We start from the raw sequence: 72089 nt of genomic DNA on the forward strand, positions 1-72089 counted from the left end.
CTCTCATTCTTATGGACCAATCACTCAGGCGTGTTTCACATTCATCTCTTTTTTGAATGGCAATTTTTATTGCCAATATCCTAGCCCAGCTCCACCCTTGTGAATGTGGTATGGCAAGGGATAGATAACTTGTCTCTTAGTTTATCGATTGTCTGACCATAAGGAACTACATTTCAACCCGATCAGAAACTTGTACATCATCAAAAGGTCCTGGGCTTTGAGCCATATGGAATAACAGAGTAGACAAGAGGAGAGTGCGACCTATATGTGGGAATAAGGGTGTACGTGAGTATCTGTGGCCAGACGCATGAACTGTGGCGGAGACGGTCAGCTGTCCACTAAAATCCATTTGACCCTTATTCTTGGATGCAGGGCTTGACTTTTCCCACTCTCTCTTGCAGTTAATTGTGGCCGTGTGAATGAGCACTAGTTAATAGAATGTGAGTGGAGCTATGCCCCCTCCTCTCTTTTAGTTCTTCCTGACTAAACCTCCCATTTGTGCTCCTTACTATTTCCCTCTTCTAGTTGGTTAGAACAATGACGTCCAGGGCAACTTTGGAAACCATGTGTTGAAGACGGCAGAGGTGCCATTGGTTTAGATCTACAAATAAATATGTGAAGGATAATCTCTGTTCTCCATTGACCTGGGATATTTCTGTAACATTGCCTAAGCAAGAAATAAGCTTCTCATGTGTTAGCATCATTATACTTTGTATCTTAAACTTCCATAATTTATACCATATACAATCACATGGATGGGATAATGTAGCAGTAATTTCAGGTAGTGACAATACTCAGACTCAAATGTGTGGCAGCAAATAGGCTACGTGGCTTAAGAATCATGATCACATCAGGGCTTGAGGATAAAGAGAAGCATCTACTCACAAGAAGAGGACTACCCAAGTGGTAAGAAACCAGACGAAAGAGTTAGGATTCAAGTCTGTTTTCCAATCATGGTAGAGGAATTGTGGGCAAAGACATTTTTATAAATTCAAAAATCAACACTGTTTACTTTGCTTTAAGAAACTTTTTCAAACTAACAGGAAATAGTATTATTTTCATTTCTCTACCAACAGAATATAGGGAAAAAAATACATGAACTCTTAGTCTGTCCTGGTTTTCATTTCAAGAAGAGTTACTAGTCATCTATACAACAATGTACCATTTTGGTGGACTCTATTCTGGGCTCGGTGAAGGAGCTAGGATGTGTGGATGCTCTGTCATTGCCCTTGAGAATCAGAGTACCCTGGAAGTAAGACAAGAGGAAACAGATCACATGATACTAGAGGTCATACTGTACAGCTGTATTAAACAGGAATTTGGGAAGAAATCTGGGAACCCTGAGCTCCCATATATTGGCAGTTTTGTCAAAACCTCGAGTTGAGTAGATCAAAACAATTTATCAAAGGTTTTTTTAAAAAAAATAATTATTACATGATTATCATTTCTTCGAGGTTTGTGTTTAGCTTTAAAAGAGAACACAAGAGCTATTATTTGTCAGGGGAAATGGGCAACATAAACTCCTACACCTTTTGCTCAAATGGTCCCAGTGAGATGAAGGCTTCATTTGCTGTCCTTTTGGGTTTTCTTTATAACCCCTGTGGGAACCATGGTCACTGCTGTGTGAGGTGGCCATTAGACATCCGGAAATAAAGTCTATCCTGGAGCAGACTTAGTTTGAGGGGAAACAGATGCACACTTTTCTGCTTTCTGTTGCTGGGACGACATTCTGCTAATGCTTCCTCGGGTAATATGAGGGAGAAGTAACCTGGCTCTTTCAAACTAGGATTTGGATGATTAAAATTTGTTGAGCTGATGAAAGATCATATACACACCTGCTCCTAACATTACACCAAACTGATCTATATCTTAATATGAAAAAATTAGTTTTTAAGACTACAGCACATCAAAAAAATAGGATCATATTCCTTCTAAGGTGTACAGACTAAGTTATTTTATTGGTGAATTAGGAAACACATATTTCTGTTTTGTCCCGTCTTTGAAGCTGTTATCCTTCAGCTTTCAAGGCCTATTTTTGCAGAGTCACAGCACTTTTTGAGCACACCCAAAAGACGTGTTTCATGAGATATGGACAATGGTGCAATACCAAGATGTCTCTGGCCTTCAGTTTTGAAATAGAGCTCTAGCTTAGAAATATTCGACAGGAACCAGCAATGTTGGAAAGCACTTCATTTTAAATTAGTGGCGCTTCTTCTTAAAGAACCACAAGAAGAAACTATTGAATATTACTGCACATTTTTTTCTGAACTTGTTAATTTATGCACCTGTATTTTTGTTTAGTTCAGGGTAAACATATACCATTTTCTACTTTCTTACTTAAAAGTAACTTATACACACATTTACATGTGTAAGCAAAGTCCATATACTTGTAATTTTTCATGGCTATGTAATAGTCTATTTTGTTAATACACTAACAAGTAAATTACTACTGACACATGAACATTACTGAGTTGTTCAACGTTTGGGCTATTTTCTTTTTGCTATTAGCTGTTGCTATGAATATATGAAATAAATTCTAAAAAAATTACAAATTGCTCTTTTATTTTTTTACTGGAGCGCATTCTTCAAAATGGAAATACTGAGCCAAAATGTATGGGCAAATCTGTGAATTTGGGGATACATTGCTCTACTGTTTTCGAGGAAATTTACAGTTACTAACAATGTACAAGTATTATTTTTTTGTTATGCCTTATCTATTTTCTATCAATATAATGGTTATATTGAGGGAACAAGACTCATAAGATACAATTAAAAATAACTTTGGTTAGGTCTCCTATGTCCTTTCAAATGTACTCTGTGGAAGTATTTCTTCTGTTGTTCCCCTGTCAAAACCTGGGTAGACCTCATCACTATTCTGGTCACTATTAGGTAATACAAATGGTTCTCCTGTTAGTAATTAAAATATCTACCAATGCAATCATCAAAATTTCCATTCTGATTTTAATTTGATGCTGTACTCCCTTCCCATCTGGAACCAGGAGGGGGTGGTCAACTTCTCCCCCAACCCCACGCAAAGCATTTAAAGCATTTGAAACAATGTCTGACACATGGTAAATGCTTAATAAATGTTGTGTTAACACATCACTATCCAAATGTTTGTGTTTAAAACAAATTCAAATGGTAAAATATTTATTGAATGCATAGTAGTACTATGGTGCTGTGGTAATAAAAAAGAAAACATTTCTAACCTTGTTTCTGCTAAGACCTTAAAATCTAAGGCACACAATGCCAAAGCCCACATTTATGCAGGCAACAAAATGAAACAAGTCAATTATTATAATCACAACCAGGTCACTGAAGAGAACAGACAGTTTAGGAAGGTTTATGAATTCAGAAAGTGCCTGGTGTTAGAGAAGAATCTTTTCGAAGAGAATGTGTCATAGAATTGTCAAAACTTTCTGGGTCTAAAAGTCAACAGAATCAGAGATTCTGAAAAGTGATGCTATGCTACTTTGGTTAAACGTGTCTAATATCCAAAAAATAATGACTTTTTACTTTGAGGAAATTTTTTTCAGGTAAATTGCATACATCGTAGCTGGCACTTAAGAGTTACACAATACTTAATTTGTATGTTGGTTCTATTATTAGCTGTTACCTACAAATGGCAAGAATTTTATAACATTCTGAATCTCCACCTGCTTTCCAGCTAATCCTCTAAGAGGGGAAAGAGGGTAAGTCAGAATTATTAGAGGGTGGGGCTTTTTTTTCAAATTACAGGTGCCCACAGTAAGTCGTTTGGTTGGGTATATAAACAAATGATGAAAATCAGTAGATTAGTTCCTTTTGTCATTGAGATCAAATTTTTTTAACCCTATTGTCTTCAAAACAACCCTACTTTTTCAATTTTATCTCAAGTAACATTTTAAAGCTACTGATGAGAAGTGAAAGGTTAAAAGGCAACTGATTTCTTTTTGTACATCTACTCAGTGAAAAAGCATATCATGACATTGTAATATTATTATATCATTATATTATCATTATATTTTAATATTCCAGTGACGAAGGAATACTGGCTCTTCTATTTCGCACGACAAAAATGAGATGGCCAAAAGAAACCTAGGAACATTTTTTAAAGGCTAAATGTTTCCACAGGACATTTAAAGTGGATTGGCTCTTGAACTCTATGCTGCCTTGCTGGTAGCAAGTAAGGAAGAATTTGTCAGAGGTGACTTTAAGGAGAGCTGACATTTATTGAACACTTCCTTGGTGATGGGCACCCTAAGTACCTCATTTCACATAAATCTCAAAACGTTTATGCAAGGCAGTTATTCTTATCCTCACATTACAGATAAGGAAACCAAAGTTACATGAATAAATAGCAAGGGTTCAGACTCCAGCTACAAAATTGATTCTCTTTCCAGACCATACCGGACTAAACCTTTATGCTATTACTACATTTAATGCCATTTTAAATATTAAGAAAATCTTCATGAAATAAGAAGCAAGTCTTGTGAAGCCTCACAGGAGTTACAAAAATGAATTGAAGTCCCTGCTTTCACCGAATTACAGTTAAGAAGGGATGGAATTCAGATCATAGTAGATGCTACAAAATCTGTACAAGCGCTGTGAGAGTTCAGAGGACATGTTTAAATTTAGAGGCTGCAATTGGTTTATCAGTTGCTAGTGCATATATTCTAGCTAAACAGAGTTGGAGGCATAAGCATATTAGAACTGGGTTAACACAATAACAGGCCTGTGCATCATATTGTGTAGAAATTTGTGTTCGTTTTTGCTTGGGTGATATTTGGCTCTTCGGAGTTTCTTTGTGAGAAATTTGCTACATTTGATAAGACAAATGCTTAGAAGAAACTGAAAGGCTCTTACTTGATTACTATATATTAATATTACTAAAATATCCCTTTCACCATGCCATTCCTTGGCTCCCCAAATTCGCCCTTCATAAAGTCGCTCATCTTTCTCCACTCACTTTCTCCCTAGTTTAGATCCTTTACTCCTATCTATACCAGCAAACACCTAGGCCTGAAGAATAAATTTTCTAATCATTTCCACCTCCCACTTCAGTCCCAAATTTTAAGAAATTCAGCATGAAACATTCATGGGGTTATGTTGGATTCTTTGTAACATTTTTTGTCATAATTTTATGCTGATTTAATTATAGAAATAAGAAGAGAGTTAAGGTCAATTTCTTCCTAAAAACATTAAATTTAAATGTGAAAAGTCCAAAGAGAGAAGTAATGAGAAATTGACTAGAAAAGTTCAAGGAAGTTAAAGCAATTCATACTTTAATTATTCTCTGAATTTTCTAGCTCTGGTGGAGATGACACAGTCATTCTAACCTCTTATTGTCTTTGACTTGTAAATTACTTTAGAGACAAGGTTGGTCTCATGCTCTCTCTTGGTTCAACGTTTTATTTTCATTGAAAAAAGTACATTTAAAGTTGCCTTGGTGCTTGGGTCATTCATTTGATTAAATTAACCCATTGACACTGTTAAAATTACTTTTAAAAAATATATAGCAATAGAAATGTTCTGTTCTTATTCCTTATTTTAAATAGTCAATTTAGTAGAAGAACACTCTGAACATACACGTAGGTTAAGATTTAGATTTTTTAATTTATTAAAAAATAAATTTAAGTTGTCAAGCCCAAATATGTACATAATATTATTTACTTAACTTTCTTACAAAAAGGGAAAGCCAGATGGGCTTTTGTTAATTTGGCAGTAGAATATCACAAGAAGGCACTTCGTTTTTACCTTGCTTTTTAAGTTTCACTATAAATGACTGACATCTGTATAGTAATAAAGCCTTAGTCTCTTATATCTAGAAGTTTCTTTTAGATTATTTAAACCAATTTCCAAAGCTTTATTAATAAGAGAAACTAGGACTGGATGGATTAAAGAATTTAATTGAGAATACAGAGTGACCTATTAAAATATTCACCTGCATGTCAAGTTTGCACATCTTCTTGTATTTATGGAGTTAAGTTTCTTTTGCAAGGAAAAGTCATCAATAGTTTTCTTTCTCAGGATACTCTAACCACTTCCATAAATAAGTCTCTAGTGGAACACGGTGAATGCATCAGTGAGTGCTGTGAAGGGTCCTGTCAGACCAACTATTTTAAATGGGCCATTTATCCATATGTAACGTTTCATTTTTTTTAAATAGGAAAAATTTTTGTATTGATTTATGCATTAAAGGATGAATGTGGGTGTCATTTTATATATCCATGTCTACATCTTTATCTAAGTATATACATATATGTATGTATGAAAGGCATTTCCAAGAGCAAGCTTTATCAATGTGACTAAAATACCATCATCATTAGTGTAATACCATATCTTGCCTCTTCAGCAATGGGGGAAATGATATGATTTTAGTGTTCCCCTAATTTACTCAATACAATAAAAATAGACTTAGAAGTTTAGAATGAGAAGAGAAGAGAACTTAGATTTCCTCTAGATATTACAAGCCTTTCATTTGACAACACAATCTTTAAAACACAATAGAATAGAATAAGTCAGTCTTAAAGAACTGCAGATGAAGCCCACTGAAGTTTTGGACCAGAACTGCAAATCAATTAATTATAAAAAATTATGCTGGGGCTGGCCTGGTGGCTCAGTAGTTAAGTGCACACGTTCCACTTTGGTGGCCCAGGGTTCACCAGTTCGGATCCTAGGTGCGGACATGGCACTGCTTGGCAAGCCATGCTGTGGCAGGTGTCCCACATATAAAGTAGAGGGAGATGGGCATGGATCTTAGCTCAGGGCCAGTCTTCCTCAGCAAAAAAGAGGAGGATTGGCAGCAGATGTTAGCTCAGGGCTGATCTTCCTCAAAACAAAAAAAAAAAAAAAAGGAAAAAAAAATTATGCTAACACACAAAAGCAAGAATGAAAGGAAATATTTGGTCTTCATTTTGAAATATTACTGAATAGAGACGTATTTCATCATTGAGTCATTGGACTCATGATGAAATTTTCATCCTGAAATTGTATAACTTGTGAAGGTATACAATTATTGGAGTGTCTAATTTACATGTTTATTTTTCACTTGACTGAAGTCCTGTGTCTTTATGTTCTTCCAAAAACTGGCTCGGTGAGCAGATTCTCATTGACTATTTCCTGTAAAAGGATTATAGAGAAAAAAATACAAAACATTAGTATGAGACAATTATATTTAAATACAACAGGAAATTAATGCATAAACTAAATTTCAAGATTCTACATTCTAACAGAGTTGTCCTTGAATATAATTGTTAAGAAATTAAAGGAATTTCCTTTTACATTAGCTCTGAGAGTTATGTGATAAGAAAGATACAGAATTTCTTAGAAATCTATTCCAAAAGCCTTAGATAAGGAACAAACATGATTGCTCTGCTCTTAGTTTCTACAGAGATGAGAAACTAACAGAGAACTTACGTAGGTGCAGATTATAGTGAGAAATGAGTTGAATTACATATGTGTACTTGAATTTAAGTCAAGCTCCCTAGATTGTAATTTCTTTTAGGGATAACTTTTTTTCTTGGACGTAAGCAAGGGGAAGTCTGTACAGAAACTCACTGCTAAAGTCCTCTCTGATTCTAGCATGTACAAGGGCGCTGGACTGGTCTCCCCCACCAATGCAACACCCCACCATTCTTGGTTGGAAGGTTGGATTTATGTTACTCTCAGAGAGTGTGTGAAAAGGATGGGGAGATCCTTTGCTCTTACGGAAGCAGAGAACTTTCCACAGTTTTCTTCTATTTGGAAATCACAGGAACTGTGCATCCCAGACATTCTCCCGTGAGAAATGGGCAGGCAGGGGTCATATGTGACTGATAGCATGGGCAGCTAAGACTCACTTATTTTCATTTTCTACCAAGCATTAACCATGTGCAAGTTGAAGGAGGTTAAAACAATTCATACTATATACTTTAACATTTCTACTTCTTGCTGAGATGGCGCGATCACTCTAATCTCTTATTATGCCTTTGACTTGTAAATTACTTTAGAGCAGTATTCTATAAAGATAGGATTAAAACACTTTTTGGTAACCTTATGTGTTTCCCAAAATTCCCTGTGAGATGAGGTCAGATTTTGTAACCCATTTTACTAGCTTAATGAGACTCATTTTAATAACTTTATTTGCATAAATATGGGGAAATGAAATAAACCTAAAATTTGGTTCATCTGACTTTCCACTGCCTTTACGTATACTTGAGATGTGAACAGAGAACTGAAGTCTTAATCTTGCTAATGTGGAAATGCACATGATTCCTTGGGTACACCATATTCCATCTTCTTCCATGCCTGTGCTCATGATGCCCTTCTGCCTGGAACTGATTTGCTCTGGGTAACATCGATATCCTTTAAGACTGACCTCTGGTTCTGTCTCCAGAAGCCTTTGCTACCTGCCCTAGTCTCTTTTAGATACTATTGCCTCTGCTACCTTAAAACTTGTTCATTGCAATGACCACATTCTATCTGTTTCCCCCACTAGACTCTCAGTATCTAAAGGGCAGAGACCTGCATTGGTATATCTAATGTGATTGTGGTGCCCAGCTCACAGTAGGCATTTAATAAATGTTTGTTGCACTTAAACTTACAAGGATATTTTAACACATTTTGGTGGATTAAATTGTCCTAAACTTTTGTGAGCTACTCTACAGAGAGGCTCAAGATGGTATGAAAAAAAAATGGCAGAGGAAATGCTACACACTAAATTTGTCACCAGAAAAAATTGGTAGTTAAAAGCATAGAGAAATTTAGGTAATAAAAAATTAGACTTTGAGTGGTAATTGCTCCATTTTAACAACTCCTCAAAGCAACGTTTTTGAAACAATTCAGAATATTGATTAAAAAATACTTTACAATATTTGTTCCAGCTCCAAGTCCTACAACAAGGTAACCTTAGTAAATGAAGTAAATCTGGTACACGACTCACAACTTTTGTTGTTTTAAGTATCTGCAGATTGGGTTTGATTAATCCTTTTAGCTGAGAATTATGAATAACGCCATTCACTCTACAGAGCACGAACTTCGTAGAACTAAGTAATTACGTAACAATCATCATTAAGCTTTAAGAACCCACGAGATACCATGATGAGGCAAATCCAGCAAAAGGTTATGTAGCTGGGGTGGATCTTTAAAACTCTCTATTTTCTATGACCTCAAAGTCTAGAAAACCTAGCAGGGCCTTTGAAGATGGGTGATCGGTCCAGGGTTAAAAACTGAATCAGGAAATTTACAGAACCTCAGTTCTGTTTTGATTTTGGATAATCATGGGAAAAGCTTCAGTCAGTTTGTAGCAGGCAAAGTCAGGTCCCTTAAAGCCTGAACACTAAAGCATCCACAGAGACTGGTTCTTGGGGCACATCTGCCAAGATAGATTTTACTTGGGTTTATGCTTCAGGCAAAGTTTAATAGAAACTATATGCTCAATTAGTGAGGTTACAGAAGAGGCCACATGAACAAAATGAATGAAACTGGCTAGGTCTTTAAACAGATAGTAGAGGCAGGGACCACCATTCAGCTTTGATGAATTGTTCTCATATTGTTAAGGAGGCTCCAGCATTGTTAGGGTTTCCAATTTTTTCTGTAAGGGAGTACTGATATTTGGATATTTTTTAATGTAGAAATCTCCCACTTTTTAAAGTTGGCAATAAACACTCTTTTTAAAAAACACGGCCTAGGTCAATACTGTTCTGTGAGAACAAAATACACCGGCAGTCTTCCACAGGTTGTGTATTTACTTAGCACCTGGGAGGGGAAATGAAAACAGGGACCAATTGACTGGCCGCATTGTGCAGAGGAGGTCATTTGGGAATGGAACCTACAATATAGATAATAGCTAACAGACATGAGCACTTACTATGGCCAAGAGTTGTTCTAGACACTTTACTTGTAGCTCATTTAATCCCCAGGGAACTCTATGAGGTTGACACTATCATTATGCCCATATTAAATTATCTCCACATTAACTATCGTTATCTCCATATGAGTGGCTCAAAGTTGCAAGAGTTGGATTACGGATTCAAATCCAGGTCTGGATTCAGATCTGGGGGTGTTAAACTATATCCACTTTGCAGTTTGGAAAATAAGAAGTGCACGAAAGAGCTTGTTTTTCACTTTTACTTATAGTATTTGTTTCACTTTTCTTTGTTGTTTTTTTTTTTAAGATACTTTACGCCTAAAGGAGCGTTTCATTATGCTGCAGACAAATGTTCATATAAAAAATCTTATAGAGGCAGCACTGATGAAATAGAATATAAATAATTGGGCCCCAATTGGGTGCCCCTCTCCGAACTCAGGAAGAAATAACTCAATAATTGATTTCCCTTCCAAAAAGGCAAAAGGCAATAAGAATATTAGCACCAACCTGGATGTCTATTTCTACAGAAGTTAAATTAGTGCTTGTGTCTTCTGACACTGGAGGTGGTGCATCAGCCGAAGGTACTTGTGATGCTGGAGGTGGTACATCAGCTGGAGGTCTCTACGAATAAAAACAGAAAAATATTAATGCCACAACTTTCTAAACCTAAGACATTATAAGGAAAAATGTCTCAGATTAAAAATATATTTTTTGAGCTAAAGTTTGTTTGCTTTTGGTTAAAATTCACTTTGTAGAGTTCTTTTTAGAGAAAAGTCACTATTTCATAGGTATTTGCAAACTTCGATTTAAACTTGTATTTCTAAATAGTATTTGTTATTTCCATAGATGAATTATTACCACAAACATTGGCTCTGCCATATTTCTCTGCTGTAATGAAAAGCTAAAATGGAAATTTTTATGAAAGAGGTATGATGTCTTAGTCATATTGACTATGACCCAATTCTTCTATTTCATATAGATTTTCTCTGAATTTTGCCAGCTAAGTATTTCATTGACTTTTTCAGATTTTAGATCATCAACCAGGAGAGAAAACAACTCAGTTTGCCATATATGCCCAAACACAAGAAGATGATTTTTCCCCAATGTTTATAGTGCAGATAAGAGGAGTCATCGGATGTTCACGTCCTTACAAAATCTCTCATATTAGAGCAGACACTCTCAATTACTTTACTTTTATTAAGAAAGTATTATTTTGAGAAGATACATTTACATAGAGTAATGATGATCAATCATTGGTTTGGATGATTATAGAAGTCACCTAATAGAAGTAGTTAAAAAAGAAAAGGGCAAAGGAACTTCATGTAGATTTATTATCAATCATGTTACAGCCCGTGACTGCAGTGTTGTTACCCTCTAAACAAGCCTTTTTAAAGGAATATGTATAGTGGTTATGGTATGGAGATCACAAAGAGAGATCAAGGATAGAAGATGACTGACAACTCACCTGTACCATCTTCTGTGACTAGGTACTTAACGACCTAGGATTACAGTTCCAATTACAGCATTAGAAATACACACATAAATGTTGTGTCTTAAAGGTCTTAAACAGAAGGTTATAGTAAAGGTTATGTGATTTGGAATGCTGTGGCATATGAACCTAAAATTAGCTTTAGTGAAGGAAAAAAAATCACTCCTGCTGGAAAATTCATGGGTGGAGTTTGAAAAATTTATTTCAGGAAATAGGAGAATGGAAAAAAACAAATGTTTTAAACATATGTAAATATATCATGTTATTTTAAATATTTTTCATATACAAATTAAATAAACTAAATACTATGATTAGAAATTTGACTATTTCATCTAAATCCATCAAAATATATTAAATCAAGTTAGACAAAAACTTTGGATGGGGGCTGGCCCCATGGCCAAATGGTTAAGTTCATGTGCTCTGCTTTGGTGGCCTGGGGTTCGCCAGTTCGGATCCTGGGCACGGACCTAAGCACACCTCATCAAGCCATGCTGTGGCAGCGTCCCACATAGCAGAAATAGAATGACCTACAACTAGGATATACACCTAGGTATGGGGCTTTGAGTGGGGGGGGAAGGAGGAAGATTGGCAACAAATGTTAGCTCAGGGCCAGCCTTCCTCACAAAAAATCAAGAAGCATACCTTTAAACAAACAAACAAGAAAAAACTTTGGAAGGTCTTTGACTGGAAAACGGGGATAGATTTATATTTGGGGTTGCTTTATAGGACAAATGCAAAAACAATTTCTACCAGAGTAACTCAGTGACTTCTATGTGTCCAGTTGAAAAGATGGAGTTTTAGGCAGTTTTGTTTCTCTTTAAGTTTAATTGAACGTAGAGGGATAAACCCTCCTCGAGCTGTTCACACCAGTACTTATAGCAAAATTCAAAAACTGAATCCTCACCTTTCTCAGCCTGCGACAAACATAAGCAAGAAGGAGGATAATTCCAATGATACCAGCCATCACCCCCAAAATAATGACTGTTATCACTATGGGAGAAAAAGAGAGCAGAAAATTACAAAAGTGTGAAATAAACTACCACATAGCATTTGAAAAATAAAAGGTAAAGTCAGCATAATACCAATTTGCCTTTTTGTAGAAAGCACGTTAATATGCTTTTATACATATTTTATCTTTTGAAAAATTAAGTTTTTCACAATAACCATGTGGGAAACTGGAAATTTGAGTGGTAAAGTTTTTTGTCCAAGGTCACACAACTAGTGACAGAACCAAGACCCAAAGGTTCCAACTCAAGTCCAGTGTTCTTTACAGGGCCTCATAGGTGACCTATGGATGAGAGCTAGGTGGACATTCTACCCCGAGATGACAAAACCCACAAACTCATAGTTTCAAAGACATGAGAGAAAATAATGTCTCGATGTATAAAAAGGTATTGGACAGATCATAGAATCAGAAGTCTGGAAGGAAACTGGTATGTATAAGCAGTTTACAAATGGGGAAAAGAAATCTAATGAGTTTAAGTTCCTTATCCTATGTGATAAGATAACAACTAGTTAGAAGCAGAATCGTAACTATAATCCATGTCACCTATATTCTAAGCTTCTGTTCCTTCCAGAATATCCTTACACATAATCTATAACATAATCACTAAAAATATTTTTCAAATCTTTTCCATGTTGAGAATGAAACAAATTTTTAAGTTAGAGGTATTCTCCTATGTTCATAGGATATTTGTAGTGCTTCCAAATGAAGTAAATAGAACTGAAGGCAAGACATATGGGGAAAAGGGCACATTCATTTGGCTAATTTATATTTAAAAGTCTTATTACTGATAAAAAAGTAAAAGTAGCTTTTCCTCCCACTGGTATTGCCCAGCCTTCCTGTCCACTTAGCTTTAATTTATAAGATTTAATTTATATTGATTCAGTTCTAGGATTCACTTTTCTTGTGTGAAGTATGGACACAGGCCAAGTGTGACAGGAGGCTTAGAAATACAGAAGAGTAAATGAGCACATAAACTAACTAAAGCCAGAGCTATAGCAGCATCTAAACAGGGAAGCGACAGTTAGAGAGGGTTTGGAGGATAGCCCCAAAGTGGTGGCGTTGGGCCAAAAGTGAATCAGGATTGAGACATGAATGGTCTATATTAATTCTTGAGATGGTGCTAGTTAATTACATGATTTTAAGCTCCTTGCTTTCTTTACAGTAGGGAAGAGAGAAGTTCAATTGTTTCATAAGCTTTTAAGAGAGTTTTCTCAAGTACTCATGGTTGGTTAGAAAGCTAAAAAACTTAATAGGAAAAATTATTAAGCAATGCATTGCTATTTCCAAAATGTTTAAGAAAATAAGAAATGTCTATTTTAATTTTAAAGAGAGCAAATTTTGTTTGCCTTTACCATTTTGTGTGACTAACGTTGATTACATTTACTTTTTTGTTTTTAAAATTGACTTCTTATTTTCTTAGGCATTTGGAACTAGCAATACATAATTTAAAATGGAATTATTGTCATTCCATGTCAAATAATAACATACCTGGTTGTGAGAAACCATGAGCAAGTTGTAGTCCTATTGTTAAAGAGACAAAATTTCAAAATAAAGTCAGAATACATAGCACATAGCATGGGTCTAAACAATATCATTCTGGAATTAGATTGGTTAGTGGATTACTTTTTCTTAACTAAGTGTGGAGAGTTCTTGTTCAACTTTCAACAGTTAGCTAGTAAAACTTAGGAGGTAATGTGCCAGTCTTCACATTAGGTATTCCAATATCTACTGTCAACTGCTCAATAAGTTTCCATGGGTCAGAAATTAGCAAATCTAAAAGGTAGGGTATGAGAAAGTACTGGAAGAACCACCTATTGACTTCCACAAGAAGTAGTGCATTTTTTAAAAGAATGTAAAAATGGTGAGCAGAAAACAAACATATTCAATCATCATCCCACGTGGACTTCAGTCCAACCCAAAAAAGAGGTCATGTTGCTATCAATTTTCCAGATTTATGCCACAGCCACCATCTGAATCCAAATCGTTATTGTGTCTAGTCTGAGCTTTTGTCAACAGTACCACTAGATTCCCTGTCTGCAGAAGTTTCTAGTATGGCTGCCTTAATGCCTCCCCAGAGTCAGCTTCTCCCTTATCAGTCCACATCTTAAATTTTATTTTCTGATGTTTTCAAATGCCATTTTACGTCATGAAGCCCTCTTACTACTATAGCTACACAATTCTCTTGAATTTAATTATTACAAATAACATATTACACTACATTGTATCACATAGTCAAGGGCTTGGTTATATTTGGTCATTCTTTACAGTTATGTATAAAGGTTAGTTAGGGCTTGTCTGCTCTTTTTCTGTGTCAGTTAATAGCTGTGGTTGGTGTATGAGCTCTGGAATAAAACAGATGCAGCATCATGAGTACACCTCTTAGTAGCTGTGTGGCCTTGGGTAAGTTACGTAATTGCTTTGGGCTTTCGCATTCCCTCAGGTGAATGAAGATTATAATACCTGTCTCTTTGGGCTTCTGTGAGGATAAAATCAGATAATGCGTGAAAATGCTTAGTACCATGCTCCACCATGCTAGCCATTATTTATAGGATTCACAGGAGGTAGCAGTGTGTGTGTCTGTAGTTGACCCTTAAATGCTTTCTGGAGTGGCATCATCATGTTGGCTGCACATTAAAATCACTTTGAAAATAGATTGTTTAATTGGACCCGGAAGCCTAATAATTAGTTCCAAGCACTCAGTCTAATTTTCCTCCCTTAGTTTCTGTTCTTAAAATCCATTGTTTTCCTTCATCTCAGTACATTTTCTCAATGTTTCTATTAGCTAAAGATCCTGTAGCCACTCTAAGTCTTCTTTGAGGCTTTATTTTAAATCCTGAGTATCCTGCCTAAACCCCACCTACGAAAGACTCTCTCCCTTTCTACTTTCAATGAACTCTTGTAAAGTCATCTTCTTCCCAGAAAAATAACCAGAGAGATAATGAATGCTCCCTGACCTCCCTTATCTCAGCGCCCAGCTTGGCTTATAGTTTATTAGGCTCTCATGAAGTGCCAGGCTCTGAGCTAAGCAATTTTACATATATCTTATTTAATCTTTAAAGAAACACTGTGAGATCAGTATTAGAGGCCCCATTTTAAAATTAAGGGAACAGAGGCCCTTTGGGGCACTCAGAGTTCAGTTCTCTCAAGGTCAGCAGCTGGGACAAAACCAAGCCCAGGACTGAGTCCAGCATGGTTTGACCACAAGCCCTCCTCACCACTGGACTATTGGATCCCTTTTATCTGGCCCACCATTTCATGGTCACACTGATTGTTTATGTGCCTTGCTAGATTGTTTTGATTTCTTTAACCCACAGCATTACTTCTGTGAGATATTCCAGAAGTGAGGATTCCTCTGGAGTAGGACATGTGTCTACTTAGCTTCCATTTCTCAGTCTTTGTCACAGTTTCCCCACAGTGACGGATGCCATTATATAGAGGTGCACCATAACAATGACACCAGAGCAACTATTTTAAAATATGAACAAACCTCCATCCTGTTCTCTAGCAAATGTCGGTGTAGCAGCAGAAGTGATAGTTGATAAGTCGCTTGTACCTGTACAAAAGAGAAGTTGAGAAAGAGATCAAGAATGAGGTGACCAAGTGGACCATAGAGCACATCACAAAAGACAAATTGATCCCTCGTCCCTCCCAGTGGCAGCTCCAGAATTTCTGCATGGCGGGGCATTACAGATGAAAAAGTGTGCCTTGATTTCCTCATTTGTAAAATGATAATACCTGCCTCAAAATGTGAGGACTAAATTAGTTTAATACGTATATATGTGTGTTTCAGTTAGTGTAGTACTTGGCACATAATGAGCAGTACATATGCTTGGCTATTGTTGTTATCATTCTTTTAAAGGGGGAGATTGAAGCTTCATTTGCATAGCATTTTTACCTAATTTTGGAAGACTGTCCATGTTAAAGAAAGGTGGACACTCGTGGTGATTATACAAAGACTAACGTTCTGACTGTGCCTCCCTGCCTCCATCCCCTAGTTACAATCCTACTTCCCAGGTAAAAATTAAAACAAACAAAGACACTATTAAATTCAGTTTTCTTCTAGCTTGATAGGGGGTGAGTCAGTTCTAAGGTTCCCATCCATACTTCTTTTCTCTCTATCAAAAGTAGAATTTCAGAGTTGTAATAGAATTGTAGGAAATGCTGGCTCCAGTCTATGATTCCTGGCTGAGGGTCCAGATAACCAAGTAATATAATGAATTCTGGGTCATGGTTATTCTTTAACACAAATATATATGCACACAAATATGAATATAGGACTTGTATTCTCACACATCTTTTAAAAATCTCATTAAATACTTATAAATTATTGTTATTATTACTATCATTATTTTTTCTGAGGAAGATTCGCACTGAGCTAATATCTGTCACCAATCTTCCTCCTTTTGCCTGAGGAAGATTAGCCCTGAGTTAATTCTGTTGCCAATATTCCTCTATTTACTATGTGGGTCTCTGCCACAATATGACTGCTGACAAATGGTGTAGGTCTGCAGCTGGGAACGGAACCCAAGCCATCAAAGCAGAGTGCACTGAACTTAACTACCAGGCCATGGGGCCAGCCTCTATAAACTAATTTTTATAATTAAGCAATTATATTTTTATTTTAAAATAAGTTTTATAAATTAAAAATTTATAAATTATTTTATAAAGTTTTATAAATTAAATAAGATTTTTAATTACAAAAGTAATCTAGATTCAATGAGTTACATTTTGGAAACATAAGAAAGCACAAAGAACAATACAAAAATTATTTATCATCAAATTACCCAGAGATAGACACTTTAAACATTTTGGTGCCATCTGAACTTTTAGCTATTGCTTCTAAATATGGAATCATTGTTTTTAAATATGCATAAAAATGTACATAGTGTTTAAACTATATATGGACATATACCCTATGTTTCATATGCTCTTCTATGACAAGATTTTTAATGGTTACATAGTATTCCATGTATGAATGTACTGTAGTTTATTTATCAGTCTCCAACTTGAAGCATTCCTATTATTTTTACTCTTAAGAGAGTTATACATCATTCTGGGATAAACAGCAGTGCACTAAACTCCATGGATGTAGCTCCACCCATTCCTTTGAGGCATTCTAGTGAAGGAAATGGTGCCCAAGAACGACGGAGTTGAGGTTTGAAGGGCACCTGCAGACATTCCCCAGAGACAGTGTCACTTTGGCTCCTAAGCTAAATGCTCAAGGTTTTCTGGAGAATCCACAAAGAACTGAAAATGTCTTTCACATTTTTGGTCAGTCTACTCAAGGACAGAGTACAAGATCTGCCTATTTCTACCAGCTGTCAGCTAATCAATTTTCCCCCAAATTGCACAGGTAAGAATCATTGTCCCCAAACTGTCTGCAATGTTTCCTGCTTTCTCATAAATCCTGCTTTCACCTTGTTCCTTGACTTGTGCTACAACCCAATTCATCACATGCATGTAAACAATTGTGACGCAAATTAAGCAAATAGCATGACAAATAACTAATATTTCTAAGTTATTCTTCAACATTCAGGTGTCACGGTTTAAAGATAACATAAGAACAAATGTTTTTATTTATTTTTTTTGTGATTTTAAAAGTTTTATATCAAAATGAGTTGGCCCCTACAAATCAGTTCACTTTTCTCTTAGAAATGCACTAGAGGAATATTTTGGTTCATATACCTGCTTGGACCCCCAACAAATTCTCTGACACTGGAAAAGCATATAAAGAGTCATGTTTGTAGAACAAATGTTTTAAATAATTACCTGATGATTGGGATTTTGAGATTCAGCAAGTATTAATATTAAAATTATGGAAAGAAATATTTTCATGAAGAATCAATTAAAGTATGTAAAAATTACAAAAAAGGGTAACTAATGAACAAAATGATTTCTGTCTCTTAGTTAACGTTACATCTCCTTTACACCTTTCGATTCAGCGTAATTCTTTCACACTTAGGGCACACATTTGTAATCCCTCATGAATATCAAATGGGATCTTCTGAAACATAAAACTTGTTTTCAGGGCTCCAAGGTCCCAGAGTTAGCTCACTTTGAATCTCCTCAGCACTAGAATAGTGCTTCGTACATGATAGGTATTCAGTAAAATGCTAACAGTTATAAATGTTTGGCCAATTTCTTATGGAGAAACAACTAAGTGAGTTTCCGGATTGCATCTAAAATGAACATAACAATGAATAAAACAAGCCATACAGCAAAGAGGCATGCACAGCATGAGTGCAAGCATATTGAAAACGTGTGTTGATAGAAGAGCAACAAAATATTTTCAACATTTCAGTAAGAAGCACACACTTTTGCAACCTGAAGAAAAAAATCTAAAAGTGAAAAACAAAACAAAACCACACCAAACTTGAAGTTTTCAAGAGTTAAATGAGTTCAAATGTTAAAACTGCACCTGAGGACATCTAGTAGTTTTGACTGTGAAGACAAATATACCCCTCCTCCAGGTTTCCGAAGTGTTCAGCAGGACATCAGGGACTGCCTGAGCAGGATTTGTAGGGGTCAGTTGGGGAAGTGTGTTGAATCTGTAGGATGGTGCCTACTCCTCCTTGTGAACACTGCAAGATCCTGCATGACCCAGCCCCCACCAGCTTCCCCTCCTCGTTGCTTGCCACTCTACCATGCTGGACATTTCTTGGTTCCTCAAAGGCACCACACTCTTTTCCATGCCAAGGCCTTTGTTCCTGCTCTTCCTCTTGCCTGAAATATACCCCCAACACCCATCTCACCTAACGAGCTTCTTTCCAGGTCTTAGAGTTCAATGCCATTTCCTTTGGAAGGTCTTCTCTGACCTCCTCTATTTAGACTTAGACTAAAAACTCCATGAAGTCTACAGCACTTGGCGTGGTATGGTAAAGTCTCAATGGAATTTTATGATTGACTATTTGGAATTAAGACATGTGTCCATGGGCCTTGATGGTCACTGGGAACCTTGGGTATATTTGTCCATTTGTTCATTCATTTACAAAAGAGTTTTAGCAAGCCTACTTTATGCTATGTACTAGGAATACAATGAATTAATAAATAATTCATTGTCTTTCCATTCATGGAAATTCCAGCTTAGCAGAGAGAGATAGAAATTTAAGCTAAGTATAATACAGTTTTTTTAGGGTGATGGTGGAAGTCGGGGCACAAAGGAGATAAGTGGTCACTTCTACTTGAAGGAGTAGGATGTAGAAAGATCTCGTGGAAGTGTTCTTTGAACTCATCTTGAAAGAAGTTTAGGATTTTACTGGGGAGACTGTGTGGACAGTTAAGAACAGAGTCAGCAACGTCCTGGAATTTGAGACATCAAATTGGGAGAAGTTGGGAGAACAGCAGGGTGTCTATGTGGCTGCAGGGTAAGACGTGAGAAGCAGAGGAATAGAGAAATGGTGGACAAGGAAAAAGGCAGAAGAGGTAGTGAAGCCCCATGTGTTATGTGCCATAGTATGGAATTTTCACGTTATCTTGAAGGCAGCAGAAAGACAAAGGATTGGAACCAGATTCTCATTTTGGAAAGATCACTGTCAATAGCATGGAGGATGGTGTGGGAAAAGAGCATGCAGCATGCCCAGAACCCTTCACAGGAGGATTCCACCTTGTGATCATGAGTGGCCAAGATAAGCAGTCCCTTTACAAACAAGCCACTCCTCCTTGCAGAGGGTTCTTATCACTTTTCGGCATTGCGCTTCATGGAGGAGGTCTGTAATCTAAGAGCTTAAAGGGGCAAAAAATTATAGCAAGTTGTAAAGAGAATATGGCAAAGACCCTACAGTAGGATCTAACATCTCTTCAAACTGGCACTTTAATCTTTTAATTTTAAACAAAGTCAAAGAAGGAGAAAAAAGTGTTTTAAATGTATAAGCAAAGTACCTTTTTTTTTGTATTAAAATGAGAAAACGTTTAGGGAGAGAACACTCATTAAAAAGTTTTGAACTTTATCAAGACAATTTTAACTCTCTAGCAAATAAGTAGACTTCTTTCTTTTCCAACAGCTACTCCTCAAAGAAAAGGAGCATTTAGTGGAAATTTATTCTGAAAGGAGAGGGTGAAGACCCAGGAGATAAAAACTACCCAAGTTTACAGAGCAGGACTCACATGCTGACATTGGCCTTAACATTTGTCCGAAGTTGGTTGTAGTGCCTCTTTCCAGCTCAGAGCTACACGTCTTCCATCCTTGCTTCTAAGCAAGGCTCTAAACTATAGTTAAAATTCAGGAATATCTAACATTGAAGGCAACACATTGTTTAGAGGAACAAAGTCTTTGAGATAATTTCCAAAAATTGCATACTCTTTATCCAAGTCCCGTCTGTGAATGTGAATGTCATGTCCTATTTATGCCCTTACAAAAACAGATTGGTGGCCAAATTGACTTGAGTCTGAAACTTGCCACTTATGTTCTTAGAAATACCTGCTTTAATTCTCCAGATTTGTTGCTTTGATACAATTTTCTGTTGCAGTCACCTAAAACCATCAACACGGTAAGTAACTGAATACATAAATGCCCCAAGAACAACTTGATAAAATATATTTTTAAATATTTCTTTAACAACCTAATATCTGTAGCTGATCTATAAAATGACCTTTGTCATAGCTTTTCTTCCATTTTCCGAAAAAAACCCAGACAACCTTATAAGTATTTCAATAGGAATTAATCCTCATGCTTGCTTAGTGGTATGAGGAGCTCTTGAAGACTTGTTATTGATCCATAGTTCACAGTACCAGCTTGAAAGAACAACAGCTTTTATCACACAGATATATTTTTGTATCTTCTAATATTTAATTAAATTTTAAAGAACTTGTTGGTTATTCCAAGATAGATTCACATGGAATAATTCAAAGAATTTTATCAATTGCGTCAAATTAAATAAACTAGGTCCTGGTTGAAAAATGTCATTTAGGAGAAGCAAACAAAAAAAAACTATCTTTTCATACATCCTCAGATGCTTAAGCTACTTTCAAAATTCAAGGTAAGGAAAACAAATGCCACAATACGTACTTGCAACAACCACCAAGAATGTTCTAATCCTACATTTGACAGCAACAGCCCTCATGTTTATCAGGCTCTCCCAGGTTCCTCACGCCCTAATCAGCTAATAGACATCTGTGGACATATTCAGAAATGCTGAGTTGCAAAATTTCTGTGAGTAAGTGAATTTTAAACAGAGCTTTTTACAATAGAATCTTCAGTTGAGTCAACTAGATAGATAACATCCAAGCAAATCTGTAGCCATTAAACAACAGACACGGTTTGTCTAAATCTCCTGGAGACTGGATTATAAGAAGGGTCTCTCTCCTGCTTTGCGTCTGTATGTGTGCGCGTGCGCGCACGAGGGGTAGGGCTAGCTTTCCACGTCTGTTTGCGTTGCTCACATATTAAAGATCAACTTAAATACTGTCCTATTTAATTAAGAATTACTTTTACATTTTACATTACAAGGTCACTCGGAACATCTAATCCAACTTTCCTACTTTACAGATAAGAAACTTGATATAAAAATTAAATAATTGGCTCAGAATTAACGGAGCAGGTAAGGAACAGAACTGAGACCTATTCCACTGACTTCCAATATTATTCCCACCTCTCAGATCTCACCGCCTGGTTGAGATCTTGTCAGCAAGATTTCGTTTGTCTAATTCATAGTAGCAGAGAATAGAATGGCGGTTACCAGAGGCTGAGGGGGCGGGGAAAAGGGGAGACGTTGGTCAAAGGGTACAAAGTCTCAGTTATAAAATGAATAAATTCTAGAAACCTGAGAAAAATAAAAAGATTTGTTTGATATTTTAGCATATTAGCTGTTGAACACTGAGGTGTGTTGTAAACAAAAAAAGACAACTAAATTCCTTGGGATTCCCAGGCATCCGAAGGGCTAGAATTTTAATAATAATTATGTAGTCTTCATTTTGATGACTTTTTCACACCAATTCATTGTACTGCTTACATTCTATCTCTTTACCCTCAGTGTCCTCTTGCTATAGCCACTAAAAGAAACTGTTTTCTGCTCTAGCAATATTGACATGAGGGTCATTTTCTTAATCCTTTCACTTCTAGCAGGAACACATCCAGACTATACCTGAAATTCCACCTCTCTTTCCAAGTGATGCATATTTACCTTGAGGTACTATGGAAGATGTGTCCAGCACCTGGCTACCCAGGAATGGATGGGTCTTGGGCCAACACTGCACATTTCCTTAGCTGCACTAGGCTCTGAAAAACTTACTCTGAAGTCTTTACCCCACGCCTACTTGCAATGTCTCACTGGCTGAACCTTGAAACACGAGTAGGGTTTTAGGTGAAGATGTGGAGAAGGGAAACCGAAATGGCATGGGCTGAAATATAGAGAAAGAAGAGTACAGTGTGCATTCACGTGGAGGCTAGGGGGCAGCCAGCAGGCAAAGGTTGGCAAAGCTCTCAGACTGACAAAAGTTTAATGTCCAAGAGGCAAATTAGTGCAAAATAAAACAGAAGGGTAGGTACAGCAAGGCCTCTAACTCCGAGTTTAGTTTCTTTTTCAATCCCCAGACACTGAAATGGCATTTGCTATAGTACTTGTACAAAGTACATATTTGTGACCTGAACCAAAACATATTATTTTAGGTTTAGGAAGGGTACAATGAATTAATTAATATGCCACCCAGAATATTAAATATTCCAAGTTTGCATGATCATATCATCTCACAGCTTACATTTGCATAACATTTGAATTGTTCCAAACATTCACCTCTTTTTTCTCTTATCTTCTTGTCTCTTATCACTTTGTCTCATCACTACTCTGACCTCACAGTTGCTTGTGAAAACTCTCCCAGCCTGAGATGCCTCTGTGTCGGGGGAGGAAGCATGAGAGGGCTCCTGCCACTGTTTCCATTGTACCAAGGACGTGGGGTGACTTGTGGGCCCAGAACTCCTTAGGCAACAATTGGGAATAGAGCCTAGCATCTGCTCTATGCTCTATGCACTAAACCACATGGCTTTCCCAAACTGTTGACATTTCTAACATCAACTGTTATTAGAAAGAATAACAGTAAAATGCAACATTGGACAAATACCCTGCAGTTTTGCTTTATGCCAACACTTCCAGTAGCTGAGCTTCTGTCATGACGTGATAAGGTCAGCTCATGCAGCTGCTGGTTTTGCTTTTGAAGCCCTCCTGCCTCACAGCTGATAGAAGTCTTATCTTGCAAAAGCAAACTCTTACAAGGATACACCCTGCCTATGAAATGCCTTCAAAAGTTTTCAAGTCAAAAATTAAATTTTCTAAGTGCTGTCAGTTTTTGGTATTGTGATGACCAGGAAAACTGATCGATAAATTTATTTTTGGAAGTTCTGCACAGCTAATTTTTTGTAAAACTGGGACAAAAACTCACATCCTCTGATTTCCAACTCTATGCCTTTTCAGCCAGACCTTGTTATTTTATACAGAGTGAATGTGTAAATGGGGATCTTGCCTGTTCCAAAAGATGTTGAGAGAAGGCTAGTGCCATGAAGCAATATTTTAAGAGAAATATTCAGTCTTGCTCTTGAATTAGAGGACTGAGAAATTCAGTCTGAGTCAAGTTGTAATAATATAGTTAGGTGTCCATCTTGTCTGTTGTTGTTCACGTTTGTTTTTTGGGGAAGGGTTTTAGTAAGCCAAAATAGGCAATTACAATTTAGAAAAATGGAACTTCCTAAAGGATAAAGTTGTTGGTGTGATAGCATTTGATCCTAGTGTCTTGAATAGCCCTTAATATTTTGTTTGAACTTGTGGGTCAGTACTTCTTAAAGAAGGACATAGCCTGGTAACTGGTCTGATTAGTGGGCCGGGTCTCAAGTGAAATGACCCAGTTTCTGCTTCCCTTCAGAGTGGCATGTTTTGGGAGTTCCCAAGCAGCCAGTTGGTCACACTTCTGCCTTCCTTAACTTGGCAGAGAATAGCTCTTCATCGAGTCTACCTTGAAGCTGCCATGGCCTAAGAGGAGAGCAGCTCCCCTCAGGGAACTCTGAACTTCATAGCCTGGCTCTGTACCGCCCAGCTTCTGGTCATCCTCACTGTCCCAAACCATTACTGAGACAGCAGGGGTAGAGAGAAGACTCAGTCCATAATTCCAGCCATTGTACACCCTTCAGCTAAGACAGATGGAAAGCAAGGGATATTTCTGTCCACTGTCCCAGTGAGAAAGGAGGTCAGCGTTCTAGTCCTGGCTTTGCTACTATCTGTTTGCAGAAGTGAATAAGTCACTGGGCCTCAGTTTCTTGCCTCTAAAATGAGATTAACAGAAAAGACGTCTTCTAAGGTACTTCACCTTTCAAAATCATGGAAATTTATATGTCTGAGATAATAATATACATATTTAACACTTATTGTGTATTTACCACATTCCAGGCATCCTCTCTTACCATCTTCAAAACAATTCTCTGAGAGCATATTATTATATATTAATTATTATTTACAGGAGGAAAACAAAGGTCGGAAACATTGCCTAATTTGCATAAGATCATGCAGCTGTTAAGTGGCAGATCTGGATTTTGAATTCAAATCTATTTCACTGCAGAACTATCTGCCAAGTTCTATCATGATATATACAGAATAAAATGAATGAAGAGCAAATAAATTTCATTAATAGAAGATTGAATTCTCACCAAATTATAGTACAACTAACTTTCAAGCAAGCCTTCACTTACAGCAAATGAGGACTGATTGAAAAGATACAAAAATAATAATTTACCTTGTGCCTAACCCGAGGTGAAGGGCTGCACCTCTAAGACAGAGTTGTGGGGTGACCTGTGCTGTTAGATCCATACCATGGAAGGACAGATGTTTCTGGTTAGTATCACTTTGTTAACTGAAATCTTACTTTTTCCAGCCAAGCATCTTCCAGTCAAGTTGCCCCTGCCCACCAAAAATCCTCAGAATGAAAGAGGATTTTACATACTTTGGGTGTGCCAGCTTTATTTTAAGGTATTGACATTTCTGTAGCTGAACTCTCTACACATCTTAGGTTTGGGCTTAAGGAAATCAGGCTGGATGAGAAAAATTCTCATTTAAAATGAAAACTTTATCCCAAAGTTCTCATACCACTGATTCCTCCTGTGACTGGTTGAACAGTGACGAATAGCAACAGAGGAAACTGGATCAGTAGTTGTCACTCTTGACTGCATGTTGGAATGATCTGTGGTCCCCAGGCACTGGATTCTAACGTGTTGCCAGCATTAGGAACCACTACTCCATACTAGTTAACATATGGAAACTTTGTTTTCATGGTTTTTGAGGTCTATCCTTACATTTTCTAAGGTTCTCACATCACTATTATGTAAAACTTTAACAGCTTCAGACAACGATTTGATATTACTCTGATTTGCTTGAGAAATAATAACATTCACAAGTTGCCATATTAAGTGTGACATTTCTTGTGGTTTTGTCCTAGAAAATCTCCTCTCCGCAGCATTTGGTTTTACTCTCTGCACTTTCCAAAGGTAAGCTTAATGGACAGAGTGGATGGCTCTGGTGGAAACTGGGGTACAGCCTGGGGCCTCACACCCTGTGTCCACAGCCTCCTGGAGCAGCTTCAAGGAGCTCCACGGGAACTTAGCTTAGAAATCCTCAGTCTAAAACTGAGTTTTCAAATTGCAGGTTGGGATCCCTTAGTGCAAGGGTTGGTAAACTTTTTCTGTAAAAGGATAAAGAATAAATATCTTAGGCTTTGTGGACGATGGTTGGTCTCTGCTACAACTCTTTAACTCTGCCTTTACAGTGTAAAAGCAGCCACAGACAATATCTAAACCAAAGCATAAGTGAATGAGTGCGGCTGTGTTCCAATAATTATTTATGGACACTAAAGTTTTAATTTCATCTAATATTCACATGCCACAAAATATTATTCTTCTTTTGATTTTTTTTAAGCACTTAAAACTGTAAAAACCATCTTTAACTTGCAAGCTGTGCAAAACCAGGTAGTGGCCTGGATCGGGCCTGCAGGTTACAGTGTGCTGGCCTCTGCAGGAGTAATTAGAATCCCTGGATGTGGAACTGGATCACCAGTAGTTTTTAGAGTCCCTCAGATGATTCCAACATGTGGTCAAGATAGTGAATTTCTGCACTAATGGGCCATGAAATCAGTTCAGTGGGTTGCCACTGACATTAAAAAATTAAATTGTATGAAATAGAAGAAAGTACATCAGAGTGCACCCCACATAGTAAGGACAGTTATTATTTGGTGGAATTTTGTTTCACGTGTGTGTGTTTATGTGTACATCTCTGTGTGCAATGAGTTGCAGGGAACATTCACTATATCTGAATCATACCTGAATATGTCACGAGGTTGGTACACCTGGCTATGGCCTATCTGAGAGGGGCAGAGGGACTCTTGCCCATGGCACAACTAAAATCCATTCAAGGCCCCACGAGCTATTGGTGAGTTGGCTTCAGCCTAGAACAACCTTATCCAGGTTGTACAGGATCCATAACGACAGTTAAAGTTTCTACGTGTGCTGAGCCATTAAAATGAGTTGGGATTTCTGAGAGAAAATGCTTTTAAAACATAGTTAGCTGATGGGATAACTACAAGTCGGCTATATACCTTCAAACCACATAAGAGGATAGGGGCAAATAAAGCATAGCATATATATAAAAAGATTAGAAATAAGAAATCATTTAAAAAGAGAGTATGGGATAAAGAAAACAAAAAAGATACTAAATGTCAGTTGTGAATCCATAACTGCATATGGATTACATTTTTGTATTAAAAGACAAAGAACTTTAAATTGAGTAAAATAGGAAAAAAAAACACCTCCAACAATATACTAGATTATAAGAAACTCAAGTAAAACAAAAGAAGATAAAATGTGCAAAAAAAGTGCAGAGGTATATTAGGCAAATAAAGATAAATAAAAACAGGAATCACAATTTTAATATTAGACAAAGTAGAATTAAAGCCAAAGACATTCAAAAGGACATAGAGGATTAATTTATATTGTTAAAAGATATGTTAGACAATGATTCTTAAGTAAATACGGACCATTATATCCGAATAACATACCAGCAAGAAATATAAAGCAAAAGAAGAAATTGGCTGGGGCTGGCCTGGTGGCATAGTGGTTAAGTTTGTGCACTCTGGTTTGGTGCTTCAGGGTTTGCAGGTTCAGATCCTGGGCACAGACCTACACATTGCTCATCAAGCCATGCTGTGGCAGCATCCTATATACAAAATAGAGGGAGATTGGCACAGATGTTAGCTCAGGGCCAATCTTTCTCACCAAAAAAAAAAGAGAAGAAGAAGAAATTGGCAGAATTACAACAACAGTGAGAAATTTAACAGTTTTCTCCAACTGTGGTAGATCAAGAAAGCAAAACATAAACACTGAGAGGATCTGAAAAATATCTTGTCTTGCAATCACAGTGAGGGATGCATACTTCTTTTGGGTAATAAATCAATATGGATCAACTTTGTCATGTGTTCCCACATTCCCATCCACATTCTGAGGTGACATTGCTGAAATGCCTGACAAGATGTTTTTGAGATCTGTACCTGACAGAATAGTTTAAGGAGGTTACCAAGAGACAAACTTTTGTGATGTTTCTCCTAGCAAGATGCAATTTCACTGCCATGATCCATCTTCCTACCTGCTCCAAAAGATGTACTACATTCTCGTTTTGTCCTTTGGGTTTATTTTCTTTCATTTTGATTTTTAAATATAATCATGACTGAGAAATAAGTGGCAATGTTAAAGGGAGACGCCTAGATTAAAAGCTTTTCTAGTCCACATAAAAGGAACAAAAGGCTAACCTCATAGTCACACGATTAGGGTTCATTAGCACACCAGAAGGAGCAGACAGACCACCAGCCTCAGTACAGGCTTCATTCTAGTGAAAGCACAAGCAGAACGCTGAGTGACAGTGTTGCAAGAGTAAGGAGGAGTCAAGCCTGGAACATCACTGTGTATGACAAACAAGGCAAAATAATGTAATGATTAAGTACGCATTCTAGACCCAGACTGCCTGGGTTCAAACTAATTTCACTAAGTACTAGCTGAGAACTTGGGCAGCTTACTTAATCTCTCTGTACCTTTGTTTCATCATTTGTAAAACAGAGATAATAATTGTTTCTACCTTATAGAATCATTGACTAGGTTCAATGAATTAAAATATATGTAAAATTTTGCACAAATAATAAAATAAAAATAGAAAATTGATCTTAAAATTCATATGGAATTGCTAGGGACCCCAAATAGCCAAAATATTCTTGAAAAAGAACAAAGAGGACTTCTACTTCACAATTTCAAACTTACTACAAAGCAAGAGTAATCAGCGTGGCGCTGCTCTAAGGATCCATGGAATAGAATTGAGAGTCTAAAAATAAACTCATGTATTTATGTGCAATTGATTATCACCAAGGGTGTCAAGAGCATTACAGGGCGAAAAAATAGTCCCTTCAACAAATTGTGCTGGGATAACTAGTACCCCAATGCAAAGGATGAAGTTTGACCCTTATCTCACACCATCTAAAAAAAGTTAACTCAGAAAATGGATCAAAGACCTAAATATAACAGATAAAACTATAAAACTCTTAGAGGAAAACGTGGGGGTAAATTTTCATGACTTTGGATTTGCAGTGGTTTTATTTTTTAAAATATGACACCAAAGGCACATGCAACAAAAAAAAAATAAATTGGACTTCATCAAAATTAAAAATTTTGTGCATCAAAGGACACTACCAAGAGAATAAAAAGAATGGGAGAAAATATTTGCAAATAATATCTTTGATAGGAGTCTAGCATCCAGAATATATAAAGAACTTTAACATTGTAACAAAAAGACAAAAAACACAATTTAAAAATGGACAAAGGATTTTAGTAGACTTTTCTCTAGATAATGCAAATGGCTAACAACCACATGAAAAGGTGTTCAACATCATTAGTCACTAGGGAAATGCAAATTAAAACCATAATGAAATACCACTTCACACCCACTAGAATGACAGTTATAATAATAATAATAATAGTAATAATGGAAAATAAGAAGTGTTGGTAGAGATGTGAGAAATTGAATACTTATACGCTTCTGGAGGGAATGTAAAATGGTGCAGTGCCTGTCGAAAACAGTTTGGCAGTTCCTCAATAAGTTAAGCATAAAATACCACATGACAGGATTTCTACTCTTAGATATACCCCAAAGAGAACTGAAAATAGGTGTTCAAAAAATCTTGCACAAGAATCTTTCTAACACCACTATTTACAAAAGCCAAAATGTGGAATGACCCAAGTGTCCATCAACTGATGAATGGATAAATAAAATGTGATATATCCGTGCCATGGGATATTATTCATCCATAAAAAGCAGTGAAGTACTGATACATGCTACAACATGGATGAGCCTTGAAAACATCATTCTACACAAAAGGCCACATATTGTATGATTACATTTATACGAAATATTCAGAATAGATAAATTGATAGGGACTGAAAGCAAATTAGTGGTTGCCAAGGGCTGGTGGGAAGGGAGAATAGAAGTGACTGCTTAATGCATCTGGGATTTCCTCTTAGATTTATGAAAATATTCTGGAACTAGATAGTGGCTATGGGTGTACAACAGTGTGAATGTACTAAATGCCACCGAGTTGCACACCTAATAAAATGGTGAATTTTGTTACATGTATTTCACCAGAATAAAAAAACAGTTAAACATATGTACATCACTTAGAGCAGTGCTTGGCACAAAGTTAGTGCTCTATCAGTGCTGGCTAGTATTCTTCAGAACCTAACTCTATATAGAACCTAACCAACACTATGTAAATCTAGAGATGGATGTACCAAAGATGATTAAATAGCTATCTATAAAACTTGACACACTACAAACAAAGATGGCATCTTCTTTTCTAGTGCTTACTTATAGTAATTTGGGTTACAAAGAAATTTGTAATAAAAGTCCCAAAGTAGAAATTATATACATAACATCTGACCACAATACAATAAAAAGAGAAATTTATGTGGGAAAAAAGTGAAGAAAAAGTGAAATTTAAGAAAGAATCCAATTGCAATAACTTGGGAGTTAAAACACACATACGTATACACAAATACTTCTAAAATAATTCCTAAATTAAATAGGATATTAATGTAGTTATTATTGACTATTTTGAAATTAACAACAAGAAAGCTTCTTATTAAACTTTGGTAATGATGGCCAAAAGTAAACTTACAAAACTCTCAGCCTCAATTGATTTATTACTAAACAAAAAATGATAATAAATGAAATGAGCGAAGAAATAGCAAAATAAACCTTATAGAAATTAAGGATGAAGTCAGTAAAGATAAGAACCAAAATGACTAAATGTAAAATACTGAAATTGCTAAATATGTCAAAAGAGTTTTTGAAGAATCAATAAAATAAACAAACCATCGCAAATTTTGATCAAGACAAGGAGAGGAGATAAAACACAAATACAAAATTATTAAGAATGAGAAAACATATATAAAATTCACAGATAATATTTTAAATTGGAGAGTTTTAATTAAAATTAAAAGGGTCTTTGAAAAACGTATATGATTAAACATCTACTGAAGAGGTTTAAAGCCTGAGCAATAGTCATTAAAAAAAGAACATTGCCAAAAATTTCCTTTAAGAAATAAACACAATGAGGAAATAATCAGGCAAATCAAAACGTGGGACGTTGTATTAGACAACTCTTTTGGAAACTTCAAAAACCCAATGTCATTAAAAAAAAGTTGGATAATTGTTCTTGACTAAAATACATGTAACAACGAATTCACTGCACGAATGTAGATTAAATTTTGATTTTAAAACAAAAGCAGCTATAAAGGACATTTATGAACCAATTGGAGAAATGTGAACATGAACCAAAGTAAGATTATGAGATTATTAGTAATATTATTAGATGTTAAAATAATTGTGGCTATTTAGGAGAATGTCTTTTTACTTAGGAGATGTATGTTAAAATGTTTAGGGGTAAAGTGTTACGATGTTTATAACTTACTTTCAAATACAACAAAAGGATATATATATTTATGCACTTATAGAAAGAGCAAATGTGGCCAATTATCCACAATTATTGAATCATGGAAGATAATATATGAATACTAATTTTAGTCTTCTTTGATTATTTTCCACGTGTTTGAAATGAAAATTTGGAGAAAAGAAATAAGATAATATAATTTATCATGTTCATGTATATATGAAGAAAAGATATTTTTTACCTATTTTTGTAAAACAGAAAACCCTTCTACTATAGTTGGAAGAGATGGCTATTTCTTCTAAATATCTCCCATGCTGAAAACTGGCCCATAGTAGTGATTAATAAATTATTTTTGAATAAAATGGGCAAAAATTCATTTAGCTTTTTGATAGCAAATGCACAGTTGTGTGCATAAATAAATGCAGAAATATTTTATATACAAAAATATAGATAAAAAGATCCTAAAACAAATATTAAATGCAGAACAATATTAAAAGAATATGCTACAATAGCTGAGCAATTTGTACTAGGATGGGAAGCAGTGCAATATTATGATATCCATTGATACAATCATCACTTCAACATTAAAGAATAAAAATACAGAGAAATCAACAGAAACTAATAAGATTAACAGCCATTTCTAAAGAAAAGAAAACAAAAGTTTAAAAAATATTTCTGTTATAGTTGGTATAACAGATATTTTCTCTCTCATGATAATTGTCAGGAAATTTATTATTATACATTAAGCTATAAAAGTCAGCATTCAACGTTTCAACTATGGTGCAGAAAAGGTATTTTATAGAATTCAACATCTTTTCTTGATTAAATTTCTTAGCTTAGCTAGAGAGAAATTTCTCAACGTGATGAGAATTATTTACTGAAAGCAACAGACATCATAACTAATGATGTGACATTCATATTATAGACAGACTCGAGACCAGGATGACTACTATCAAGACCATTATATAACATTGTTTTAGAAGTTCTAACATATGCAACATGAGAAGAAAAGAAGTGGCTATAAATATTTATTTCAAGTAAGAAACAAAATTATCATTTTTATAGGGAATATGATTGCCTAATTTTGAAACCAAAAAGGATCATCTATTATAACAAATAAAGGCTAATGATGTCACTTACAAAATGAATATACACAAAGCAATAGATTCATCTTAGGCCATCAATAAACAGTTTGAAAATATAATGAAACATGTTTTAATTGAAACAATGACAAAATATGTAAAATACTTCTTAAAAAAGAAAAATATATAAAATTTATCTGAAGTTTACTTCAGAAACTTTTTTCAGGATTTTTCTCAAACTCTTCAGAGCACATAAAAAATGATACGACAATGGGAAAACATGATCTATTCAAAGATTACTATTATATAATGTTTTATTTTCTATGAGCTCATCTATTCCTTTAATTCTATTCTAACCAAATAACAGTGGGAATAGTTTGATGTTGCGTAAGGGATTACTTTCCCAAATGATTCGGAAACTCATTTGGAGAAATAAAGATTTCTGGCTTCAAGTCAGGGCAGATTGGCTTGTTGCAGATCCAGCCTCCTGTTCATAACAAGTAGAAATGCTGAGCAAATTTAAAGCATCTAGGGAGGGTGTCAGAGGCTACCAGGACAGCAGGTGCCCGAGGTGGGGAGGAGAAGTGCAGAGAGGTGAGCTTGACATTAGCCACCAGCTTTCCTCTGGAGACATTTGTCTTTTGCAAGTGGGGCCTGAGAGCCTGCAAAGCTTGTCAGAGATTTTGACAGTCTCACAGAACTAGAGGAATGACAAATGGGGTTCTGGGTCCACCGAGGAGGAGGAGCCATCCTCCAAAAGGCTACTAGTACCTAGAAGTAGAGGTGAACAGAAACAAGGACAAGCCTTTAAAAAGACAACCCTATATTATGTTAAGCGAAATAAGCCAGACAGAGAAAGACGAACTCTATATGACCCCACTTATAGGTGGAAGTTAACATATAGACATGGAGAACCGATCGGTGGTTACCAGGGAAAAGAGGGGGTGAGGGGAGGGCACAAAGGCTGAAGTGGTGTACCCACAACATTACTAACAACAATGTACAACTGAAATCTCACAAGGTTGTAATCTATCATAATCTTAATAAAAAAAAAAAAAAAAAAGACAACCCTAGTTGCACCTCAGCTCAGTTGCTGAGTGGATTCTGATGAGTTTCCTTTCCCGTGACTGTTGACAGAAGCCAGGATCTGACTCAGCACTGGCTTGCCTTACCGCACTCATCTCACCCTAATCCTGACTCTGAGGGATCCCGACTGTATTTAAAATTTTAATATTTTAATCACAGTCAATCTTTTGAATTAATTTTGAGTTTTTAAAATATTGCATTAAAATATTTATCTCCATGGCTAAGGTTTTGGGGCACCCTTAAATTTTGGGCCCGGGGTGAGGTCCTCACTCTCCTCATCCTAATCCCAGCCTCGAATCCTTCACCGACAATGAGTAAATTCCATTGCATGCAAATTACATCTTAGTAAAGTTGTTAAAAAATAACGTAGTGAAATGGTTTTACTTTTATCAGTAATCAAGGAAATAAAACTCAAAGCATAAATACACCATATCATTCACTTATCCTATTGGCAAAGATAAAAAGACGTCTGGCACACAGTTTGGTAAGAGGTTACTGAGGCAGATACTCTCAAAATTTACTGATGAGCATATATATTGGTATAGCTTTTGGGAAAACAAATTTGGCAATATCCATCAAAATCTTTGCTATGTGCACACTCTGGCACGGAAAGATGAATCTACAAGGATGTCCATCACAGCATGGTTTAAAAGACTGTCAAGTAGAAACAATCTAAATATTCAAAAGCTGACACAGGTTAAGTAAACCACATTTATGCATCAGATGTAATATTGTCAAGCCATTAAAATGTTTTACAAGTGTATTTGCTAATATTGAAAAAATGCCTTTTAAGTGAAGAAAAGGCAACTTCAGAACACTGCATAGAGTAATTTTGAAAGTATATATTTATAAAGATACCTAGAAAAAAGTATCTGAAAGATTTGCACCACAATGCCAACTTATTACTAGATAGCAGATTAAGAAGGGACTGTTATCCTCTCTGGAGGAAAGAAGCAGAACATGTCAATTAAGGATGAGGGCTCTACAAGTCTAACCTCCTGGATTTGCATCCAGCTTCACTGTTCACTGACTATATGACCTTTGGCAAGATTCTAAAACTTTTTGAACCTCTGTTTTTTCATCTGTGTAATGGGGATAATACCTACTCCATAGAGTTGTTATAAGGATAAGATGAAATAATCCATGTAAATGGCTTAACATGGTACCTGCTACATAGAAAGTGTTTGCTTAGCCCTATTAATATCTTACAATGCTCCTTTTACTTTAATGAATATGTAAAAACTTAAATATTTGCCATGACCCTATTAAAGCAAAAACAACAGAAGTTAAACCTTCTCCTCTCTTTACACGTGGTTTTCGCAAAGTAGAGAACTCATTTTCTCTACCACTGGATAAATTTTTGTTATCATTGGATTCACAGGACCTAAGGTCACAGGTGGTACACAGGTAAAAGAGGAAGATCTATAATTGCTACCTGTGGGAAACTGTTAAGGAATACTAACAAGTGAAAAAGTCACAGGAGGCTAATAGTACAAAAGCCTAATGTTACTCATAAAGAGATCTCATTTTCAAGTTTGATTAGAAGAAACATAGCTTAGCAGAATATCTTTAACTGGATTCTTTCCCCATTTACTGCCAGGGATCTCAACTTCTCTGCCCTGAGTCCAGTGAGTTTCTTTTTCTTGTTCTACCTAGTTAATTGCTTAAATTTAACACCTCTGTAGGTGATGCACACCTCGGCGGGAAACCCGCCCTTTTGCTCTGCACCTTCTAAGCAAGTTGCTGAAGTTGAGTCTGATCTAAAATATCAAGGGAGACGAGGCTCTGGACGAGATGAGGTCAGACATTCCTCCTGCACCTTTGCGTTGGGAGTTGGTGTAGTGCTTAAGGACAGAGAGAAGAATGTACAATGTTTTATGATTTGGGGCTTCCAGTGTTTTTGAAGCCATTTACTTTTCTGAGACAGGGATGAGTCAGGACACTGTCTGACCCCCATGATGTGACAGAGCCTCTCAGTGGATCATGTATCCTACGTATGCTACTACGTCTCTGACACTCTTAGCTATTGCAGCGTGGCAGCTGGGGGCTTGGGAAGGTGTTACTGTACTATAACAGAAACAAGAGCTATAAAAAACAGAAAACGGGAAAATTATTAATGATGAGTTATCTCATACGTTCACTGTCAATTCTTGGTCTTTTCTCTACCAGATCCCTGAAATCAGTTTCAGGATACATGATAACCAAGTTTATTTGAGTAGTACTACCCACAATAAAATGAATAAGTTGGTGTCTTGGTTTTCCTCTCTTAATGTTTGTCAGCATTGCTTAATGTTAGAGATCTCTGAGAAAGAAGACATTGTGTTTTGTTTACTTTTTAAAATTTTTTAAACTTTTTCTAATTACATTTTATGATTCTCTTTGCAGAAAACTTAGAAAATCTTAAAAAACAGAAAAAAAGATACCCACAATCCCAACAGCTAGAGATAACCCTGGGATGTTTCTCTTCAATATTTTTGCTTTAGTTTTAATTTAGTTCGTTATCACAGAAAACCACACAGATAGGCACTTATTAAATACATAGATATGATATTAACGGCTGGAAATCTATTACCCACCTGCTATTGGTGGTGACCCAGTTGCAATAGACTGTGCAGAAATAAAACCTATAAAGACAAGTTGGGGAAATTACTTAAAATGCGTTTCCCAAATAGGTTCATAGATATTTTCAATAACTCTCCAGAAAACATAGTAAACATAGAAACATAGAAACATAGTAAAAAGAAATTCATCACAAGAATATTAAATTCAATTTCCCAATTTAAGTCAGTGTAAGTCAATTTTGAGATACTGTCCCTTTTTCCCCGTCTTAGGAATTCTTCTCTAGGTATTCATAGTGGACTGTCCATTTCTTCCTAAAAACCCAGTTTCATACCAAGCTAAGGAGATTTACAGGTTTGGGAACTAGCCTACAGCTCACCCCAGGCTGACCTCTGACGATTCATTGAAATTTAGAGATGGAGGGGACTTTACATGCCAGCTAGGCTCTGCTTTACTCAGCAGGCATGGGGACACCAAGGCCCGTGGGGGTTAACTGATTTTCCATAGTTAAACTAGTCTGCAGTCAAATTCTGGTCATTTATCATTTCTGCAACTATTATTTATTGAGTGCCTACCATGTGCCTAGCAATGTTTGGGATGCATAAATGAAGACACAGGCTTTATTTTGAAGAAATCCATAGTCTTGTGGTCCCTGAAACCCAGTTCAGAACTCTTCCCTGGAACAATTAAATGGACAGAAAGCCTCTCTTCTTGGATCACTGAAGAAAAAGGAGGTGCCTTGTTTCTTTACTTAGTCACTCTAATCATGTGCTTTTCAAACTGGTGGACCTGCAGACGTAGGTAGTAAGATGCATGGGGTAATCATGGTCTATTTACTCAGAGCTCTCATTTTGCGTAACCAAACAAAAACAAATATTCTCTGCTCCCACTCTGCCCTCCCTCCCTTCCTTTACTTCCTTCCTTGCTGATTCAACCAATATCCTAATGGATATCAAGAGCTGTGCTAGATTCTGGGGATATACTGAGGAATAAAACAGCCATCATGAAACCTGTCCCTTGGATTTTCCAATTAAATCAGTATACTATGACCTAGAATGCAAATTTTGCATACATTTTTAAGTGAAATCAGAAAACTTTTAGAGGGTCCTGGTTTATGACATGATTTCCTTGTTGAAGTGATATAACACTGTTTTCTCAAACTGTTTCTTCGTCTTAGCATTAGAATCTGGTTCCCAAATAAATCTTTGGCTTCCTTGAACACACTGAGTTTCCTCCTGTCTCCGGACGTTTGCCCTTGCTCTTCCCCCACCTTCAGCACCCTTCCCTCAGACTTTGCAAGGTTGGCTTCTTGCTCCACTCTCACTAGAGAAAAATTTCCTGCTACTCTTTTCTAAAGCAGCTTTCTGCATTGTGTTTATCACCTTCCCTGGCTTAATTTTCTTTGTTTAATTTCTCACTGTTTGCCCTTATGTTAATAATGTGCTTGTTCTGTTCAATGGCTGTGTTCCCTCCCACTGCCCACCCCCACACCCCCTGAATGCATCCCCAGAGGGAGGGAGCTCATTTGTCTCACAGCTGTGACCTCAGGGATCAGCACTGACACGTACTTTACTGAATGAACAAATGAGTGAATGAATTCAGGGACTGGGAATCAAATTATTTTCAGAAAACTAACTCTCCTTTTGGCAGATGACATCTGATATATTTTAGAATTAGAAATATTGGCTTTGTCCCTAAGATGACTGGAGAAAGCAAAACAATCGTATATTTTTCTGTAGCTAAAGATGTTTAACCTGCCTCACACTTTGCAGGTTCTTCTCTTCAACTAATGAGTGGAGGGGAAAGGCTTGTTCCCGCGTCTTTCTATTAGTTTGTAAAGTAGTCACATCAAGGGAGTTTTTCTGGAAGGCTTCAGACGATGTGAAGATGACAATAGCATTGGCACTGAAGGCCAAAGGAGCCTTCCGAGTCATCAGGCTCAACGGCCTCCTTATGAAGTGTCATTTAAGGCCTTAATCCACTATCTGCTTGAAAAGTTGTAGACATGAAGAATTTATTTCTTTTCTAGGAATCCTTTCCAAATTTTGGGCGGCTCACAGTCACATAAAATTCTTCCAAATATTTTGTCCCCTCCCTCCGAACATGGGTAATATGTCTAAAGTGATTGAGTAGCCCCACTTTGCCCTCTGGAACAACACAAAGAATACCTTTTCTTTCTTCTGTGTCATAGCTCTACAAATATTTGAATATATTTAAACATGACACCATGTACCCTCCATTCATTTTCTTTTCTTCAAGCTGAATGTTTTCATACTTAGCTACTTAAAAAAAATTCAAGCAGCTTTGTTAGGCTTCTGTTTTCCCCTAATTTTCCTCTTCTCCATGACTTCTCAGAAATCGCCATCACATACCCAGGTTTGTTCCCTAGTCTGTAATAACTATCATAGCTAAATATTTATTTGGTGCTTTACTATATGCTAGGCAGTGAGGTAACACACATGACATTAATTACTTTTAGTCCTTACGCGATTACCACAAGGCAGGTACCAACAATGTCTGCATTTTACAGATGGGAATGTTGAGGCAAAGCGAGGTAAATAATTTGCCTTAGTTGTTCCCCATCTTTCAGATGCGGGAACAGATCTGAACTCAGTTCTGTCTGTCTCTCATGCCTGTGCTTTAACCATTACTCTATTTTATCCCCTAACCTGTCTTAGCAAATGCTGGGTCTCTTCCGGGTCTCCTGCCGAGTGTCCAGGAGATCCTTGATACTTGCTCTAACTTGAATTAGAGCATGTCTGATGGATTAAATATATTCGCAGGAAATGCCTGTTCCTTATTTATGTGCTGGGCACTAGTATTTCTAACATGTAAACACTGCATTTGAGAAGACATTAACCATAATATTCTCAGGAAGAGGCTAGAAATAATGCTAATTTAATACAACTTAATAATACCCCTACCTTATTTCTTTATTTTAATAGATTGATTTAGACTTCTCCCCAAACCACATAACACCGAAGCCAATAAGAGCTGTTTTTGCTTTTTCGTGTATCACACCTAAACAATGGAGCCATGGAGAGGAAAACCACTCCCCCATGGTTTCAGAGTTTGTGCTTGTGGCTTGTACCTTTCTGGCCAGAGAAGAAGGAAATTATAATTTTTTGGAAAACTATTTGAAAACTGAAGACTCTATATCCACCATCACCTTCATTAATGACTCTTTAATTTAGAAGTTAAACTCATTAAAACACAAAGCCACAAATTTATTCACATAGAGATATTTCTCTAATATTTGATAAAATTCTGTTGAGTCTAGCTAGAGCTAGAATTGAAGCATACTTCTCATACTGGAAAATGGTGATCCAGCCACAACTACTGGGCTCCCTTATGACCTTTCCTCCACCTTGCCAGCTGAGTCCCGATAGAATCCATCCAGTAGACTGGGATCGGAGATTCTACTCATTTATTTATTCAGTTAAATACGATAGTGCTAAAGAGGGGTAGTTTATGTTTTAATCTATAATCTTATATCCAATATAACAGCATCATGCTGAAAAAAAAAAATCCACTTACCTGACAGTAGTAATACAATGATTATTTTTTCGTACATCCTGAGATCATGAGCTGGCGAGCAAAAGTCAGTACAGGAAAAGCCCTCAGGAGGAGTGAAAGTGGCCGTCTATAGCTCCAGTGTGCACGCTGTTATCTTTCAGACCCACCTTCGTGAGGCCTCATCAGTTGATAGGCCCGGGTGACATTTTAAATTATGCAAAGTTGTTAAACGCCTGTCAATAAAGATACATGAATGTCTGCTTAACTGAGATCATGAAAGTATTAAGTAAAATCTTCCCTTCAAGGAACTGGATGCTACATGTTAAACTTACTTTGCATAAATTAAATGGGCATCATAAGGCAGTAACAGTCAGGAGCCGCCCAATTGGACAAACGAGAACGAGACCGTGAAGGGCTGAGGCCAGGGCAGGAGCCAGGCCGTGGGGCTGTAATGGAGTTAGGAGCCGTCTCATTTTTCACGTGGAGATTCTCAGGCGCCAGGATGAAAGAGACGTCTTACACGTGAAATAAATGTATTTGAGAAATTTAGTTACTATTTGAGTGCTCTGAGGTTTGAAAAGATTCTCAAACTCACGACAAGTCATACAGCAACATAAGACTACACGAGACACAAGAAATCTTTGATTCAAAATAGTCTGAACGGAACAGTGAGTGCCCACACAGCTGCAGCACCAGTGCGCCATTTCTCTCGGAAACGTGCCTCGCTGGGTAAGCGCAAGTTAACGCCAAGACAATAAACGCAAACACTCAACAACAGACAAACCACAAAGTTTGTTGTAAAGCAGGTTAAAGTGAGGGGCGTGGCAACCTGAAAAAGATCAATTTTAAAGGGAGACAGAACAAAACGATGTGAATTAGATCTTAAACAGCTCAAAAGGTGATTGGATGCTCCACCGAAATAGTCCTACTTCCCAGGAGAGTTGTTTGTGAAAGTTTTTCCTGCTGGACCCAGAAAATTAATTTGCTAAGTCAACAATTTGTCAAATATATTTATATTTTAACCCAAAATGTGGTTAACATAAAAACTATTTATGAAACTGTTTGCAGGTTCGGGAAATGGAGCCACAGAGAAAAAAAATCATTTACTGGGGAAAAGATGGAGATAAGAATCAGCTAATACCCAGAGAGGGGGGAGCCTGAGGCTGAGGGATGGATGGGGCTGAGCTGCAGGCTTGGGGGACGCTCAGACTGAGGGACACAGCGGGGACTCTGAGGGCCAGTGCCAGAATCTCAAAGCCCCAGAATCCTGGAGTCCCGCTGAATGCCCTGCCAATTCATGTAAAATGACTGCAGCAAAATTTACAAACAGTTAAATGTAACTAACAGTTAGTAACAAATAGCTTGCTTAAATTCGGTATTTCCTGTGACTGGACTGGTTTGTAGAAATTGTTCTCAACGGATAGCCAATAAAGGAGATTTTTGGGGTATTAATATGAGCCATAAAGAATTATTTCACATGATTTTGTAAAGGGGAGAGCAATTCGCATGAGCCTTAAAAATGCTATTTCCCTTTGATAATGGGTAAGTAAATTAGTCACTGTCCTCACAGTGGACTGTTAGGCAGCTATTAAAACTATATTTTCAAAAATAGTTGATATGGAGACTCAGGATAAAATAGGTAAGTGAAAAACGGCAAGATCCAAAACTGTGTATACAAAAATAAGATCCTGTTTGATTCTTTTTCCTCTGTGCTGTTACCTCTGCCTAGAACATGCTTACTCTCTTCTTGCATGGCTCACCTCCATTCTGCTTAGGATCTCAATTGAACAGCACTTCATCCAGGAAGCCTTCCCTGACTTCCTAAGTCTGTGTCAGGGCCCCTGCTCCTTATTCATGTCGTACTCTGCTCTTCCCTTATCCTAGGACTTACCATATTGCACTGCCATCATCTTTGTCTCCCCACTGGACTACAAATTCCAGGTGGGTGTGTCCCGCCTATGGCTATCTTATTCACCACTGAGTGCTTGGGGCACAGTTGATAATAAACATTTGTCAAATCAATAAACGACAAATGAATAGTGCAGTGCAGAGGAAAGCAATTTCTCTCAGGTAGTCTGGGGGAGTGAAGGCTGATCTTTATATACATATATAGATATATATTTGTATGTCTCCTATGTCATATCTTAGTTTCAGATTATCCCCACTATGAAGGTCCCTTGCAAAGGCAGAAAGGAGTAAAGGAAAATCAGCCTAAAATCCAGCTTTCATACCTTCTTCAGCCTGGATTGATTGGCCTCTGAGAACACTTTTCTGCATGTGACCTCCTGCTTTCCTAGAGAATCACTTCATTAGCCACGCTTGGAACTCCTGTGGCACTTACATACACTAGTTCATTTGTTGTCCGGCACCATCATTTTCCTTGTATTTGTAAGTCTTGTCTTCCTTGTTCTATTTCCAGCCTCTGGCAGAATACCCTGCAGAGGCGGAGGTGCAGGCAGCAGCTTGTCATCAGTGCCGGTGACCAGACGACATAAGGAGCCACCTACATGACCATGAGGCCACAGGGGAGGAATGGGTGCTTTGCTCTTGTCACCTGGAAGGACTTCTCAGGTCTTAATAATGTGGGGAGTGGGCACTGACCTCGGGTCAAGTGTGGATTTGTAGCGTCCTTCAGGTGGACATGTTGACGCTACCTGGCCTGAGTAAGACAGACAAAACCCGGTAGGGTTCTCAGTGCAGAAATTGGAGGCCCACCCAGTATTACACACCAGGTGTGGAAGCAGAACTGTATGGTGACCTCTAGTGGCGTATCTGCATACTGCAATGAACAATGTGAAACCTGAAAATGCAACAGAAAAAAATATACGTCAGACTACTCTTTTCCTTTTCGGCATTTCCTCAATCTTCTTTATATTCTTACTGAAATACATGTCAGGATTATCATAAAATCCTACCTGTGATATATATCATGCAAGTGTCTCAGACAAATCTACATATTTTTTTGAGAATTTTGAGTCTATGCCTAAAGTAAAACAAATGCTTTTGAGACATTTAATCAAACATAGAAAGCTTATCTCAATTTCTCAGTATTATATGTCCTTAGGCTATTTTTTTGGTATTGTCACTGGTCAAGGAGAAGGATGAAGTATGATGTTACAAACTAGGAAGTTCAGCTGGGATCTATCAACCTAGCTTGAGCGTGTTTCATAATAGGGAACTAGCCCTTTTTGCCAATTACTTATGCCCTGGTTATTTCAGGATCAGATTATTCCTGGAGATGGTTGCACGCTGGTCTGATCTGCCTGTGGAGAAGTCTTCCTTTTACGATTTGTGTGGAAGACTGAAGAACAGGGAAGGGACAGGAAATCTGAGACAGTGCCTTGCACTACTGGCCTCCTTGGTGTCTTGTCACCTTAGGACTCTCCAGCCTGCTTTGTCAGAGTGGTTGAACTTCTTGATTTTTTTTTGTTTTCTTATCATTTCAAAATTAAAATAAAATAAACACCAGTTTAGACAAATCTGAAACTCAGAATAACCCTGTTAGAGAGGCAGAACAGATAGTATTCTTACTTATATGTGAGGAAACTAAGGGGTAGATAAGAGATTGCAAATGTGTTACTTGATTTGATTTGGCCCTAAGTGTTCGTTAAACATATCGAGTTAGTTGCCAATATTTAAAAGGAAGTATATTTTGTTATTGATTTACTTTATTTATTTGCCTGAAAAACTTCCAGATTCATTGAGCACTGTTAACACACAGATCAATAGCCCCAAGCCCGGAAATCATGAAGAAAACTACAAGACACATCATAATTGCTCAAAATCAATGATTAACAGAAAAGCTTAAAAGCAGTCAGTGAAAAAGACACAGAAGAACAAAAATAAGAAGAGCAGATTTCTGCTAAGTGTTCTTAGCCACTTTGACCCAGCTGATGTTTATATATCCATTGCAGCAGTAGGGTATCATTCTTCACAAGTGTTCTTGGAGCATTTACTGAGATAGACCATTTTCTGGGCTATAAAATAAATCTCAATAAATCCAGTGTTTTGGATTTTAACCATTCTAATAGGTTGTAGCCGTCTCATTGTTTTGTTTATTTATTTGTTAATCTTTCTTATGTTTTATTTCATTGGAGAGAAGTTTTCTTTTTTTCTTCTTTTTTTTGAATTTTTGTTTTTATAGCAGTAACATTGGATTATAACATTATATAACTTTCAGATGTACATCAAAATATATTTCCAATTCTGCGTAGATTACATCGTGTTGACAACCTGAAGACTAATCACAATCCATCACCACACAGGTGCCTAATCTCCCCTTCTGCCTCCTCCCTCCCCTCTTCCCCTCTGGTAACCACCAATCCAGTCTCTTGTGCTGTGTGTTTGTTTGTCGTTCTTTTTATCTTCTACTTATGAGTGAGATCATATGGTATTTGACTTTCTCCCTCTGACTTATCTCCCTTAGCATAATCCCTTCAAAGTCCATCCATGTTGTCACAAATGTCCATATTTCATCATTTCTTATGGCTGAGTAGTATTCCATTGTGAATATATACCACATCTTCTTTATCCATTCGTCCCTTGATGGGCACCTAGGTTGCTTCCAAGTCTTGGCTATTGTGAATAAGGCTGCAGTGAACATAGGGGTGCATGTGTCTTTATGCATTTATGTCTTCAAGTTCTTTGGATAAATACCCAGCAGTGGGATAGCTGGATCATATGGCAGATCTATTCTAAATTTTCTGAGGAAACTCCATACTGCTTTCCATAGTGGCTACACCAGTTTGCACTCCCACCAGCAGTGTACAAGTGTTCCTTTCTCCCCACATCCTCTCCAACACGTTTCCTGTCTTGTTAATTATAGCCATTCTGATGGGAGTGAGGTGATATCTCATTGTAGTTTTGATTTGCATTTGCCTGATAGTTAATGAAGTTGAACATGTTTTTTTGTACATGTTGGCCATCTGTGTATCTTCTTTAGAGAAATTTCTGTTCAGATCTTTTGCCCACTTTTTAATTGGGTTGTTGGTTTTTTTGTTGTTGAGATGTATGAGTTCTTTGTATATTTTGGATGTTAACCCCTTATCCAATATATGGTTTGCAAATATCTTCTCCCAATTGTTAGGTTGTCTTTTCATTTTGTTGATGGTTTCCTTTGCTGTGCAGAAGCTTTTTAGTTTGATGTAGTCCCATTTGTTTGTTTTTTCTTTTGTTTCCCTTGCCCGGTCAGACATGGTACTTGAAAATATTCTGTTAAGACCGATGTCAAAGAGCATGCTACCTATGTTTTCTTCTGGAAGTTTCATGGTTTAAGATCTTACATTTAAGTCTTTAATCCATTTTGAGTTGATTTTTGTGCATGGCATAAGGGAATGGTCTACTTTCATTCTTTTGCATGTGGCTGTCCAGTTTTCCTAACCCCATTTATCGAAGAGACTTTCCTTTCTCCATTGTATGCTCTTGGCTCCCTTGTCAAAAATTGGCTGTCCGTATGTGTGTGGGTTTATTTTTGGGCTCTCAATTCTGTTCCATTGATCTGTGTGTCTGTTTTTGTGCCAGTACCATGCTGTTTTGGTTACGATAGCTTTGTAGGATATTTTGAAATCAGGGAGTGTGGTATCTCCAGCTTTGTTCTTTCGTTTCTTTTTTTTTTTTTTTTGGCTGTTTGGGGTCTTATGTTGTTTCAAATAAATTTCAGGATTCTTTGTTCTATTTCTGTGAAAAATGTTGTTGGAACTTTGATAGGGATTGTGTTGAATCTATAGATTGCTTTAGGAAGTATGGACGTTTTAACTGTGTTAATTCTTCCAGTCCAAGAGCATGGAATAGCTGTCCATTTCTTTGTGTCTTCTTCTATTTCTTTCAACAATGATTTCAGTGTACAGGTCTTTCACCTCTTTGGTTAAGTTTATTCCTAGGTATTTTATTCTCTTTGTTGCAATTGTAAATGGGATTGTATTCTTAATTTCTCTTTCTGCTACTTCATTGTTAGTGTATAGAAATGCAACTGATTTTGTATGTTGATTTTGTATCCCATGTCTTAACTGTATTCATTTATTATTTCTAAAAGCTTTTTGGTGGATTCTTTAGGGTTTTCTATATATAAAATCATGTCATCTGCAATAGTGGCAGTTTCACTTCTTTTCCAATTTGGATCCCTTTTATTTCTTTTTCTTGCCTGATTGCTCTGGCTAGGACTTCCAATACTATGTTAAATAAGAGTGGTGAAAGTGGGCATCCTTGTCTGCGTCCTGTTCTTAGGGGGATAGCTTTCAGTTTTTCTCCACTGAAATGATATTAGCTGTGGGTTTGTCATATATGGCCTTTACTATGTTGAGATATTTTCCTTCTATACCCATTTTATTTAGAGTTTTTATCACAAATGATGCTGTATCTTGTCAAATGCTTTCTCTGCATCTGTTGAAATGATCATGTGATTTTTATTCTTCATTTTGTTAACGTGGTGTATCATGTTGATAGATTTGCAGATGTTGAGCCATCTCTCCATCCCTGAATAAAACCTACTTGATCATGATGTATGATTTTTTTAATGTATTGTTGTATTTGATTTGACAGTATTTTGTTGAGGATTTTTGCACTGATGTTCATCAGTGATATTGGCCTGTAATTTTCTTTTTTTGTGTTGTCCTTGTCTGGTTTTGGTATCAGGATAATGTTGGCTTCGTAGAATGAGTTAGGATGCCTCCCTTCCTCTTCAATTTCTTGGAACAGTTTCAGAAGGATAGATATTAAGTCTTCTTTGAATGTTTGGTAGAATTCACCAGGGAAGCCATCTGGTCCTGGACTTTTATTTTTGGGGATATTTTTGATTACTGTTTTCATCTCCTTACTGGTTATTGATCTATTCAAATTCTCTACTTCTTCTTGATCTCGTTTTGGAAGGTTGTGTGATTCTAAGAATTTATCCGTTTCTTCTAGATTATCCAATTTGTTGGTGTATAGCTTTTCATGGTATTCTCTTATCATCTTTTGTATTTCTGAGGTGTCTGTTGTAGTTTCTCCTCTTTAATTTCTGATTTTATTTATTTGAGCCTTCTGTCTTTTTTTCTTGGTGAGTCTAGCTAAAGGTTTTCCAATTTTGTTTATCTTTTCAAAGAACCGGCTCTTGATTTCATTAATTTTTTCTATTGCTTTTTTAGTTTCTGTTTCAGTTATTTCTGCTCTGATTTTTATTATTTCCTTCCTTCTGCTGATTTTGGGCTTTGTTTGTTCTTCTTTTTCCAGTCCCTTTAGGTGCTCTGTTAGATTGTCTATTTGGGATTTTTCTTCTTTGTTAAGATAGGCTTGAATTGCTATAAACTTTCCTCTTAGAACTGCTTTTGCTGTATCCCATATGCTTTGGCATGTCATATTTTCATTTTCATTTGTCTCTAAGTATTTTTTTATTTCTCCATTGACCCAATCGTTGTTCAGTAGCATTTTGTTTATTCACCACAATTTTCTGGCTTTTCTGATTTTCTTCCTGTAGTTGATTTCTAGTTTCATACCTTTGCAGTCAGAAAAGATGCTTGGTATTATTTCAATCTTCTTAAATTATTGAGACTTGTTTTGTGGCCTAATATATGATTAATCCTGGAGAATGTTCCATGTGCATTTGAAAAGAATGTGTATTCTGCAGTTTTTGGATGTAATATTCTATACATATCTACTAAGTCCATCTGATCTAATGTGTCCTTTCAGGCCAATGTTTCCTCATTGATCTTCTGTTTGGATGATCCATCCACTGGTGTAAGTGGAGTGTTAAAGTCCCCTACTGTTATTGTGTTACTGCTTATTTCTCCTTTTATGTCTGTTAATAATTGCTTTATATATTTAGGTGCTCCTATGTTGGGTGCATAGATATTTACAAGTGTTACATCCTCTTGTTGGATTGTTCCCTTTATCATTATGTAGTGCCCTTCTTTGTCTCTTATTATAGTTTTTGTTTTAAAGTCTGTTTTGTCTGATATAAGTATTGCTACCCTCACTTTCTTTTCTTTGCCATTTGCATGGAGTATCTTTTTCCATCCTTTCACTTTCAGTTTGTGAGTGTCTTTAGTTCTGAAGTGTATCTCTTGTGTGTAGCATATATATGGGTCTTGTTTTTTTATCCAATTGGCCACCCTATGTCTTTTGATTGGAGCATTTAGTCCATTGACATTTAAAGTAGCTATTGATAAAAATGTATTTATTGCCATTTTGTTCCTTTTTTTTCTAGGTGTTGTAGTAGTTCTTCTCTGTTCCTTTCTTCTTCTCTTGCTCTCTTCCCTTGTGGTTTGATGGCTTTCTTTAGTAATATGCTTGATTTCTTTCCTCTCACTTATTTGTTTACTTATTATGGGTTTCTGGTTTGTGATTACCCTGAGGTTTCCATATAATACTCTACGTATATAGTGATCTATATTGAATTGTTCTCTTTAGCTTGACCTCTTTCTAAAAGCTCTACTCTTTTACTGCCCTCCTCCCACATTTTGTGCTTTTGAAATCATATCTAATCTCTTGTTTTGTGTGTGTCTATCCATTACTCTCTTATCATTGTAATGAGTAATTTTAGTACTTTTGTCTTTTAATCTATATATCATCTTCACAGGTAGTTGATGTGCTACCTTTAATGTATTTTTGCCTTTACCAGTGATTTTATTTCCTGGTTTTCTTTGTTTTTTATAATTTTCTTATCCCTATTTGTGGTTTCTCTTTTCCACTTAAATAAGTCCCTTCAGCATTTCTTGTAGAACTGGTTTCTTGGTGATAAACTCCTTTAATTTTTGCTTGTCTGAGAAGCTCTTTATCTCTGCTCCCATTCGACATGATAACCTTGCTGGGTAGAGTATTCTTGGCTGTGGGATTTTCCTTTCAGCACTTTAAATATGTCATGTGACTCTCTTCTAGCCTGTAGGGTTTTGGCTGAGAAGTCCACCAATAGCCTTATGGGCTTTCCTTTGCATGTCACTTGTTGCCTTTCTCCTACTGCTTTTAGGATTCTCTTTTTATCTTTAATTTTGGACATTTTAATTATAATGTGTCTTGGTGTGGGCCTCTGGGCGTTCATCTTGTTTGGTGCTCTCTGTGCTTCCTGTACTTCGATGTCTGTTTCCTTCCTTAGGTTAGGAAAGTTTTCAGCTATTATTTCTTCAAATAGATTCTCTGCCCCTTAGTCTTTCTCTTCTCCTTTTGGGACATCTATAATACGAATGTTAGTGTGCTTGAAATTGCCCCAAAGTTTCCTTAGACTGTTCTCATTCTGTCTAATTCTTTTTTCTTTTATCTGTTCAGCTTGGGTGATTTCCTCTAGTCTTTCTTCCAGCTCGCTGATCCATTCTTCTGTATCATCTACTCTGCTATTGAGTCCATCTACTGAGCTTTTCATTTCCAGTATTGTATTCTTCATTTCTGATTGGTTCTTTTTTATATTTTCCAATTTTTTGTTGACATTCTTACTGTGTTCATCCAGTCTTCTCCCAATATCAGTGAGCATCCTTATGAGTTTTTGTTTGAACTCTTTGTCAGGTAAATTGCTTATTTCTGTTTTATTTAGTTCTTTTTCTGGGCTTTTGTCCTGTTCCCTTGCTTGGAATGTATTCCTTTGCCTCCTCATTGTGCCTCTTTCTCTGTGCTTATATCTATGTATTAGGTGAGTTAGATATGTCTCCTGAGCTTGGAGAAGTGGCCTTATGTAAGAGATATGCCTTTTGAGGCTCAGCAGTGTGCTTCCCTCTCGTCACCAGTCCAAATAATGCAGGAGTGACCCCTGTTTGGGCTACTTGTGTCCTTCTGCTGTGGCAGGGTTGCTCTTACTGCAGGTGCCCAGGGAGTCTAGTCTTTCCCTCCCTGGCCAGCTGTTAGTAAATTGGGCTTAGGGAGCCCCACCACTGTTCACTGCAAGGTTTAACAGCACAATCCTGTTGCAGTTTTCCTGTTAATTGAGTAGGTACCCAGTGTAGCTGGTTGCTATGCTCAGGGGCTTACAGTTGCTGTAGGCCTCAGGCCTGCAAGGCTGTTGTCAGTTCTCTTAGGAGTGCAGCTGAGGGGTGGCTGGCCCTAGGCATGGGAACACCCAATTGTTTCAGGCTTTGGAAGGTGGAATCAATCCTCTTTGTGGCTGATTTTGAAGCACAGGTATTCTGCTGCTGATAAGCCCCAGCCCCCACAGGCCCACACAGACCGTCAACACAGTTCTGGTCCATGCATACTTCCCGATCCCCTGGAGCATACCCAGTTGCCCCACTGCAGAGGCCCCCAACTCTCCACCAACACCCCCCACAGTTCATCTGGTCCTCACACAATCCCTGCCCCATGAAGGTGGACACACTCGCCTGCCTGTAGAGGTTCAAGGCACTCAGTCTATGGAGCTATGCAGGCTGACAAGTAACTTGACAGCTTGCTGTTGGGTGGGGCTGGTCTCTAGGGTGGGCTTCCCGCCCTGGCTGAACTGGATTAAATCTGTGCTCTAGTGGGTGTAGCAGACCCCTGGGCTATCAGGCCAGGGGAAGAACTTCAATGATGTCTGCCAGCATCTGTGTCAGCATGCCTGCACTAGGTCACAGCAATAGCCACCACCAAAGTTTCAGTCTCTGGAGATGTCGCACCTCTCACTGAGATGCACCCAGAGTCTACCAGGTGAATCTCTTTTCACCAAAGGACTGTGCAGCTGTCTTTTTGGTGATTTTAGGTTGCTCTTTGAGATGTGTGAATTTTTGTGTGGGCCCTTTAAGAGTCAAGTTTTTTTGACTTTCCTCTGATAGCTTTTCTGGGTTTAGTCCCCAGTTGCAGTTAATAGCCAGCGAAGCCAGATAGTAGGACCCTTGTCTCAGCTGTGCTGAGTCTCAGGATGCTTATAGCAGTAATGTGCCCCCTGTTAAGGTGCTCACTTCTCCAGGGAGGGCTGCATACCCTAGGGTGGCTCCCTCCTGGCCAGATGTGAAGCTCCGCTGCTGGTGAATTTGGCTTTTTTTCTCTCCAGAAGGAATTTCTGCCTCTTCCGCCTCAATCAGGACTGTCCCTTGTTGTGGGAGTTCTTTTTATCCAGTTTTCACGCTATTTTCCAGAATAATTTTTCCAAGAATGGTTGTAATCTGGTTGTGTTTGTGGGAGGAAGTGAATTCAGAGTCGGCCTACGCCACCATCTTGACGAGATCTGGAAGTATATTTTAATTAAAAATCAGGATGGAATTTAATTAAAAATCTGGCCCCTGTTAAACAGCAGGAAGATCTGTCAAGAGTGAGCTTGCATTCCCAAATGGTGACAATCCGCTGGAGCTGAGGATTGGCTGCCCCTTGGGAGAGGTGGGCTTTCTTAAGTTAGTCAAGTCAGCTTAGACTACATTACACACTGATAAAACCTCCAAACCTCAGTATCTTACAGCAACCTTGGTTCATTTCCTGCTCACATGACATTTCTCTCTGTTGGCTCCCGGCTCCAGGATCCAGACTGAAGGAGCAGCCCCCATTTGGAATACGCTGTTTTTGTTGCAGAGGGAAGAGAAAAATGGCCAAAGGGGGCAATAGCTTTTAATACTTCTGCTTGGATATAGTTTATGTCATTTTTGCTCACATTCTATGGGCCAAAGCAAATCACAGGCAAAGCTGACATCAAAGAGGCAAGGAAGTTTGCTTCCTCCAAAGGGAAGTTTCCCCAAGTCATATGGCAATTGTTAGGATATGTAAAACACTTACAGGAAGGGCAGTGAATAAATGAGAACAATAATACAATCCACCACATTCATTGATCCTCTCTGCCTAACTCTTTTGTGCATTTGGGTTTGCAAATCCAATTTAGATCGTTAGAGGCCTTTTTAAGGTCTTTTAGAGCTGAGATTTAACCCAGGTCCCCATTTCCTTTCTATACAATTATGAGATGTGCTGTGTGTTAGAGGTATGTTCAATAATGCCCAAGAAATCAGAAACTCTCATGATTGCATGGTGAACAGGCAGTGAACAACTGCTCCAGGTTGCCTCTAATTCTATTGTGTTGTCCTACTGCAGTCAGGTATCGTGTGGGATTTTTCCACTAAGAATTAATAGGTTCAGTTTTTTCTTCATTCATTTAACCATTGAACAAATGATTTGTGAGCACCTGCCAGGCACTGGGCCAAGTGTCAGACATACAATCTTCAGTAACTCAAGTTCCCTTCAGGAACGTACAGCCTACCCGGAGGAAACACAAGTAAGAAGGTATTTGCATTATGAAGTGTTCAAGGATATATATTTGTGAGCAAAGGGCACTATAGAAGCACATAAGAAAGCTCCTAAGTCAAACATAGGGTTCTGGAAAGGCTTTCCAAGTAAGCAACGAGAACTGGAGGATGAGTAGCCCAGTCAAGGGAGAGGAAAGCACATTTCGGGCAGAGAAAACAGCAGGACCAATGGTCTGGAATTGAGAGACAGCATTGTAGTAGTTTGCAAAACTGTTTGAAATTCTAAGGACATACACACAAATGTGCACGTTTGTGCTTCAGTATGTAGGATGTCAATGAACTCTGCCCTTTACCTTTGTAAACGTGGATTTGGCCCTGGATCTCTACAAGAAGAAATACTGAGAGAAGTAGATCTGCAAAAGATAAAGAACAGATATATAGTAATTTCTTACATTTCTTTTTTATCGAGATGGAACATACAAAAATTGTACATACATACATACACATGTGTGTATGTGTAACCATCAAGATATAGAACATTTTCAACACTCCCAGTAATTTCTCCCTTGCTCCTTCCTAGTCAATAGCTATCTCTGTGGAAGTAACTGATACTCTGACTCCTAACAACATTGGTTTAGTTGTGTTGTTCTGGAAGTTCATATAAATTAAATGACACATTACGAACTCTTTTGCATCTGGCTTTTCCCCCCCTAACATAAAGGCTGCAAGATTCATTCAGATTTGTCTTGCATGGATAACAAGACCTTTTTTTTTACTATCACTGTGGTTATCTAACTGAGTCAGCATCCGTTGTTGAAATGACCAGGTTCCCTTAGCACCCAGCTGGGCCCTTATAAAAGATATCTTTTGTGCACAATTCACCCCTTTCTTTGGAGTACTTTCCTCCCCTTTGGAGGTGGGCCCACAGTAAGCCTATCATGTGACCATCAATTTTGACCATGGCTAGTTAGCTCATAAATGGACACCTGATACAAGTTGTATCAGGGTTGTATCAAGGTTGTATCTCCATCTGATTCTCCTCTGGAGAATATTTTCTTGAGAAAAACAGAAGACTGAGAGTTAGAAGTAAAGCTCTATTAATGATGACGCTCTCAAGTGAATATCAACGCAAATTTCGAGGGCTCCAATGAACTACCAGGGTTCCCACCCTTTCTGACGCCTGGAGTCTGTGAGGTAGCCCAGTGTCCTTCCAATAAATTCTCTCGTTCTATGAAGCTATTTGGAAGTGGGTTTAGGATACTTGTAACCAAAAAAGTCTTAATTAGGACAGCCTTGATGTGTCTAATTAGAGAATCGTTAACAGAATGAAGCAGAGGCTGAGGCTGAGCTGAACTGGCCGGGGACCAAGACAGGCGGCTTTACAAGTCTCCATGGCAGGAGTGAAGACCGTGGTGACTGCCCGCTCTAAAGCCATTGCAGATCATTTGGCTTCAAATGACTCGAGGGCTCTTTTGTGCATGGCTAATCATGTGGGGATGTTTAGCACAATTCAAATGTGCTCCTCAGTCCTGCCACGACACTCCCATAAGTGAGATGTGAGCCTCCACTGTCGCTTTGAGACAAACCCTGCTGGGTTTTTTTTTTCTTTTACTATCTGTCTAACGTCGAAGGGATTCAATTACTCTTTAGCCTTAAAAAGATGCCAAAGGATGGTGCTAGCCTTCTGTGGCTTGGGGCAAACTCATATTGCACAAATCTGTTTCTCATTTACGTGCTTCAGCCAAATTGCCAGGGTTGTTTTTTTCCCTCATAGAATGTGACAGTACAGAAGGCCCGCATCCTTTTCATTTGGGCATTCTACAGATACTAGATGTAGGAGGAAAGGAGAAGAGACTACTGGAAAATTTTGATGTCTATCTTCATAGGGCAAAAGTTCGCAGAATAAGCAATGATGGATGAGGACATTTTCAAATGCTTGGTTAATTTCTATATTAGTAGCATCACATGCTACTAGCTGACATGATTTAATAAATGAGTCACGTGGTAATGTTTCTAATGCACAGCCTTCAATATGAAAATTGTGACTGATGCTAGATATAGTTTAAAAGAATATAAGAGAAAAACTATGCCATAAGAAAGAAAACAAGTTTTCAGTAATGTAATACTTCAATAGCTTCAATAACGATTTAGGGATTTATCTGTTTAAATTTTATAGATTATAATGATACTGCAAAATGCCACTGCTATTAAAAAGTTAGAACCTAGAAATAACCTAAAAGTTATTCCTTAAAAAGATATACGACTGTCAATGAGACACATAATTGACTTACCTGGGGAGGACTTTAAAGTACAAAATAAATGTCTCACTTTGATAAGATGTACCGTTTAGTAAAGAAAAATTACTTTAGCTCTATATGGAGTCTTTGCCTTGGGTGTGCAGGGTTGGGGAGGTACCTATGTGTATCCTACGTGGTATTTTGGGCAGAGGGACGCAAACGCAGAATGTGGTTTGAGCTGCTTCTTCCTAACCAGGTCCAGGAAAGACTACTTCTTTAGTACCTTTTCCTTGGATCGCTTGAGCTACTCCTATTTATTTATTTTTTCATTTTTAGTTTTTGGCTCCCATTAGCCAGCATTTATTTATTTTGCTTGCAATCATATAACTGTCACTGATACAGGAGAAGGCACTCATAATCAGAGAAGTAGCCCGAAATTCAGAACCTGAGGTGATGCCACACCTGGGGACCAGGATGCACAGATTCAGCCTGGATCTTCTAATCGAAGCATCGGTATCTTTGTGGCATCTCTATCTTCACACAAAGAGAAGTCTAAGGAGCCAGCCTGGTATCAAAATTGGCTTTGGTGGAGCCATTTTAAATGGAGTCGGTGCTGCCTTTCCAGAAAAACTGCTTGCTGTCCGGAACGTTGGATTGGGCGAAACCTTTGGACTGGGCCAAAACGCCAATGATTCTCAAGCAATTGTTTGAGAAGTCAGTAGGAGAGCAGACATCCTGCTCACAAAGACTGACCATTGTGAGCTTTCTGAAGACAGAATCAACAGTCAATCAATGTTTAGCCAAGGCTAGCTTCTGCCTCCAACTCCAATTAAAATTCTTTGTAATACAACCTCCCTTCTTTGCCCTTAAAAGCCCCTGACTTTTACTCCATAGGGGGACATTATTTGGGTTTCCACCTGATTCTGTGCTGTCCAATTGGAATTCTTTGAGCCCTGATAAATGCTTCGCCTCTTAAACTGGTTTCCGTTTTTGTGGGTTGACACTGGGAAGCCCTGCTCCCTGTGCAGGTCGTGCTCCTGCTGCTGTTATTTAATCCTGGGAAAAAGCCAGAGAGTGGCTATTTGTAGCCATTAGGAGGCCAGCAGTGCCTGGAGAGTGTGACTTGAGAGCAAGGGCAAGTTGACTAGACTTTGTAAGACATCCTTTAATTTCACCAAATGATGCTCCTGCTGCAAAGACCTGGTACGTAGACATTGCTCTGAGGCAATGTCTCAATCTTTTTAACTCATGCCACCCATCCCTTCCATCCATCCTCAGTTTTAATCAACCCAGAAGACTTGATTGATTTTTACTTTCTGTAATTGGTATTAAGATACAAAGTGTATATGAGTATGTTGTTTAAAAAAGACAGAATCCCATGGTATTCTAATGCATCCTCCTGGGAGAGGGGTGTGTGCGCAGAGCGGTTGCTGAATAGGTGACATCTCTTTGACAATATAAACTCAGAAAGCAGGATAGCCAGGAAATTTAATTTCCACATTTAGAACGTATTTCAGAATGTGCCACCCTTACTTTGATCATTGTGAAAACAGATGTCCAGAAGTTCTCTTTCTCCTGCTTACCCTACAAGGAAAACGTTACCTGGACATTATTTATCTTATAAAGAGAAGAAAAGGAGAACTGAGTGTTTACCCTGTGAAGGCAAAAACCATTAAAAAAAATTAAGCCTTCAGCAGATGCTTTCCACATAGAACCTTCAGCTGATAGTGAATGGATACCTTATGCAAGATTAGATGTTTTTGCTGATGTGGGAACCATATGTCTATACGTGTTTACAAAACAAACTTCCTTGGAACCTGATAACACTCTACATAGTCCTCTTTTTCAAGGGGTATAACCTTGCAACAACGGACAAGATGTGGCTCACGTATAGCATTTTTGGTTATTCTCGGTTTTCTCTTCAGCCACAGGCCCTTCAAGGAAAGCTCGGGTGGAAGCTCTGCCCGTAGACTGCCGCAGAGTCCAGCTTACCATGTCCTCCCTTTGGATGACACTATAATCGTATCTAGGTGGCCATTTCTTTCTTAGAATTATCTGGCAATTTGATACTATGTGTTGAAAATGATTCTGTTTTGCACATTTTTTGAAACAGAAGTTTTATTTCTAGGACTTTATCTTAATGCTATAACGCTGGAAGAGTTCAAAGAATTAGCTCCAAGAATAGAAAAAAATTTTAAACAACCTAACTTGCCAGTAATAGAGAAATGTTTAAAAAAATTATGATGAAATGCTAAGTGACCTGTAAAAATAATGTGATAGAAGGACATTTCATGACATGGAAAGATATTCACTGCTAAAAATATATAAGTTGCAAAATTGTATACTAATAGTTTAATATATTGTAAAAAAAAAAAGATACAAGTTGCAAAATAAAAGTCCCATAAGATTCTTTTGTGGAGAATTATCTACTTTTGTGTGTTGCTGGGAACCTGGATATAAATACATAGAAACAAGACTGAAAAGAAAATGCTCTCAAATAATGAGGTTTTTCCTCCTTTTGCTTATCAAATATTCTACCACAAGAATACATTGCTGTTTACTAATAAGAAAAATCAGTTTCAGTTATTTTATTTAAAGGAGGAGTAGAAACATTAGAAAACAAATATATGATTTCTGATGACTTTGGAAGATCCTTCTTCCAGAAGGAAAAAAATACCTGGAAAGTTTGTTCTCTGTTTTGATCACTAGAGGTCACCAAAGTCATAAAGATTATTAGTAATTTTTTTTCTTTCCATTTTTATTTTGAGTCACAGAGGGATGTTTCTGGCATCTCCTGTTAGGCACTTTTGAAGCATTTACTGGAAGACCTCTTGCTGCTTAGTCTTAAGGAGAGTAAACTGTTTGGACTAGTTTTTTTCTAACATTAAATATTCTCTGAAACAGACAACCATCTATCTATGGGACTATTCAAAACAGATGGGTGTTTCTGGAGAATGTGATTTATTTCCTCCTCTGATACCAAAGGGCCTATTGGCTGATACCTGCTGAATGTGAGTTCTGAGCGATGTTGTTGAGACAGAACCACAGAACACCCAGCAGCAGCACACACCGTTTCAAACGAAACAGCATGGACCATTTCAAGGAAAAAACGTTGTGCCTTTACTGGTAACATGTGTGGTATATGAGGGCTTCAATGAAGCAGAACATTCAAGAACACCCATTGCATCTTTTGAATAACAGACCACACTACCTTTTCGCGTGTTAATGATTCTGCATTTTTTGAATTCAACATAAGCCCAAATCCCCAGACCCTAAAATTATGGAGAGGCAGGGAAGAGTCAAAAACTAGACTGGAATCCTGCAAACATCCAAAGAAACTGTCTTGCTCCAAAAGGTTCATCAAGCAGCTAAAGAAAGTATAACTAATTTCAACGTTGTTGGCATGCTCACATTTCAGGGAGGTGTAATTCTTGTTCCAAGATGAAGTTTCTGTAACTCAACAAGATGCAGCATGTGGAAGGTGTCTACTTGTCAGGAGTTAAATACAGTGGACAAAGATGCAATAGGTGAGAAGACTCTCACATTTTCACTGTTTCAGTCACCGATAGATAAATTACTTACCTGGTCATGTAGATGAATCTGTGTTGAATCCCTCTCCCAGAGAAGCTAAAGAAATCATTCTTTTCCCTAAGAACTCCCAGTGCGTCGATACCTGACAGACCCAAGGTCAAGGTTCTGGCACAAGCCATAAACTAAGAGACTTCAAGCCAATATCAACGTGACTCATTTTGCATTCAGGCTTGTTCCTTATTCAGCGGACTTTATTTGACTTTGATCTTGGTTAACTTTGAAGTATCCAAGGTTCCCATTTTCCATAAGTTTTTTTTTTTTTTTAAGTTAAATCAGACGGACGGGCAAAGGAAATCTAAAGCTTAAAAGAAGTGAAAACAACTAGACACAGTCAGTTATATATTTTCACTACTTTGTTTAAAGTAGCACATTGCTGTACTTACAACACTTCACATCATTGAGTTATTTATGAAGTTGTAAATAAAAGTCACATTTTCCACTGTATCTTAGGAGACACATTTAAAAACATGTTGTTAGGAACCTGTTGTATGATTCGTGTGAAAAGTTTAGTTAAATGCAGAACTACAGATTGTTGTTAATGATGTCCTAAAAACTATCACTATGGAATAGCTGTTAACTTAAAGGGAATATTAATATAGGAATTCTAATATTGGAGATCTTATATCCAAAAGCTGATTCTTTTATGAAATTCACAGACTATGTATTCCAAAATCTACTAGAAACTCAGGTTTGCATTTGTACTTGTAAAGTGACTCAGAAGCATAGCTCAAAAACTCATTAATTTTATTTCACTCATTATGCTTCAGATTTATGGGACTGTTTTTCTTATTATCATAAAGGCAATTTCATTTAATAGTGAAGTACTTGTACACAACCGCACACATATATACGCATATGTGTGTGTGCATGTGTGTGTTATCCTTTGACACAAAAATAAAATCAGTTATATGTTATTTATAAAATTTGTCATGGAGAGTATCAAGAGAAAATTTTTTCTTGAAAGATTTTAAAATTAAGCCCACCTAATATCCATTTATCTCTTCTGTCATGCCTCACTTACCTAGTCATCCTCCTTTGCCTAAATCTGTGAAGTGGAACTGCCTTCTGTTAAAGGAAACAGCAAATTTGTGTTATACCAGGGCATTACCAGAATGTCCTGGGGGCAGCTCATATTACTATTTCTGTCCTATTCCAGAAAGTAGGAAAATGTGTGAGTTACCTTTCAGGTCATCTAGAAGGGTGAAATTCTCCTTTGGGTAAATCTGATCCTGTCAAACTACAAATCCAATGAATTATTGGACGTGTAATCTGAACAGTGATGCACATAAGAACTTGGTACAGTTGTGTTACCCATGGTCTGGAGAAACATTTTGGAGTGGAATAAAAGGCCTTGGCATATCTGGAGACAAGAGGTCTCATTCCTGTACCAGTTCTTTCCCTTCCCATGGACATTTGGAGGAAAGCCAGAAAAGAATTTATTTACTTGTCTAAAATTGAGAAGTTAGGGAAGAAATTTTAAAGAAGAGAATTTAGAGATATAATGGTGATGTGGATGAAAATGTCTAAGCCTGTCTACATATTCTCCTAGATGAAAATTCTTACCATAGAACGATATCTATGGTCGATGCTAAGGCTTCCACAGCTTTGACCGTGTTCTGTGGGATGGCACTGAGAACCACCATAGCAGGCTGGGATGGCAGAAGCAGCACAGGGTCAGGCACTGGATTTTGGATCTCAAAACTCTCAGAATCCTAAAACTGTGTGATACTAGACAAAATATTTAACCTCTTTGAAAGTTAATTTCATCACCTGTAAAGTCGAGATGGTATATGCCTTGAAGGACTGTTATGACAACGAAGGGAGAGTCTCAGTGTAAAGCATGAACATAATGTCTAGCTCATGGCAAATGTCTAAGGCAAGTTAGTTTGCTTCCACAGAAAATTGTTGTAGGATTAAATGACTTAATATTTGCAAAAGTGTATTGTAAACAGCAAAGTGCTAACCAAATGTAAGTCATTATTAATGTTATTTTTAACCTGTATTTGATATATACTTAGTTCTTTTTGGGAACTTCAGGCCACAAAATAGATAGCCTCGAACTGACATGGGAACTCTACCAGATAATCTAAAGCCAAATTTAAGAGAGTATCCATTTCCTCCCAAGAAAAATTATATGATAATTACCAAGAAATAACTTTATTATATGGAATAACTACCATCTTTTTTCTGAACACCAAAATGGTCCAAAGGTAGGTAAGAAAATATACAGAGTGGAGATGAGGAGGGCAAGAGAAAAAAAGGAAAGAAGGAAAACAAGGGCAGCCAAACCCTCTATTATGTGGATGATTGAAAATGGGCTGTGATCCTAATTACTTAAAGGAATGGAAAACCAGTTTAAAATGCAGTTTATTTGAAAGACACGTTTATTTGACGCCTGCAGTTAGACCAATATCACTACATAAGTCTGGAAAAGGCTGATTGTTTTGGGTTGAAGATACACTTTTGAGGAGTAGGAAGCTATTCCTGAAGTTCCCACGTGTGTGTAGGAAAAGTTTAAATCACGCAGACTAAGTCATGTCAATAAAAATAATCCATAACCAATCTATAAATGAAAATTTGAGTGAGTTTATTTTGAGCCAAAATGGTCCTGGGCCTTGCTTCCCAAAGGAAGGAAGGGCACCAAAGAAGTGGGGTGTACAGAGTGGTTATATACCCTCAAAGAGGATGTTTCACATATGATTGAAATGTCCCTTTTATAATACTCAGGAGACTGCACTGTCGGCACAGCGATTGAGGGACACAGCAGGTAGTAGGGCTGCTGTCTCGGTGGACACAGCAGGGTGGCAGGTCTGTTGTCTTGAGCAGGGTAGTCACAGGTGAGCCCAGGAATCAGTTCCTATCCTAGGGAAAGATGCTTATTTTTAAGGAAATGCCAATGTGGGGGGAAGTTGCACCTTTATCTTGAGGCCTTTGTTCTTGTCTTCGGGACATAACAAATGCTTAAGGCAGACATACAACGCATGCTCAAGGGCCACGTCAGCCCCTTTTGGAAAAACAAAGTCAGGTCAAATTAGGTTTACACCAAATGGCTTCCTCATATACTCCAATATATCCTATTGCTTGCCATTTCTATTTGTCAGTCATAAGTCCACCCTGGTAAAAGCTGATGCCACTTGAGGGTTAGACCCTGAGAATTTCGTGCCCCTGGAGAAATACTATTGTGTACCCCAAGGGGGCACTAAAAATAGAAACTGAGTGTATAAGTTACTAGAGCACAGAATATATACAGGCCTCCCCTGTGAGCAGGAAGCAATTGGAATTCGTTAAATCCAAGTTAAGACTCTGTGGGGATGTTTCTTCATAAATCAGGTTCCTAATGTACAGTGACTTGTTCAAAGTCTTAGAAGATATCTTAGAAGAATCAAGGTCAAAAGTCAATCTGATATGGAATTACTAGGCAATGAGCCACAAGAGAAGAAATAGCATCAAGATTGAGGGAACTTGCTTTGGAGGTAAGCCAGCCTGTTACTGCCCCTTACTTTGTGACTTTGGTCAACTTGTTCAAACTACAAGCTTCAGTTTCTTCATCTAGAAAGTGGAGATGATAATAAATCTATTGCAGCACTGGTATGAGAATTAAATGAGAAAATGTATGCAAAGATTTAAGCAATGCACCAAATGAATAATTAACTATGACTATGAATAATATTATTAACAAAATACTCACAAAAATACTATTGTGAGAATAGGGGCCTCCAACCAAGGGCCCTTTGTGGAAATATGTTAGGAATGTAGGGGCTGTCCTGAAGAATGTTCTGTGCTAATTTTAACCGAGAGTGAAAAATGACTGCTTAGATAACAGGAACCAAACAAAACGGGAATCTTATTCTAATATATTCTTTGAATGTCTCTTCAAATAATAGTCACATTAGACTAAGTAGAAATAGCCTCAACCTAGAAGATGCATCTCTTAAACCGTGGAAATTTCTTTGTGCCCATAAAACTTAAAACATGCTGTTTGTTTTTAGATCTAGAGAAGGCATCATTTTAAAATATATATTATTTTATCAAACACTCATCAGCTAGAGGAGGTACATTAAAATGCTGTATTCCAATAAATATCTAAAAAATACGTTCAAACTTATATTTGATCTGCATTTAGTTCTTTTTTGGTAACTTTAGCCAACAAAAGAGATGACCCAGAATTGATGTGGGAATTCTATAAGATAATCCAAAACTAAATTTAAGAAAGCATCCGTTTTTTCCCCAAGAACAGTTTTCTAACAATTAACAAAGAATTAACTTTATTATTTGGAACAACTACTATCTTTCTTCCTCTGAGTGCTAAAATGCTGCAATGTAGGCAACTGTTGAAAGACACGGGAAAATTGATGCATTATCTTCAAGATGTTACTTTCCCTCATTGTCTACGCTTTACTCTTGTGCTGCTTGAATTTGCCTTCAGTCTTAGGGCCTGTGCCAAATCTATAGTGAAATCTCCCTGGAGTGGGGGGTGGAGGGCGCTCCTAAAGAAAGGCAAAACAAGACCCTAAACAGAATGAATATTCTGGGAGAGGTAGAAGAAGGAATGATGCTCCCTCAGGGCAGGTTTTTGTTTTGTCCCTGCTGAGACTTGCATCTCCAATTCCAAAATTCTCTTAAATGGTCCATTGACATGGTTATTGAAGGCCATGCCGTGCCACAGTCACAGGCATAATTTGTCCAGGTGTTCTCTTCTTTTCATGAAAATAGTTATAGGCTTTTGTACACTAAATATTAGCATTACAGGGCAGTCATAAAAGTACAAGATAATAGTATGTGATCATAGCTGAATAAAATTAAATTATCAATAGTTCTTGCAAGAATAACAAATCCATTATGGCAAAATAGAGCCATGGAAAAGAGAAAATTGAAAATAAAAACAGGGAGGGCAGTCTGGGAGAGAGCTGAACAAGCTTTGCACTAAAGCAGTAGAAGTGGGGCCGGAAAGGACAGGGAGGTGTAAAGATAAGGAGCAGAGTATATGTGAGGGGTGAGATAGAGAGAGTATTCTAAGAAGACTCGCAGGTTTCTGGATTGGTAGGCTGCGTGGGTGGTGGAACTATTCCCTGAGATGATAAAAAACAGAAAGAGAACAAGCATGGTGGTTAAGATACCGTGTTTGTGTCGGATGGTTGAATCATCAGATACGACCAATAAGCAAATGAATATTAAGATCTAATTATTTTCTAGAATAGCATTTTAAATAAAATGCAAATATAGAGCCTTATACACGAAAAACATTTAGTGCTGTAAACAGATACAATTCATTAATGTCATAGATCTGACGTTTGTGAATCAACAAAATTTAACAGGAACTTATTAATACAACAAATTTGGAAAATAGTAAATATCGAAAGCCTTGACAATATTAATATTTTTATTTAATTATTTTTCTTCTAAGAGTGCTTTCTAACACTCTAATCACAAATATAGACAGTATACGAAAGATGTATACTGCAATAATTAAGGGAACAAAAAATTGAAATCAACCTGAAAATCCAATAATAAGGTATTAAAACAAATCATGATACGTCTATAGGACAGAATATCAGGCGACCATTAAAAATAGTTTTCTTAGGGGCTGGCTAAGTTCACATGTTCCACTTTCGTGGCCCAGGGTTCACCGGTTTGGATCCCAGGTGTGGACCTATGCACGGCTTGTTAGGCCATGCTGTGGCAGGCATCCTACATATAAAGTAGAAGAAGATGGGCACGATGTTAGCTCAGGGCCAGTCTTCCTCAGCAAAAAGGAGGAGCATTGGCAGCAGATGCTAGCTTTGGGCTAATCTTCCTTAAAAAAAAAAGATATAAAAAATAGTTTTCTTGAAGAACCTGTAAAAATGCAGATGCATTAGTTTCTCTTGCTACACAACAAGTCACACCAAAACATAACAGCTTAAAAAACACACCAAACCACCTAATTTCTCTGAATTGGGAAACTGGGAATGGCTCATCTGGTGGTTATGGCTCAGGGTGCCTCACAAGACTTTAGTTAGGCTGTTGGCCAGGTCTATAGTCTTCTTAAGGCTTGACTGGTGCTGAAAAAGCCATTTCCAGGCTCACATGTGAGTATTGGTGGGCTTTCTGGCTACTGGCTGGAGGCTTCAGTGTCTCACCATGTGGGCCCTGTCATAAGGCTGTTCACAACATGGCAGCTTGCTTCCCTTAGAGAAAGAGAGTGCAGAAGAAACAGCCAGCTCGAGGAGAGAGCCAAAGTCACATATAACCTCATCTCAGACATGACATTCCATCACTTCTGTCATATGCTATTGATCATACAGACCAGTCCTGGTACCATGGGAGAGGGGACTTCATAATGGTGTGCATACTGGGGGTAGGAATCATTGAGGGACATCTTGGAGACTGGCTACCACAGTCGGACAATGCTGATGGTAAATATTAACTGAGCAAAATAAAGAATATAAAGAGACCTTAATTATTCAAAAAGTGAAGAGAAAGAAGACAATGTGAAGATATTAGAATATTGACTATGTGTATCTCTGTGGCAGGACTATAGTTTTTATTTTCCTCTTTATAGTCTTTGATATTTCACAAAATTTTTATAATTAGCATGCATTTTGTTCATTATATTCTTCATAACTGTTAAGAAACTCAGAAAATACATTGAGCTTTTAATATTAATTATTTTTACATTGACTGGAAGATTTTCCAGTAAAACTCAAGTCATTTACTAGAAATATACTGAAGTATCCTACTAATTTAGTACAATTAGTTCAATTCAGGATCAAGAGATTATACTTTGATTTCTTTTTCAACAGCTCCACATATTTCCTAGATTATTTTGTGCAAATTCAAATGTAATAACTAGGTTCCTAGGTTGACGACCATTAACACATTCTTGTTTTTTAGTTTCCCCACTCTATCAAAGGTACTGTATGCCCAAGCTAGACAATCTTTAAAGAAACTTCCAATTCTAAAGTCCTTTGATTTTTAGCAGATATTTATTACATACTTAATAAGCTCAAGGCACTGTACTTTCTTAGTCAACTGTACTGTTGTCCAAGGTTCATGAGGAATCTGAAGGTGTTTTTGGAAAGAAGAGTTGATCCAAACGTTTATTTTTCACTTGCACCATAAAATCTAGGTCCTGCCCCAACACACCAGAGGTTGGCATTTGGAGATGTAAAAGGCAATATGGAAGTTTTCTGCAGCCTTTACAGAGTTTCAATAGCTTGCCACATGGAGAGGGGCATATCTGTGGGCTTATTTAGTCCCGACAATTGTCTGCAGATACCCCGACAAAGGTCTTTCCTGGTGTTTTAAGGTTTACTGGCATTTCCTTCTGCAGGATATCCGCTCTGCTTGTCTTCCCGCATGAGAGAGTGCAGATGTTCCTGAAAGCATCTTTGCATGGATTTACTTGAAGCAAGATGCTGAGAGAAAGGGCAAAGCCCAAAGGGAGCTGTCAGGGCTAGAGACAGGAAGGAGCTGGGCACAGATTTCCAGGCTACGGGAACATAAGCTTTTCTTTAGGAAACAGCTTCATTTCTTTTTTATGAAAATGGGCTCTTGCTGTTACAGAGGCTAGAGATGTTCTAGTACTCTTCCCAATTTTCCATATCCAAATACCCCCATGATGATGACACTTTTGGATGTTCTATTTATCTCACTGAGGACCTGAGATTGCAATTCGGTGTGTTTCAACTGATGATGATGTCTTAAAAAATGAAATTACTAAAACTTTTCTCAGTGTCTGAGATACGGGAGACCTGAAGATGGGAAAGGTATGTCCAAGGAAAAAGGAAGACCTGATTTGGCTCCAAGCAGGTAAAATGAATGAGTGATGATACAATCTAGTCGAAAGAACTCCATATATATACCTCAAAGTGCTACTCACATGATAAAGTTACTGCCACTGTGAAAAGGTGATTTACAACCAGGCCCCTAGCGTGTAGGTGACTACATGTGCAAGTATATAGATAAATGTTCAATAACCTGTGCTGTATTGTACTCTTGAGAGTGGCTAGGGGCTTCCTTGAAGATAGAAAGCACTGAGTTCTGCCGCAGGGAGCTCAGGACTTACCAGAGAGAGAGAAATGCCTTGAGGATGTTACGGTCAAATGACGAAATCAAAGACACAAATTTAGGAGTACATGTATATACTGTGAGGATAGATACATTCTAAAAAAGGAGGGACTATATTCTCAAAATGGCATGTATAACAATGCACACAAAGTAATTCTGACTCTAGTTTGTGGGCTAATACAGATCTGTTCCAATGCAAGCACAGTATGGCTTTCAGATATGTATTTGTACTAAACCAAATTAAATCAATGTGTCAACGAATGCAGAAACTTCTTGGCCATAGTCAAGTCACAAGGCAGGTGGAGAATCCATTAAGGTAAGTCTGAGAAGAAAAAAAAAACCTCTGATCTCATCTTTCTCTAACACTTCTCCAAAGGATAACAGCATCCCCCAGAGCTTAGCTGAAATAAATGAATAAGGAGCATAGTACAATAAGATGGGGAGGGAGCCTACTTAGAAATTTGACCTTCAAACTGTGGTTCATAGCCGTGAACTTCTGGTTTCTCCCAACCAAATCCTTAAATGTACAAACATGCCATGATTCATAAGGGAAGGGTCCACAGATGGGTGGATAACTATATCCATGTCCTTTGCCTTTTAGAAGAACTTATCATTCTCTCCTCCTCCTCTTCTTCATTATTGTGAAGTAAGGTCAGTTCTCTGAGATGAGGAAGGGGCTTCATGAGTTCCTGATGGGAAGTCATGAAAGTTGCCCTGCTTGAGGAAGAATGGAAAGAAGGAAGAGAAAGTATCACCCACTCACCACCCCCAGGACCACGTGTAAAGGAAGAGTAATTAACATTAAATGAATGTTTGCAATATACCATGTAGTAGTAGTAACTTATGTGCATTATCTCATATAAACCTCATAACGATTCAGTAAGATAAGTATCCTCATTTTGCAAGTGAAAAAATCAGAGGACAAATATATTAATGATTTGCCAAAAATAATACCATCTATAAGTGCCAGACTCCATTTTTGAACTATGTCTTTTTACTCCAAAATCCATTCTCCTTCCGCTGCTCAATACTTCTTTCCCAGGCAACTGTGCATGAATTGCATAAACGGGCCCATGCAGCCCTGCTAACACGGCATCGCTACTCGGCTGTTCTTGGAAAGGTCAAGCTTGCTCTCCCCGAGGGCCTTGTTTGTCTCCCAGGTTTCCTAGTGTGCCACTCCTTCACTTCAGTCTGGTTTCTGCTCAGTTATCACTTCTCCAGGCAGATCTTCCCTGACTTCACCGTTGAAAATATGACTTCTGTCATTTGCAATCACCTAAGCCTTCCTCATTTCCTTTGCAGCACTTATCCCTATGTGCTGCACTTTTATCGATGTATGTGCTTATTTTTTGGCTCTTACGTTAGAATGTTCATTTCACGGAGGCAGGAACTTCGTCTGTTTTGTTCACTGCTGCATCCATAGCGCCCTGATCAGTGTCTGGCATTTAAGAGATGTTCTACACATGCTTGTTTGGTTAATGAATGAATAAATGTATTGCTGGGAATATTTCCTAAGCAGAGGAGAAAAATCATGGTCAGCCTCAAATCTCTGATTCCAACTTTTATTTTTCCCTAATTCACTTTCCCTTCCATATTTAACTGAATTATCAATCTTAGGTTACTCATCACCTTGTCTCATGGTAAAATTCATTACTGGTGCAGGTGAAGACCTTTGTGGCACAGATGAGCATATGTCCACCACCAAAACCCCACATTTTCCCTTTCACAAAGAGGCATTTTTGGTCAGAGGTGACAGCTCTGTCAAGAACTACAGGTTCCAAAGCTCTCTCCTCGCATCTCAGGGCAGCCATACAATTAGATGTTTGGGTTTTTTTTTTCCATTCCCTTATCTTTTCCAGATTCTAAAGGTGCCTGCATTCCTTTGCTTGTGGCCCCTTCCTCCATCTTCAAAGCCAGCAGTGGAGCATCTTCAAATCTCTCTCTGACTCTACTCCCATCATTACATTTCTTTTCTGACCCTCCCGTGTCCCTCTTTCCCCTATAGACACTTTTGTGATTTCATTGGGCCCACCCAGAGAATCCAGAACTATCTCCCGATGTTAAAATCCTTAATTTATTCCCATGTGCAAAGTCTCTTTTACTATGTCAGGTAACAGATTCATAGGTTATTGGGATTAGAACATGGATATAATTGGGAGGCCATTGTTCTGCCTAGCACATGACATAGAGGAATATTTTGGAAGGACACTGCGTTATCTCATGAAAGCCAAGGAGACTTCAAACCTCCAAGGCTTAGGGAGGTCAGGAGCCTCCTCATCTTTAGAGACTTGAGCCAGGAATTAATAATAAAGTTAACAAATAATCACACTTATGAAGCTCTTACTATGCGTTAGGCACTGCCCTAAGAACTCTGCACGTATTAACTCATTCAATCCTCACATCAGCTGTGTGTGGTAGGTACTGTTATCTGCCCATTTTACACATGGGGAAACGGAGGCACAAAGACTTTTTCACTAGAGCTATGCCATTGATATGAAGAAGCTCCAAAGGCTTTCTTGTCTCTTTTAGCTCACAATTCCAAATTCCTGGGACAGATCAGCCAGCTTGGGTCAGGAGACCACCCTGGACTACGGCTGCTGAGACGGTCTGGTGGCAAAGCCAGGGCCATTGGGTGCCACTCTAAAAGAAGGGATTCGTATGAGTCATCCCAAGATGTCCAGAAGTCAAGAAGTCCACAGGAAGAGGAAAGATTGCCCTGGAGGCCTCCACTGGTAATGAAAAAAATATGTATGAATAACTCAAGTTAAATTTGACACATACAGAGATCTGTGGAAATCTGTAGGAACAATGTTTTCACTATTTTCAATATTATATAATTTGATTTAGCAACTGTTTAGCCAATTAGGAAGTAAGAAATTAGGGCTTAAGTGTTGTTTTAAAACTGATAGAACAATTTATTATTCTATTGTAAATTGAGCAATAGTTTCCAGATACTGGAGAACAAAGATTTCTGTGGTCAAAAGTTTGGGAAATGCGACATCTCTGAGAAATTTACATCTCACATTGGTATATTAAAGATGAACTCAAGGTAATCTGCTTTACTCTGTTCTTGGTTAAACCAACAAACCTATTTTCTTAGCACAGCTATTAACATATCTTTCTCTGGAGTATTTTCATCTTAACACCAATTTGGATAGCTCTCAGGTAGAGTACAAATAAACTGAAATATTTATGGAATTTCACCTTTTCTCACTGTGGCAGCTGAAAGTTGAATTCTGTTCAAGTACAATTTTGTTTATTTGCTAATGACATATTGATTTTTAAGTGCGTAGACCAGTAATTCTCAAAGTGTGGTCCAATTAGCTTTTAATGATGAAATATGAAGAGAAGCTGTTTCAGAGCTGGTTTTTTAAGTAGTAGATACGCCTTCTACACTTTTTCCCTTTCCTCCAGCTGAACGCAGCTAATGGTGATGAGATCCTAGGGGTGGTGGATCCAAAAGATAGAGGGAGTCTGGGTGTCCGAGTCACCACGTGGAGGAAAATCACCGGCCACCCTTAGGTGGAACACTGACATTTCAAATGAGTGAAAAATAAACTTCTATTAGTTTAAGCCACTGCAAAGGTAGGGTTTGCTTTAATACGTGTGTTACCAATATTTATAAATAGCTAAGTAAAATTTTAGGAGATGAAGATTTAGTGGAAATCTTGAAATAGTTTTGCAGTCCTTTTGGACTAGAAGAAATATCAAAGACACTTTTCATTTTTCCAACGTTCTATTTCCAGGTTTACAGCGCTATTAAAGGAGTCATCTCTTTAAAGAAATCAATACCGTTCTTTTGCCTTTTTGATGTAGAAACAGGTCCCTACTTATCTGCTTGAAAGAACCAAGCAAGAGGGATTTGTGGATAAAGACTTTTACAGGTAGTAGGAAATCTCTAATCAGGCCAAACCGACTCTCGTCTCCATGATATTATATCTCATGCTTCCGGGGATTAAGGACATGTGAATGTCTTTCCCTGAAGTGTGATTGAGATCGCTGGACTCAGCTGTTTGGGATGGATACCCCCCAGAACCCGGTTGCCAGGTTATAATGATAGTGTAGGAGATGCTCTGCACAATTCGTTTAGCTGATACTTCTCTTATAAACCTTGAAAAGAAGTATATTAACTTTCTGATACTCATGCCTTGCTTTTCAGTGAAAGGAATTATTACTCGTCTTTGTGAAGCTTAAGTAGGTCCATTGAGAGAAAAAGCATTAATTTGGTAAGAGTCCCTTTGTTAAGATGTTAAAGGCTTTGTATGGGACAAGGGTATTCTCCTTGTCTCCTTATCAAGCTGTAGAGACAGGCGGGCTCTGCTTCTTCTTGTCATCTCCCTCATCACAGGATTAACCTCCACTTCCTCCCTGGCTTGAAACAGCAGCTAGTATATGAATGACTAACTAATTACACTAATCTAGGTGGGAGAGTTGGTACAATGTTGTTTCCCAGAATTAGACAAAATTTGTTTAGTATTGCTCTTTCACTAAGTAAAAGAATAAGGAAGGAAGGAAGGAAAGAAGGAAAGAAGCTGGTTAAAGAACCAATGAACTGGAAGTCCATATGTGTGATTTTGTCAGCTATCAACTCATCTTTCATAGTTATTATTCTGATAATACAGAAGCTACATCTCAACTGTTTTCTTAAACAATATGAACTGAATGGAACAAGCTATTTTCAAAACTTCTTATAGATATAAAATACTTATGTGTATTAATGTGTAGTCATCTTATGTGTATTGTGTATCTATCAAATACACAAAAATGTGTATTTATCTCAACTATACACCTTGATGAGTTTTTCTCAAACTGAACAGACCTGAGAAACTAGCACCCAGATCAAAAACAAGCAAACATAACCCACACCCTGGAAACCTTCCCATGATCCTTTCTAGTCATAAGATTAACCGCTCTCCTGAGTTCCAACAGCACAGCTTCATTTTGCCTCTTTTTGTAATTTATACAAATGGATTCATACAGTAGGTACTCTTTTGTGTCTGACTCCTTTTGCTGAGTATTTTTTGCAAGATTTACCGTATTGTTGCATATATTGTAGACCATTCATTCTCACTGCAGTATAAAATTCCATTGAGTAAATATGCCACGATTTATTTATACACTCTACCACTGATAGACATCTGGATAGTATCCAGTTTGGTTTGAGGCTATTACAAGTAGTGCTGCCGTGAACATTCCAGTTAAGTCTTTTGGAAAATTCAAGTATGTATTTTTGTTGAATCCGTATATATATATATATTCATAGAGAAGAATTAGTGATACAGTTTTACTAAGTGGTTATACCAATTCACACTACCACCAGCAATGTGTAAAGATTTGAGTTGCTTTATATCTTTGCCAATACTTGAAAATTTTTCCAAGTTTTTATTTTTGTTTGTTTATCATTTTAGCCAGTCTGGTGGGTGTTTATTGGCATTACATTGTGGTTTAATTAGCATTTTCTTGGTGACTAGTGAACTTGATATATTTCCACATGTTTATTGGCCATTTGGATATCCTCTTTTATGAAGTACCTTTTGAAGTCTTTTAACCCATTTCTCTATTGAGTTGTCTGCATTTTTCCCATTGATTTGTAGGAGTTCTTTATATGCTCTAGATAACAGCTCTTAGTGATACACATATTCTAACTATCTTTTCCAACTCTGTGAGCTGGCCTTCTACTCTCTTAATGTTGTCTTCTGATGAACAGAAGTTCTTAATTTTAATTAGACAAAACTATAAAGCAAGAACAATACTATACTAAGCTTTAAAAAGAAGCAATGTGATTCCATGAATAGGAGAGGGGGTAGAGGTCACAGCATTATTGGGCTGTGCATCAGACTCCCAGAAGTCACTTAACATCTTTTTGCAACTTGCTCTTTCCAGTCGTAATGTTGGAAAAGCAATAGTTGCCCCAGGGGTCATGGGAACAATGGGGAGATTTTTGGAATCATACCACCATCAAAGGATTCCCATCTGAAGATTTAAACAATGTGAAAATCTCAGCAAAGATGAGTAAAAAAGTAAGGACACTGTATAGTTTTCACTGTCAAGTTCTTCAGGAAACTGTCAGTCTTCTGAAAATAATAAATCAGAAAATCAATTTCAGTTTTTGACAGCATAGTGAGGATAGCAGTTAAAGGTATTATTTTAAGTCCAAAATTTACCTATTAGAGTCTTCTCAGGACCTGAGTTGTAAGATTCTATAATCAGTGATATTTTTAGTTAAAGAAAATTAGGACGTGAGATAATATTATAGTATTATTTTAATGTCTATAATTGGTTTATAGCCAATGTAAGATTCATGTTGGAGAAAACAAACAAACAAAGCAGATTACAGCTCTCTATGCAATAATGTGAATGAATGGACATAGTCTCTGGAAAATGGAATTTACTATGTGAAATTCTATAAATGAGGCATATTTGAAAAAAAATCTTGGCTCTTAAATGATTTTGGTGAAATGATTACTTTCCACATAAGACAAAAGAAATTCTTGTCATATTATTAAATATTTTACAACCTCAAAATGCTGTTTTATAGTGGACCAGCTAGAAGTTAGGATTAAAGCTGACTGTATTATGATCCGGTCAGAGTTTAAGCG

The 72089-nt window shown here is 37.5% G+C and overlaps 1 protein-coding gene across 1 annotated transcript; it reads right to left on the reverse strand.

Moving 5' to 3' along the window:
- Positions 1-2547: 2547 nt before the first annotated feature.
- On the reverse strand, positions 2548-39813 carry GYPA (glycophorin A (MNS blood group)). The gene is made up of 7 exons (XM_014838111.3): positions 39540-39813; positions 36020-36067; positions 15812-15877; positions 13813-13845; positions 12223-12308; positions 10337-10450; positions 2548-7101 (listed from the first exon to the last, which is right to left on the reverse strand). The coding sequence occupies exons 1-7, from the start codon at positions 39574-39576 to the stop codon at positions 7051-7053; spliced, it is 435 nt and encodes a 144-aa protein (XP_014693597.1). The 5' UTR covers positions 39577-39813; the 3' UTR covers positions 2548-7050.
- Positions 39814-72089: the final 32276 nt, after the last annotated feature.

Source organism: Equus asinus, chromosome 3, assembly GCF_041296235.1.
Source record: "Equus asinus isolate D_3611 breed Donkey chromosome 3, EquAss-T2T_v2, whole genome shotgun sequence".
NCBI lineage: Eukaryota > Metazoa > Chordata > Mammalia > Perissodactyla > Equidae > Equus > Equus asinus.

Excerpts from the sequence above, each read along its gene's own strand:
- GYPA (XM_014838111.3), bottom strand. The coding sequence starts at position 39,576 with ATGTACGAAAAAATAATCATTGTATTACTACTGTCAG. Across the intron at positions 36,068-39,539 it reads CATTGTATTACTACTGTCAG|GTTTTATTTCTGCACAGTCT; the intron begins GTAAGTGGATTT and ends TTGTCTTTATAG. Across the intron at positions 7,102-10,336 it reads CTGTAGAAATAGACATCCAG|GAAATAGTCAATGAGAATCT; the intron begins GTTGGTGCTAAT and ends ATCCTTTTACAG.